The sequence below is a fragment of the Chenopodium quinoa genome, unplaced genomic scaffold (genome assembly GCF_001683475.1).
Source record: "Chenopodium quinoa cultivar QQ74 unplaced genomic scaffold, ASM168347v1, whole genome shotgun sequence".
Taxonomy (NCBI): Eukaryota; Viridiplantae; Streptophyta; class Magnoliopsida; order Caryophyllales; family Amaranthaceae; genus Chenopodium; species Chenopodium quinoa.
In genome coordinates, this window is record NW_018742484.1 from 3,796,608 (window position 1) to 3,868,696 (window position 72,089).

Sequence of the window (72,089 nt, forward strand, 5' to 3'; positions counted from 1 at the left end):
ACTAATTTGATCATCGTCCATTCTAGACTCGATCAAAGTGGGGGCTAATTGTATACACCTACTTTTGGCCTCCTGTCCCAACAGGAAGTGCGATGATGTTACAAAAACTCGTTCTTCATGCTAGATCAAAGTTGAAGTGTTTATGGACTCTGAAATGCTATATGAATTAAGTTAGAACCTGTATTTGAGACCAAATTATCTTATAGCCTAGTCCGATTACTAATTAGGCCTAAAACGTGCTCATACATGTTTTATCATGAATATTAACGGACTTAAATGTGTCATATGCAATGATTGGATCAAATAGATCTTACATTGTTGAAAATCGAGCCAATCAAAATATTTAACCACCAAATATCCGTTCAATACCTATATATACAAATAGCCCTTTCAAATATCTTTCCAACGGTATATTATAAGCCCAATTCCGAGTTAAAACGAAGAAAATATCCTCAAAATACTAAACCGGGCCCTAAAACCGACACCCTTACACTCAAACGGCCATATCTTTTGATCCATAACATATTTTAACCTAATTCTAATGGCATTGAAAATTAGACATTTAGAGATTTCTAATGATATCTTATTTGTCTTAATCCAACTTTGCAATCAAAAGTTATGAAAGTTTTAAAAACGTGTTTTTGTATAAGGCAAACCGCACCGCGTGCAACTCTCAAAGTTGCGTGCACCTGCCGCACGCAAGTCTTGGAGTTGCGCTCGGCACTCCAGCGCGACTCTGAGAGTTGCGCACTCCACCTGACACCGCGTCTCTAAAACCCTAAACCTAGTTTCCTACGCCTATAAATAGGAGTCTTCGTTAGCCCTAATCACAACAGAAAAATCAGAATTAAAACCCTAGCATTGTGAAATCCCTAATCTCTCAAACCCTCTTACTATCATACTATTTTTCTCCTCTCTTCCCAAATATTCTCCAACCCAAATTTATCCCATTGAAGCCTTGGAGGAACGAAGAAGAAGGAAGGTCCATAAACATCCAAAACAAAGATCTAGCAAACAAAGGAGAATAGTTAGGTTCCTGAGCACTTAGATAAATCACTTTTCTTTTCCTGCTTAAATAACTTTAATCAATTAATTAGTGTTGTTTGATCACTTTAAACAAACTTTTAATTAATTAATTATACATAGTATTCTTGCGTTAATTAAAGACTGAAATTGAATAATTAATTGTTGTTTATCACTTAAGTCAAGGCGAATCTTGTTTTACTTCTTGTTCTTTTCACGAATTTGAATAAATAAGAATAATGACATTCGTTGCAATGTAGACTTTGTGATTAATATTTGTAAATAAAATCAACTAACTTAGTTTAGGTACCACGTTGCATATATTGTTTGGTGATGAAATTGTGAAAAAGGAAGAGCTAGTAGAGGTCGCACTTGGGCTAGGATAGCGATTCCTCCCTAAAGAGAACGTTATTTTAGCATCCTCGCTCCCGAACTCATTTCTGGTTTAGTAGACCAATTTGGCTATGGGTAAACTTATGATTCATGCTAAATATCCCTTGAACTCTAATTGGGATAAAGGCATGAACGAGATTTATAAGTTTTTCTAAAACTCATTGACGAATCCTTATTAGTTTCTTACAAAAAAGCGTAATGATAGAATCAATTCTAATTCAAGGTCCCTCAAACAGTCATAAATTCAAATCCTAACACACCTTTAAAAGTGTAAAGTGCTAAAATTTTAAAGGGCTATGAATATAGAGGAAGTGGGATCCCCAACGATGGGCATACCCTCCTCACAGATATAATATAATATTTATGATGATTTATCTATAGTAGATCGTACCACCATATATAGACTCCCCTTGAATAGGTCTATCTGGAAAGCTTAAATAGATGTATTCTAGATGAATACAAAAAGTCAACACAACCTAAAGTCTTAATTATTGAATATATTCTTAAATTATAAGGGAAAAAAAAATACCATACCCAATAATAAGTTATTTTTATGTATTCAACCCCACATATAGAGCTAATTTTATTCTCCCTAACAAGTTAAGCAAAAACATGTTCAATTTATGATCCTATCAATTGTTGCAAACTCTGTATGAAGCTACTAATATAAGAATCCTCAAGACCTTCAGTTAAAATAAACTCTCTCCATTTAGCATGATTAGCCCTTACATCTCTCCCAACTTCACTATCTTCTTCCATCACCAAGGAGACCGCCTTATGGACGGCCTCCTTGGTGAACAAACCATAATTCTTTCTCTTCTCAACTTCGACCCCAACCTTCCACTCTAAGCTCATCATCCGCGCACTGATGAACTGGTCGATTGCTTGAGGCATCAGCACGACTTGACATTCGCTTACCATAGCTTCGGATAGAGATCCTGCACCACAATGTGTAATAAAACATCCTACCGAAGGATGTTGTAAGATGAGCTGCTGTTGCACCCAACCCCCATGAATTAGTCCCCTGCCTTTTATTCTTTCCGCAAGTCCTTCTGGCAATGCTGATTCTATTGTTTGGTAATTCATTGGTGGCTTTAACGCTGCCAAAAATGGCCTACCTGCAAAGATAATGAAACTTATAGCCAATTATAATCTGGCAAAATAATAATTATGTAGTATAAACTAGGAATATAGAATTATTGTTTAGAGCTTGTAACAAAATTTTTTATTAAATTAATTTAGATCTCAAATTATGCCTTCTTGAAAATTTGGGTTTTTTTTTTTTTCTTAACCAAGTTTATTGTCTCCCTCTCTCTCTCTTTTTTTTCTTTCCTTTTTCTTTTTCAGTAGTTGCTGATAAGTAACGATTAGTTTTACATCACATCTTTATGTATAACAAATACTAACCAACTAGAGTAGCCAATACACATATCTCACACTACAAACAAACTATAGTTGAACAAGATAAGTATTAGTAATCCAACAAACAACACATAATCGTTAAAAGGTACTCCCTCCGTATATTTTTGGGATTTGCTAAACATCGCCCACAAATTACTACATAAAGCCCACAAAATTCACTTTGTTTGCCAAAATTGCCCTTGACCTTAAAAGAAAAACACTCACACTCTCATCACTCACACTCTCATTGCTCATCTTCTTTCAACCTCTCTTAAAAACAAAAAATTTCAAATAACGGCAATGTCGAGGCGGCAAGGCAAGGAATTGGCGGCGGCGGCGGAGGGAAGGATGTCCCAAGGAGGAAAGGTACATTTTGTTTAAAAAAAAAAAAAAGGGAAAAACCGCCGTGACCGCGGTGGGGCGCCCTGGCTGGACGCCCAGCCAGCGGTGGTGGCGCCAGCTGCAGACGCCGCCACCAGTTGGCTGGCGCCTGGGCTGGACGCCACAGCCACGGTTGTGGCGTTTATTCAAGGCGCCGCAGCCGTGGCTGTGGCGTCCAGCCCAGGCGCCAGCCAACTGGTGGCGGCGTCTGCAGCTGGCGCCACCACCGCTGGCTGGGCGTCCAGCCAGGGCGCCCCCCCCCCCATTTTTTTTTTTTTTTTTTTAAAAAAAATTGTTTTTAATTTTTTTTTTTTTTTTGTGTAATATAATTTTGAATTGTTTTTATATTTTGTTGTTTATTTTTATAAATTTTTTCAATTTCGTTGTATTTTTTCTACGTTTATATTTTGTTTACAATTATTTGTATGTTTTTAGTTTATTTGATTTGCGATGATGGTTATTTATCGTATAAATTTTTGTATGTTTATATATTTTAAAATTTTGTGTAGAATTCACTGGGTCGTCATGGTGCGGGGAAGAATATAGAGCTTCTTAGTAGAAGTTATTCAGTGGAGAGGTCGGGGCATAGACATGTCAGATCCCGTGGTATTTCGGCCTCAGTTCGTAGAGAACGGATCCACCGTCGGGATGAGGATGACGATGACGATGATGATGCTGAGGAGGGTGACCAAGAGGAGGAGCAGGAGGAGGGCGCAGATGAGGATGAGGATGTGGACGATGGCAGTGGACCGTATGATGATTACGGTCCATTCAGTCAGAGGGTTGATGACATGTACGAGACGCATATGGTGGAGGTGCGTAAGGGTAGGGGTGGTAGGTTTGTTAGTAGATCTGGCACATCATCTGCGTCCACTGTATCTGGGGCAAGCAGGAAACGGTCGAGGGCCGGTAATGATTCTTGGGTTGTTAGGAGTGAGGTGCCCGGTGGGCCTGTTGACGGGAGTGTGATTCCTAGCTTTCTAGGACACATAGTTGCCCGTATTTGGGAGGACCAGGAGAGGCCTTCAGTTACGGGGTTGTTGAAATGCCATACCCGGGAAAAGACTTGTAGCTTTTTGCGTACATGGGCTGAGGCCTGGCCGGCGGAGAGCGAGATGTTCGAGCGACTGGAGGGCACTGGGGTGAATCACGTTCCTGCCACCATGCACGATAAGATTGACAGTACGCTGATCACGGCTTTCATTGAGCGATGGCAGCCGGATACAAACTCTTTCCACCTTCCGTTCGGTGAGATGACGATCATGTTACATGACGTCGAGGCCATTCTGGGGATTCGTGTTGAGGGCAAACGACTTTGTGCTGTGGCTGATGCGGATCAGGCAGATTCGCTGGCGGAGTTGTTGGCGGTGGACAGGGCTGCACTGTACACCGAGGCGCTAGGTGTTTGGGAACACGGAGGTGTGAAGATCGCATCCGTGTTGCAGCGGTGTTTGTACCCCAGTGCACGTAGGACGCCCGACGCACAGCTGAGTGTTTATGTTTTTCTACTCCTCGGATGTACCTTGTTTCCGGATAAGAGCGGCGGAAACAAGCTCAGGCCACGCGACATCGTAGAGGCGTGTGACCCCGACAGTGTAGGCCAGTTTTCCTTGGGATCGGCTACGTTGGCGTATTTGTATCGCCAACTAGGATTTGCGAGTCGGGCTGACGCGGCAGGTATCACTGGGTGTCTGACTCTATTGCAGACCTGGATATACGAGTACTTTCCTGCATTGCGACCACATCGTGACCCAGTTCCTATTGATGAGGGGATGCCGCGTGCTTGTGCGTGGAGTCCGCGCTCGGAGAAGAAGTCTGTTGACCGCCTCCGATCGATACGGTTATTGCTGGACAGGCTGTCCCCCTTAGAGGTAACGTTTATTTATAGAGTCTACATTTTATTATTTGCACATATTATATTCATGTTATTAAATTTTATATGTTGTTATTGTACAGGTGAACTGGATGCCTTTCGGCCCGAACCCTAGTGTTAGGGTACCCAGAACCCTGTACACGGGACTCATTCAGTATTGTGACATCGTCAAGGCGTACATGCCCCAGCGTTGTCTTCGCCAGCTTGGATTTGTCCAAGTTGTCCCTCCTCCCCCGGCGTGCCCGATGAAGGCGGTCCGACCTGCATCGTCGAGGGACTACGTCGTGGAATGGCCGGATATCATGACCGGGACGTGGGACCAGTTTCCGATGGTGGCCCGCTTATGGACTGCGGAGTTGCAGCGGCCGCCCTCTGGGGTTACTCCCATGTGTGACCATTACTACATGGAATGGTTCAACCGGTATTCGCACCCGAGGTTGATCGCTGATCTCGACCACAGCGATGATGATTATGTGCCACCGCCTACTGCCACGGAAGCGGTATGTCTTTTATTATATTTATCGTTGTCTTTTAATTAAGTTTTATTTGTTGTTATTGTATTTCATCTTCTGTTTTTTGTTGTATGCAGTGGATGGGAAAGATAATGCAGGACATACAGAAACTCTCTCTTGAGAAGGACAACATGAGTGCAACAGGGAGAGCTGTTGTTGATAGTCTGGAACAAACCCTTGCGCAGTGGGAGTCGTCGTTGAGGAGGGATTACTGATGGTTATTGTATTTTATTTATAGAGCATTATGTTGGACATTATGTTGTAAAATTGTAACATTTTAGATTGTTCTTTTAGCTTCCAACTTAAACATATTATCAGTGCTGTTTTTAAATTTTGATATAACCGTTCGTGGATCCGCGCAACTTACCCATGCAACATATAGAATGAAGTAATCAATACAATATAAAATATTAATGTTCTCATTAAAAGAGCAACGTACAAATAAGATTACAAATAAAGAATGTAAACATGAAAAACTAAAATGCAACTAGGGTGTTCCATTCGTGGATCCGGTCATTATATAGCGCATCCCAACCCTCTACGCTCGCTGTGCGAATGTTGTACCACCGAGGTATAATCGGTGGCACTGGAAAATCGGTTGACATGTCTAGTCGGATGAAATGTCTGTATGACGACCCAAGAAACGCAATAGCTAGCTCTCTGACCGGTGTGGTGACAGTCTCACGCGACCGCCAAGGGAGAACCGTGGTACAAGGATAATAAGCTTGACTATGCACTCCCAGGCCGAAATGCATGACTGCGCATTTGTAAATGTTTGCAACGGCAAACAGATCTAGGGGCGCGTCAAAATAATGATTTTCGCCGCAAGGTCCACCTCCCCACCGGATACGCCGCAGAGCGCCATCCAAGTCATCCTGGTACACATGACGATAAACATTTCGGTTAGAGGCAATTTCGATGTACATCAACTCACGCACCAAACCGTAGTTGTCTTCGCCCATTTGAAAAACATCAGCCACGACCCGGAATCCGCAGTTACCATCTCCGATTACATCATTCCACCCTTCCAAGTACGACATGATGATCGCAGGTATCCTTTCCTTGTACGGAAACTGATCAACATCGTTTCTTCCTATTCACCATATAATTATAGACAGTTAAGAAGGCAGGAGTAACACTTTAAAACTATGTGCAATAAAAACAACCAAAACGTACCAGTTCTCAGGGGCATATTTACAGACGATGAAGATTGACTACGACTAGATGACGATGTCCGACCACGAGAACGACCACGACCAAGACCACGAATATACTCAAACGCACTCCTGTTCCGCCGTTGTCGACCTCGAGGACGGTCAACTCCTTCGGGTTCCTCATAATCTAAGTTAGACGGGTGGAACATATCATGAAGTACATGAGTAGCGTCACGAATAATAGAAGGATGGCTGGAGGACACTCGGTCGTACATCGAACGGAACTGCTCCAACTCCTCCTGTTTACGGTCGGCCGTTTGATTGTCTGCATGCTCACCAATAACAAGCGTCCTCCAGAATGAATGGACCTGGTCAACATGTAACGACGCCCTTTCTTCTGTAATAACGCGGTGAATGGTGCATGCGCAAGGTAATCCATGAGTTACTGAAATAGTACACCCACACCGAGTATACACTTCGTCAGCCAAGTCCCTCACCCTGTTCAGCTCAGTGAGGATCAACCCCAAGTAGTAGTGCGACACACGACCATGGAGAATCTTAAATATAAAATGGCTATACATCGTACCATGTCGTCGTCTGGAGTCCTCTAGAGAGTTCCTGATGTCGTTCTTCTGAGTTTCAATTGACTTGTTCAGTCTAGTGAACAGTGTATCCAAAGCAGCGGTCGATGAATCAATCCAGTCCTTGGTAGCTCTATGAGCGCTCTCAACTCTACATGTTGTAGTGTTCCCAAAATGAAGTACCTGGTTTGTCCAATATTTGACAAACTTTTCCCTGTGAGGGACCCATTGATGCATCACATAGTCCACCAGTGCCGGACACCACTGGTACGAATCCCTGAATTTAGCCAATGCTCGCTCATACGCTTCCTCTGTGGTAGCCTGTAGGATCTTCCGCCACTTACCATTCACCAATCTCTCTGCCATTTCCAAATTCTTCTTGAAAAGGTTGTAGGCTTTCACTTTCACGCAGTTGTTGATGTGCCATGTGCACAATAAGTGGTTTGATTCGGGAAACAGCTCTGCTATGGGGGCAAAGAGACCTCCCTCACAGTCGCTGACGATGGCTGCTGGATGAACATTAGGCCCGATGTAGTTTCTCAGCTTCTCCAACACCCAATAATAACTTGGAGCCGTCTCATCCCTGATGATTGCATGACCAATCAGAAAGTTCTGGTTCGTTGGAGCCATCCCAACCATCTCAACCAGTGGGAACTTGTACTTGTTTGTCTTGTACGTTGAGTCGATCAAAATCACAAATGGCCAAGGCTTGATCATATCAGCACAATCAGGATGCACAAGGAAAAGATGAGTCACCTCCGCTGTATCTTCATCAGAATCAAACCAGAACAGGTAACCACGTGATTGTGCCTGGTGTAGCAGTTGATGTATAGGGTTCCTTCCCTCTGACCGTTCAAACCTAAGTTGTTGTCTGACGTTGTAGATGTGTCTTCGGTTTGGATGGTCTTCTGGAAATTTCTCTAACACAGATGCTAATATTTTAGCAGGCTTCACTTGAGCATCACTCATTTCTTTCACAACTAGTTTCGCAGCAGGACTTAAGCCGCTCAGTTGTCGATGACCCTCTTCATATACTATCATCTCATGGTTGTGATACCCCCATTTAGAGTAACCAATCACTTCCCAACCGTCACGACTCCGTAGTTGTCGAACCTTTACTCTGAACTCACACCCACAACCTTTCCGCTTTGTATCAAACCGAGTGGCTGTACGAAAATCTCTTTCTTCTCTTTTGCGATAACGGTCACATCTCAAAATGCGATCCATTCTACCATCCCGTTGAGATTTATGAGTTACTACTACCAAGCAAAATCCAGCTGCAATTGCAACCTCTTTTGCCCAATCAATCGCCTGTTGAGCTTCTTCGAATGGACCATCATGTCCAAATATCCCATTGTAATCATTTCCGTCTCCACCATATTCCCGCATCAATTATATATTACAATAAATACATTTAACGGATAATACATTTAATTTCTATATTTACACAGAATTAACACAAAAAAAAAACATAATTATATATAATCAAACTTAATTTTTATAAAAACCCAATTCGAATTTTCAAACTAAATTTAAAAATATACCATTTCGAATTTTCAAATTTAATTTTAAAAAAACCTATTTCGAATTTTCAAATTTAATTTAAAAAAAAACCCATTTCGAATTTTTTAAAAAAATCATTTTCGATTTTTTTTTTTACAAAAAAATTAAATAAAAAACAACAACAAAATCAAAAAAGAAAAAAAAAATTAATTATTAAAGGTGGCGTCTGCCAGGGCTGCCACAGCCACTGGACTGGCGCCTGGCAGGGCCGCCTCACCCAGTGGAGTGGCGTCTGCCCAGGACGCCAGTCTTGTGGTCTGGGCGTCTGGGCTGGACGCCACTCTGGTGGTTCTAGCGTCTGGCTTGGACGTCCAGGCTACGGTTTGGGCGTCCACCCTAGGCGCCGGAGCCACTCCGACGGTAAACCGTGAATTTTAACGGTGACTTACCTCGTTTTCCGTCGACGACGACGTACCTCCGGCGTCCCCCGCATCTCCGGCCTGCCCTCCGGTCTCCCCCAGCGAGCCAGTACGGCTCCACATTTTTTACATTTCAATTTTAGAAAAAGGGCATAATGGTCAAACCATATCATATTTGTGGGCTTTATATGGTAAATTGCGGGCGATGTTTAGCGTTTCACATATTTTTAAGTGCTTAATTGGAACTTGACACAAATGCCATACAGAATTTCGATCAATAATATCTTTAATTTCCAATAAGTATAAATTACAAATTTACAATAATTGAATATTAATAATCAATTCATTGAGATGATCCCAACAAGTATTCATAACACTATAGTTTTTACTAATTATAATTCACAAACATTGTTCAAAGTGGGTCAAATGAATAATGAAAAAAAAATGCTGATAAGACACTTTTTAAAAAAAAGAAAAAGAAAAATGTGTTATGCTCAGTAATCTTTTTAAACGCTTCTTTTTAAATTAAAAGCGTCTAATCAATACAACTATACAAGTACATTTAAGACCAACCTAGTCCCATATAAAAGAAAGCACATCCCATTACCCCATTGACGAATGATTATAGCAGATTAGGCTACATATAAAGTTCAAATAAGAAAACATTAATAGAATAATAAGGAGTAACAATTAATCATTAATTATACGTCCTAAAAAAAATCCTTAAAAAAATTATTCATTTTTTATTTGATGCACAAAAAAAAAAAAAAAAAAAAAAAAAAAAAAAAAAAAAAAACATTAATTACATTGTTATGCGTATTTTTATCGCAAATCCCCAAACTTACCTATCGTTTTAGAAAATGTGTTTGATGTTTATATATAATCTAAGATATAAATATATGCTATATGCCTATATATGTGTATTCGGAAGCCAATCGAGCAACAAATTATGTTGCAGCAATAGGCCATCAAATTGCTAATTATCTAAACATTGATCCTGATGTAGACGCTAAATTTTCTTATTAATTTTTTTTAGATAGGTATAGTCAAGTCTTACCTAACTTTAGTTTCTTAAAAAAAAAAAAAAAAAAAACCTTTGTTTTATCAAGAATAAAAAATGCAATGTCCTCATTTTTCTAGACAAGATATGTTTTTTCAACACTACATAGTTTGTTCACTTGTTCCTAGCAGTAATATTACTAGTATGGCATATCCTTATGAGCAATAAGAACAATAATAAGTAAAATATTCAAAATCACAAATTAAATTTAAATAAAGAACGTACCTGTAAGCTCCAATCCAAGAACAAGCTCTTGAAATTGGTTCAAATTCAGAGCGCATTCACTTCCAAGTGCACAATATATAACACTAGACGTACGAAAACTATTTAGCCAATCATCAAAATAATTATCAAGTTCCGAAGATGGCCGTTTAGGTACCATTGGCCCTGCTAGTAACACTGGCTTACCAAATATTTTCTCAAAAAATTTACAATACTCCCCTTCCATCTCCGCACAAGTCTTAACTCCGAATGCGTCGCATTCTCGAAACGAAACACCTAGCCTCTCAGCTAGTGTTAGTCCTCCTAGACCGAATGGTGTCTTAAGGGCACCCGCAATGATCTCAGCCTCTTGGGGGAGCATCCTGATTGATTGTGACGGAAACTCTGGTGGTGGTGTCAATAGATCATCCGCATTAGGGTGATATCCTGGTATTTTTTTGTATGGTGCAAGATATGCATATCTTGCTATGTATGCTGTGATATAGTGCATGGCTTTAAACCCGTGTTTTCGGCCTAGTTCGGGCATCCAACAAGTGAAGTCGTAAAAAACAATATCGGGTTTGAGACGGACTAGATGAGACTCGATAGTGTCACGTGTCATGTCCATGGCGGTCATGATGAGAGGGCCTAATGAGGCGGGTACATCGTTGGTTGTCTCGGCCCCAGGAGGGAGGCCTTCGACGGGTGGGACGGGGATGGGGATGAAGGTAAGGTGGGTTGGGTAGTGGTTGTGAGAAGCTAATTTTGATTGTGTTTTTGGTGGGAGAAAATAAGAGACATTGTGACCTCTTTCGGCAAGTTTGTTGGCTAAGCGGAGAAAAGAAGTAAGGTGGCCTAGTGCAAACCATGGGTAAAATGTAACGTTTAGAATTTGGTTGTCTTTGTTTTGTGACATTTTGATTGCCAAATCTCTATTTGATGTTTCACCAATTTAGTTTGAGCTTATGCTACTTATATCGACTGTGATTCTGAAGGTCAGCAACATTGTAGTGACTGTTACTTTAGACAATTACGAGTGTTCGAGATTGTAAGAGACTAAAATAAAACGTATTACTTGAGACAAAAAGAGTACAAAATATAAAAAAACAAAATAAGAGTGGGCAGTGGCATTGTATATCAATTATCAAAGGGCCCAGTAATAAATTCATACAGGCCCAGCAAATCGTTTCACATGATTTGTGGCTATTGCCTTGACGCGTGTGCCATTTGCTACCTATTAGCTGGAAAATTTAAGTGACAATCAATCTTTCATATCAAATTAATTGGTATTCATGGCCATTTTCATCAATCATGTTCCTCTCTTTGTTAGGTTATAATCAAACGTTGATTTGATATTAAATTTGGAATCAAAGTCATCTACTCCGTATCTCACAATTTATGCACCATTTGTTTATTTCACCAATTGAATCTTACAGGTATATTGATAAAGATTGTATCTTTCTATCTTGAAATTAGAGGTTCAATCTCCGTTATAGACACTTTGAGGGTAAGGATCATTTACTCTTTCCTCTCACTCTCAAATTGTCTGACTCAAAAAAACCGTGAGGGTTGAGTTACAGTCAGGGTCCTTCTCCCTTATCTTTTAAAAAAAATATTGATAAAAAATAAATTCAACCTTGCATTCTTATACAGTAATATCTTTTGAATGACTAAATCAATAATTTATTTTTACTATTCATTTAGTTTTTTCTAAATTGTATACTTTCTTTTAATTATCGTGCAATACATAATTACAAATAGATTATTAGTTTATTATCTACTTTCGCACTACATAATTATAAATTGCTAACAAACTCCACATACAATTCGTAAGAAATATCTTCACAAAGTCAATTCAACCACCTAAGATTCTACGATAGTTTAAATAATATTGTATTATAAAACGGATGAAAAATTTATTATGAGGATTTGATACCTGAATATTTGTTTGAGGCAGCAGCAGCATTTGTTTTCAATTTTACATGTGCATTTATAATTGAGGACATGGCTGCATTCTTAGTGTTTGAGATGTATAAAGTCTTTAAATAATATATGTTAAGGTCATAGAATTTTATGTCTCTTGTTTTTTATTCTTTGTTTGATGTTAGTGTAATAATCATCGATACTCCGTAATTAATTAGTAAGATCAATAATTATGATTTATCGATTGATCTGTTGTAGTCAATCCTAATTATATTGGCTAATTGTTAGATTATCTGTCTCTAATCCATGTTTTGAATAACCATTCTTGCACGATTTTTTTTAAAGTATATTCATCGATTTTTATAGTAGAAAAGACATCGTTAGTTTTCTAAGCTAATTAAGGATAATCTTAATCATTATTTAAGGTTTTATGCATTGCATAATTTTAACCAATAAATCGGTCTGGCCCCAAACTGTTTTATAGCATTTTGAATCGGACCGAAAAAATAAATCTCTCAACCCGAAGACCAAACTAGTTAGTTTGGACCGGACCGACTTTTGAACACCCCTATATATTGATATTATAAATTAAATTTGCTAATATTTTGTGCTTACCGGTGAGCTCAAGTCCGAGAACAAGTTCATGAAGCTGTTCTTTACCCAGAATACATTCACTACCAAGAGCACAAAACACCACACTGCCATGACTAAAACCATTTAACCAACAATCAAATTGGTGATCTAGTCTCGAAGTTGCAGGTTTCGACAAAACGGGACCTGCTAGAAGAACAGGCTTACCAATAAGCTTCTCTACAAAATCACAATAAGCCCCTTCCATCTCCCTACAAGTCTCTGTAACAATGGCATCAGTTTCTCGCATCGCAAAACTAAGTTTGTCTAGAAACCTCATTCCCCTTAGTATTACACCATTGCACATACTTGCCAGGACTCGTGCCTCATGAGGGTGCAGCCTAATAGCCTGGCACGGGAAACCGGGTGGCGGCCTACAAAGATCAGCCTCGATGAAATAATGATCATTTGGCAAGTTCCTTGCCTGAAGGCTAAAGTAAGCAAAGTTGATAAGACTCGGAAGGGTAAAATATATTGGCTTGGACCCGTGTTTTCGAGCCAACTCGGGTACCCACAAGGGCATGTCAAAGAAAACAAAGTCGGGTTTGAAATTGGCTAGATGGATGTCAATTGTATCGCGAGTCATGTCCATGGCAACGATGAGACGGCGTGTGGCCGTGGTGGGTATATCGTTGGTTGTCTCGGCGCCTAGGGTAAGCCCCTCGACGTGAGGTACAACAATGGGGATGAAATGGATGAGTTGAGGGTAGTGGTTTAAAGAGGATAATTTGAGTATTGCTTTGTTTGGGAGAATGAATGAGATTTTATGACCTCTTTTAGCTAGATTATTTGCTGTTTGGGTCCAATTTAGTCCAATTGGGCCTAGGCATTAAATGATCCAATTAAAAGCCCAAGGTCAAGGTTCAACTCTCCAATTGTGCTAAAGTCAAAGGTCAGCCCTCAAAGCAAGCCAATTGGGCTAAGGCCCAACTTCTCCATGTATGAAGAGGTATAAAAGCCATCAATATTCACATATTCACATATTCTCTCATATATTCTCATATATTCAAGCAAAACCTCAAACAACTAATTCTCTTGCATAGTGTTCTCTTTCTACACATTGTACTGACTTTAGCATCGGAGGGGCCTTCCTCGGCAACACCCCCGAGGCTAGTTTACGTGTGTTTACTGTGCAGGAAACCTTCGGCCCAACATTACTTGGACCGAATCTAGTCTTCTCCGTTTCAGCGGACCTTCGGCAAGGTCCCATTGTTTTCACCCGAAACAATTTGGCGCCGTCTGTGGGGAAGACTTTCAAAAATCTTTAAACCAAATTTCTAACCAAGATCATCTTGCAATTATCTTAGTAGCAATGGCTAAGAACCGCAAGAGCAAGGGCCTCCGTCAAGGAGCGGGCGAAAAGCCTAAAACCCCTACTCCATCACCCTCGCCGGACCGGAACTCTCCCAAGGGTGCCAGCTCGGGGGGAGGATCATATAAGGAGGATTCCCTTTCTCCCGTAATTCATGACTCTCATCATAGGCCGAGTCACTCTCGGTCTAGCAGGGGTGAGTCCGATCATAGGACACATTCAGTGCCCCAAAGCCAACCATCGGCTGTGCGCCCTCATTCCCATACTCGGCCGAGGACCCCTTTGACGGGGCCCAACTCGGAAGAGGTGGCAAGAGCGCTGGCAGTGCTCATGGAGGCGATGAGGGCACAAAATATGCCTCCACCTCGTGATCGAACCCCTCCGCATACCCGGCATCAGCGGAGGAAGTTAGACCATGATGGTGGGAAGCTTCCTTCCTTCCGGGAACTGGAAGAGTGGGAAGAGGATACCTGGAAGAATGAAAAAGAGAGGAAAAAGAACCTTCAATTTTTAAAAGGATCCTCATCCTCAAGACCAGAAACGCATAAGAGCAGCAGCTCAGCTTCTCGGCCAGAATCTACTCACCGAGAACCTGAGACTGTTCGCCGAAGCGTCCTCGACCGACTCGGCGGCAAGGAACCAAGCGTGTGCAGTCGCCTCTCGTTCCCTGCAGCCGAGGCCCAGACTTCCCAGCCAGGGACGAAAACCACTCCTACCTCTCTAAGAGGGCGGAGCGCGGTCCCTTCGGCCAGGAACAAGGGCAAGGCCGTTATGCTACCCACCATTTCACCATTCGAGCAATGGATACTGGAAGAGCGCGTGCCCACGGTTAAAATACCGTCGCACATCACATATGACGGGACCTCGGATCCGAAGGATCACGTGGCCTCGTATGAGACTCATATGCATCTTTGCCCCAGATCTGAAGCGACTTGGTGCAAATATTTCTTAACCACTCTCAAGGGGGTCGCGCAAGCGTGGATCTCCAAGGGAGTAAAGCAAGGCTCCATAACAGGGTGGGATGGTCTGTCCTCCAAATTTAGGAGCAAGTTTTCCATGGCAAACCGCCGAGAGAAGACTACTGCAGAACTCATGAGTCTACAACAGGGGGAAACCGAAAGCCTCCGAGACTATCTGACCCGTTTCAGTAACGAGTCATCCAGCGTCTCTCAGCTGGACCAGGGGCTAGCCGTTTTTGCGATGCAGAATGGCCTTCAGCCTGGAAAGTTCCTAGACTTCATGGTCATGCATACCCCGCAGACCTTGGAGGAAGCTCTGAATGCCTCGGATAAGTTCATCCGAGCCGAAGAATGGAACAAAGCGAAAACCCAACCTCAATTTGGGGGAGGGAAACAAAGACAAATACCCTTGTCTGAAGGCCAAGGCCATAAGGCAAAGGGAAAGTCAAAGGCCTCGGAGCAATCTTCGGCCAGCGACCTAAAGAAGGAAAGATCTGCCTCATACACAGGCAAATACGAGTCCTACACTCCGCTCTCTCTTCCACGCGCCAAAATTTACAGCGTGACGAAGGAGGAGCAGAGTTACCGAAAGCCGAGACCACTCCCAGAGTGGTATCAGCGAAAAAATAAAAATCAGTGGTGCGAGTTCCACGAGTCTTGGGGACACAACACTGAGGAGTGTATCCAACTGAAGGACCAGATAGAGGACATGGTCCGGAAGGGATACTTGAAAAAATACATCGCGGATCATCGCGAGGAAAAAGAATCCGAGAAGTCAGCAAAGGACTCTCGGCAAGACCTCGACTTCCCCCGGAAGAACAGTAAAAAGCCGGAGGGGAAATTCCCTCCGATCAATGTTATCTCGGGAGGAATATACTCTCGGAGGGAGCACAAGCGACACCTTAGAGCTTTGACTCACCAGGTGAACAACGCTGACATTCAGTCTCCCCAGTCGGCGGTGCCGAACATGACGTTCACAGCCGTCGACTGCCGGGGGATAACGTTCCCTCACGAGGATCCGTTGGTGATCATCGCCACGGTGGCCAACCACGACGTCAGTAAGGTCCTTGTTGACGGTGGCAGCGGAGCAAACATTCTGTTCCAAAAGGCCTACAATCAAATTAAGCTGAAGCCCAAGCACCTTACGCCGGTACCCTACCCGGTATCCGGGTTCAACGGGGCTTCAACTTATCCAGATGGGAAGGTGACACTTCCTGTCACCATCGGCTGCGATGAGGCAGCCAGGAACGTCATGATTGAATTTTTGGTCATTGACGCTCCTTCAGTGTACAACGTGATTTTGGGGAGACCCATAATTCATGAGATCCAAGGGGTCGTCTCAACTTATCATCAGCTGATGATTTACGTCTCAGACGCCGGCTTCCTCGAAAGGATACAGGGCAACTAAAAGGACGCCCGAAGGTGCAACTACCTCAAACCATCCAGTAGTCGCCCAGATGACGACAAGGATGAGGAGGAGAAAGAAAAAGAAAGAGAGCCAAGCACAAAAAAGCCGAAAGGCCTAAGTGCTTCGGCCCAAGGATCTGTACCCAGAGGTAAAGGGCTCGAAAGGGAAAAGGCTAGCTCTTCATCTGAGCCGCAAGACTCAGAGAGTCAGCCGAAGAACAAAAAGACTGGGACACCTGCTGACATTGGCAGCAGGCCAGATTATGAAGAGTCCAGTCCATCAGCAATGGACATGGACCAACAGACTGAAACAGTTGAGTTGGCCGAAGGAGACGTTGAGAAATGTGTAACAATCGGGATGGACCTTGATCCGAACACCCGTTGTGAACTTATTCAGCTCCTTCGGGACAACAGAGATGTGTTTGCTTTCTCGGCAGCTGATATGCCCGGGATAAGTTCAGACCTCATCTCCCATAAGCTTAATGTTGACCCAACGTGTCGACCAGTTAAGAAAAAGAAGCGGAATTACTCCGCCAATAAGAACCGAGACATCGCAGCCGAGGTCAAAAAATTGATGGAGGCAGGATTCATCGAAACTTGCCAATATCCAGAATGGCTGGCAAATATGGTGATGGTTCAGAAGCCCAATGGTACCTGGAGGATGTGCGTTGACTTCACGGACCTAAATAAGGCTTGTCCGAAGGATTTCTATCCCTTGCCGAGGATCGATCAGCTAGTCGATTCGACAAGTGGCCATGCCTTGCTTAGTTTCATGGACGCATTCTCGGGGTATCATCAGATCTTCATGCACCCCGACGATCGAGCAAAGACAGCATTCGTCACGAACGCTGGGGTGTACAATTACAAAATGATGCCCTTCGGATTGAAAAATGCGGGGGCAACCTATCAAAGGCTGGTGGATCAAGTTTTTGCCGATCAAAAGGGCCGAAACATGGAAGTCTATGTTGACGATTCGATCGTCAAAAGCAAAAAACCAGAGGACCATGTAAAGGACCTGGCTGAAACTTTCGCCACCTTGAGAAAGCATCAAATGAAGCTGAATCCGAAGAAGTGTGTCTTTGGCGTGAAGTCAGGGAAATTCCTTGGGTTCATGGTCAGCAAAAGGGGGATTGATGCCAATCCCTCCAAAGTCAAGCGGCGCTCGACCTTCCTAAGCCGAAAACGAAGCGGGATGTTCAGCGGCTCACCGGAAGAATGGCAGCCCTCTCGAGGTTCATTCCCAGAGCTTCGGATAAGGGGTTACCTTTCTTCAAAGCCCTGAAGCTCCCGAAAACAAAAGAGCTCGTTTGGGAGGAAGAGCAAAAACACGCCTTCAAACAGCTTCGGGAGCATCTGGCTCAACTCCCAACGCTGGCTAGCCCAGCTGAAGGAGAAACTTTGTACCTATATGTGGCCGTTAGCCCAGCCACCATCAGCGCAGTATTGCTGAAGGAAGAAAGTAAAAGTCAGCAACCGATCTATTTTGTCAGTCATACACTGACGGATGCCGAGACTCGCTATCCTCTACTCGAGAAAGTCGCTTTCGCGGTAGTAGTAGCTGCTCGGAAGCTGAGGCCATATTTTGATTGCCATCAGATAGTGGTCTTAACTGATCAGCCGTTGGAAAAAGTTCTCGGCAAGGTTGAAAAATCTGGTAGGCTAGCCAAGTGGGCTTTTGAGCTCACCGAATTCAACATCAGCTACCGTCCGAGGGCTGCCAATAAGGCTCAAGCTCTAGCGGATTTCTTGGCCGAATGCTCATACCAAGAAGCGCTAGACAGTGAAAAGAAAGTCTGGACCGTGTTTACGGATGGATCTTCCACCGAAAACGGTTCGGGGGCAGGAGTGGTGATAACTTCTCCCGAAGGCAAATCCTTTGAGTATGCACTAAAATTTTCTTTTAAGGCCTCGAACAATGAAGCCGAATATGAGGCAGCAATCGCCGGCCTAGAATTGTGCATCTCCCTGGAAGCCGATCACGTCTGCCTAAAAACAGACTCTCAGCTAGTTGCATATCAGATCAGCGGCAGCTACGAGGCCAAAGAGCCCTCCATGATAGCTTATCTTGCCAAGATCAAGTCAGTCATTGCAGAGCTGAAAACTTTTGAGGTTCAGCTGATCCCAAGGGGTCAGAATACTCAAGCCGATGCACTTTCCAAACTTGCCAGTTCATCTCTTACCGAGCTGAACAGATCTGTATATGTAGAAACGCGTCGAGAGAGAAGTGTCGACGAAGCACCTGAAGTGTGCTGCGCTGACCCAGAGCCTAGTTGGATGGACTCCATCCTAGCTTTCAATCTTCGGGGAGAAACTCCCGAAGATAAAGCTTTGGCCTCCAAGATAAAGAGAACCAGCTCTAGGTTCATTGTCTTCAGGGGGAACTTCTGAAAAAGTCCTTCTCAGCCCCATTGCTGAAATGCGTGGGACCAACAGATGCAGATTATATCCTACGGGAGATTCACCTCGGCATCTGTGGGAACCACATTGGGGGAAGGACCTTAGCCCACAAGGCATTGAGGGCTGGATATTACTGGCCCACCATGATCGCAGATGCTAAGGAGCTGGTTCGGAAATGCGAAAAATGTCAAAAGTACGCTCTAGTTATCCATCAGCCAGCAAGGGATCTTCAGCCGATCCTTAATCCACTCCCGTTTGCCCAATGGGGACTGGATATACTGGGACCATTTCCAGAGGCTGTGTACCAGAAAAAATGGCTGATAGTTGGTGTCGACTACTTCAGTAAATGGATCGAGGCCGAAGCAGCCTCGAACATTACAGAGCAAACTGTCAGAAAATTTATCTGGCAGAATATCATCACTCGATTTGGCATCCCGAGAGTATTTGTCTTCGATCATGGGAGGCAATTTGATAACTTACCGTTGAAGCGGTATACAGATCAGTTCGGCATCAAACTGGCATATTCAGCGGTATGCCACCCGCAAAGTAACGGACAAGCCGAAGCTGCAAATAAACAGATCTTAAATGCCCTCAAGAAGAGGGTGGAAGATCAAAAGTCCAAGTGGCTGGAGGAGCTCCCTGGAACCCTTTGGTCCCTTCGAACAACTGAAAAAGAGGCAACGGGCTATTCACCTTTTAAACTGGTGTATGGTGCCGAAGCCGTCCTTCTAGTGGAAATTGGCTCTGAGAGCCTACGAGTGCACCACTTCTCGGCTGAGAATGAGCGACTGATGAGGGAATCTCTCAATTTCCTCGACGAAGTAAGAGACTCAGCCCGAGACAGAATGGCCGCTTATAAGCAGAGAATCAGCAAATTTTATAACCGAAGGGTCCATGCAAGGCCTCTCAAAATTGGAGACCTTATCCTTCGGAATGCTGCTGCAGTTCAGAAAGGCCGAATCCATGGGAAACTCTCAGCTGCATGGGAAGGACCTTATGAAATCTATGATGAGCTTCAGCCAGGGACATACCGACTTCGGCAGTTGGATGGAACTGAGTTGAAAAATCACTGGAACGCTGATGTACTGAAAAAATATCATGTGTAAACCCTTCGGGGCAGAACAATCTTTGTAAGTACATTTTGAACTAATGAAAGGCCTTGGAGCCGCCATTTATATAAATGTTTACAACTTTTTATCCTTTCAAAGTTTTCTTTGTTCTATCTACTCTTTAAGGGTTTTTTATTCAGCCTCGTCTGAAACCTTCGCCTTCGGGTAACTGGGTTTCAGATTGCTGACAAAACTCGTCTTTTTAAAGAACACTGGTCTTTCAGCTGAAGTCAAACTTCAGTAAGACTTGTTCTCCAAAGACATGAGTCCATGGACAATTCTGGGATACTGCCTTAACTGAGCCTTGTATCCTAGAGATCCATTATCCGAAACATTGCCTTAAGTTGGCCCTGTGTTTCGGGTATCCATTTTTCAAAGATAGACAGAAAATCAAGGATAACAGCAACAGTTGAAAATTGTTTATTCAGCCTCGTCTGAAACCTTCGCCTTCGGGTAACTGGGTTTCAGATTGCTGACAAAACTCGTCTTTTTAAAGAACACTGGTCTTTCAGCTGAAGTCCAAATTCAGTAAGACTTGTTCTCCAAAGACATGAGTCCATGGACAATTATGGGATATTGCCTTAACTGAGCCTTGTATCCCAGAAAGCTATTATCCGAAACATTGCCTTCAGTTGGCCCTGTGTTTCGGATATCCATTTTTTAAAGAACTCTAGTCTTTCAGCTGAAGTCAAGCTTCAGTAAGATTTGTTCTCCAAAGGCGTTATCCGAAGCATTGCCTTCAGTTGGCCCTGTGTTTCGAATACCCATTTTGAAGAAATAAAGAAATTGTTTATTCAGCTGAAGCCATACTTCAATTTCTGGGGGGCAAGAAGCACTGCCAGTGCAAGTTTATGTTCAGCAGAATTGAAGAAACAGTAAAGCATTCAAAAACAAAGCAGCTGAAGAAAAGAACATCAAATTAATAATTCATGCTCAGAAATTGAGCTACAAGTTCAAATAAACTGTATCGGCAGCCGCCCACAAGCGGAAAATAACAGCTGCCGAAATACGTACATAAGCAAAAAAATAAACTGTTGTACGACAAGGCAAGCTGAACCAAAAAACAAGGCAAAAAATTCAGAAAGCGGCAAGTCTAAAGTTAAGCGCATGATGAACCGCAAGATTCTGAAGACGACTGCACGAGTTCCTATGCTTCAGCCCGAGGATCAGACTGATCAGCATTGTTGAGCCCCATGGTGGCCTCAACCCCAGCAGCAGAAGAAGCAGGCTTTGCACTCTGCCGAGCCTCCCTTTCCCTCTGTTCAGCCTCCAACTCCATTCTCTCAGCTTCTTCTTCGGCTTCCTCAGCCTTAAGAATTTCAGCTTCGACTGGAGTTGAATACTTCATATGAGGGTCTTCGGGATTCTGGACCCATTCAGCACATTTGGACCAGTCCAGCTTCGGCTCAGCATGAAGGCAGACTCTTCGGCATACTCTGAACCCGTTTCTGAAACCCATTTCATATTCTTCCTGGGTATAGACACGGACTTTGAGTAGAGCCTCAGCATCAGTCAACTTCTTCTGGGTCTCCTCCAAGTCTTCCTTGGATTTCTTCAGCTCATCGGCGAGCTTGGAGGAGGAACCTTTCAGCTCATTCAGCTCCTGCTGAACTTGGGAAGCCTCTGTCTGAGCCTGGGCCACTTCTTCCTTTTTGGCCGTCAGCAGATTCTCAGCCTCTTGGAGCTTAGCTCTTTGAGCTTCAGCAGCAGCAGCAGCCTCTGAGAGTTGGACATCCCTGGCTTGGAGCAGCTCTTCAGCAGCCATTCTGCTGGCTTCAAGAGCTTCTAGCCGTTGCTGCACTTCAGCTTGTGCAGCAGCCCCTTCCTGGATTCGGCTCTCAATGGCAGCCTTGAATTTGGAGACGTCCACTCCCATGTGCTCTTGGAGGAATTTTTCCCCTTCCATCAGTGGGGGAAAAATTTCCTTCTCCATAGCGTCGCAGAAGGTTTTGAGGGCTTCAACAGCTTTTTTCTCATATTCCTCACCCTTCTGCTGCTTCTCTTCAGCTGCTGCTTGCTTCAGCTTAGCAAGCTTTAATTCCTCTTCAACTACCTTCTTGTCGTGCTCGGCAGCGTCTACCCTATCTTGTAGGGTATCTATCAGCTCTACAGTGAGAGTCTGATTGTGCACGAACTGAAAACAGGAGCACAAGTTAAAAAAAAATAATAAAAATAGAGCTGAATTTTAGAGGAAATAAAGGCAAGGAAAATCACCTGCATCATCAGCATTTGGTTAGACCTGGCTGGGTCAGAAACTGATCTGCTGGATTCGCCCATCCCAGCAGTGGCCTTCAGCGACCAGATTCTTGCCCTATCTACTTCGGACATGCCAGCAAAATCGCCGAAGTAGGCTGCAGCACCTTCTCGGTTCTGACCCCATATGAGGTCCCAGATGTGATTTGGGATTGGAATTCGGGGGGCCGAGAAACCCATTTCTCCAGATTGCAGAGTCTGGAAGGAAGGAAAGGATGACGATGGAGCTTCTTTAGCTTTGGATGGCTCAGCATCATCCTTCTCAGAAGAGTCAATTACTATGACCTCTTCTTCTTCAGGGGTGAGGACGAAAGCCTCAACCTCTCTTGCAATGTCTGCCGTGAAACCCTCAACACTGGGCATCACGACATCCTTATTCTTGTGCTCAGCAGCACTCTCCTGAACTTCTTCTTGGACCCCTCCCTTATATTCGGGAGTTTTCTGATCCACCTCCATCTCAGGAGGTGGCGGAGGGGTCTTTTGAGGTGATTGAGGTTGTGGCCGGGGAACCCTCGGCGATCCATTGCCTTCCTCGGGTTCCCTTATTTCAACGCCGATGGTCATCGGCCTCCGCTGAAAGTCATGCGGCCCGATGATGGCCATTCTTCGGCGCCTTTTCTGAAGGGGCTGCTCGTCCATGTATGAGTCTGAAGACTCTTCTTGTATTTGGACTTCGGGACGAACAGGGGCTTTCCCTTCTCTGTGTCTGTTACTCTCTTCAGACTGTAACAGACAGAGGGGAGGAAGAATGTGAGTACAAAAAAAAAAAAAAAAAAAAAGAAAGACAAAGTTAAGTCTGAAAGCTCACCGAGGTCTTTAGCAAAGCCTCGTCTTCTTCAGCTGCCCTAGCTGCAGCTTCTTCTTCAGCAGCTCTGGAGGACCCTTCTTCTCCTTCGCAAGCTTCGAGAACCCGTGCAACCTCTTCGGCCGTACGGGCAGCTTCAGCTTCTTCGTCCAGCAGCTGAAACCAGGGGTCTCTCTTCTTCCACCAAGGCTTCTGCCTCTGATACAGAGCAACAGCCTCAATTTGGAAGTGGGAAGAGTCTAGATGAACTTCCCTATGCCTCGGTTCAGTGATAGACGGGGCCCGATCAGTTACAACTCGTTCTCGGTTGACACCAAGACGAGCGTAGTTAATGCCGACGTTGGTCTCGTCCCGCTCTGAAAAAGAAAAGGGGAAAGGTCAGTTCAGTTAGGTTGGCACAGCATAAAAAAGCGAAGTGAGGAGAAAAAGAGATAATTAAAAAGCCTCGGCCCCAGCCGAAGAAGCTTACCATCCTTAAACTTTCGGCTGAGGCCAACAGCTGCTAGCATGTTCTCTTGGAAAACATAATGCGTATCGGGGAGCCAAGTCTCCGGGATATGCTGCATTCGGCCGTTGCCCCCCCGGTTCGGCAGCTTGCCGAAGATGTTCTGTTGATCAAGGTTCGGATCTGGCCCGTTATCTGCGGGGGGACCTAGACTTCCCATGTCGGGATCAGGCTCAGCAAGGTACCGGGGAGCGCTGAAGACGCAAGGGTGGCCCGGATCCGTGGGTGCCCTAACCCAAATCCATTGACCTCTCCAGTCCTTGTCTGAAGAGTTGTTCGGCCACATGGTTAGGTACTGGGGCCGAGACTCAATCCGGTACCACCCAGAACCATGACTTCCGTGCCCACTTTGAATATTTGGCACTAGCCGATGAAGCTTTTTGAAGCAGTGCAGGTTCGGCACATACTTGAAGAACTTGCAGACCCATAAGTATGTCATCACCCTTCGGATGCTGGTGGGAGTTAGCTGACATAAGGAGATATTGTAATGGATTAGCAAGTCTCGGACGAATACGTCCAAAGGGAACCTCAGCCCATACTGAAGCTGTCTTGTGTACACCCCCACGTACCCCGGGGGTGGACGATGGATTCTATCGGATGCCACGGGCATTCGGCACCAATACCCATCAGCTTCAAAAATGTCGTAATGCAACTCAATTTGCTCGGCAAACCGATATTGTTCGGCATTCTCCACCCACCATGAGTAGGGGCGGTTCTTTATCATGGCCGAAGCTACTTCGGCATTCTCCCACTCTGAAAACCCGGGGAGGATATCCCAAAGGACAGCGGGAACTTCATCGTCCCGTCCAGAAGCGCTCGGCCCCTCCGTTCTCTGAGGAGGAGCCGAGGAAATTGGAGTCGCCCTAATCCCCTCAGCAGGGTCAGACTCTGCTCTTTGTCCATTCCAGGTCCTAATCCTGTTCCTAGGATCGGGAATTGGCCTTGCTCTTCTTGGAGCACGGGCTCTACCTCTAACTCCTCTTACCATTGATTATTTCGAAGAAAAAAGTCGAAAAAAAAAAGGGAAGGAGTTCGAATTCGAAGAAAAATAAACTGAAATCAAAGGAATTTACCTTAATCTGAAGCGAAAGTTGTCGATTTACGTGTTCGTAGTGGCAAGTCTCAGTTTCTAAGCTTAATGCTCGGGGAATTTGCGAAGTTTTGATGCGGGTTCTTGGGTTCTCTCGAGAATTCTGGGTTTGTGTTGGTGAATAAGTGAGGAGAGATGACGCGCTTCTGATTATATCTCCAGAAATGGGAATACGGGGAGTCCGCGTTTCAATTTCTCTTAAATACCCCACTAAGTAACCGTTAAACACACGACCTTGCGATTAAACTGCCCATTATCCGTCCAACTTCCACAATCATCCGCCTTAACCGTTGTTATCTCATTAATTACGGTTTAAATTCAAATTTTTGGATTAATTAAATCATTCACTTGCCTCCTTTTCTGAATTAAATCAAACCCGACCCGTCATCCTTCCAAATCGGGTCTGGGGGGCAAGTTGTTTGGGTCCAATTTAGTCCAATTGGGCCTAGGCATTAAATGATCCAATTAAAAGCCCAAGGTCAAGGTTCAACTCTCCAATTGTGCTAAAGTCAAAGGTCAGCCCTCAAAGCAAGCCAATTGAGCTAAGGCCCAACTTCTCCATGTATGAAGAGGTATAAAAGCCATCAATATTCACATATTCACATATTCTCATATACTCTCATATATTCTCATATATTCAAGAAAAGCCTCAAGCAACTAATTCTCTTGCATAGTGTTCTCTTTCTACACATTGTACTGACTTTAGCATCGGAGGGGCCTTCCTCGGCAACACCCCCGAGGCTAGTTTACGTGTGTTTACTGTGCAGGAAACCTTCGGCCCAACATTACTTGGACCGAATCTAGTCTTCTCCGTTTCAGCGGACCTTCGGCAAGGTCCCATTGTTTTCACCCGAAACATTTGCTAAATGAAGAAATGGAGTAATGTGGCCTGTAGCAAACAAAGGATACATGACAATATGGAGCGACATTTTTTATTTTATTTTATTTTTGCTCAAAGTTTTATTTCGATGACAATTATGTAATGACATCTCTTGGTTTTATAGAGTGCTTGTAAACACGTGTTTTCCTATAAAAAAAATTTTATTTCCCAAAAAATATAATAATATAATGATGAAGCTCAAAACCCCAGATTTAGAATTAGAACTCTCTCATAATCCCAAATTGCCAATTTCGGCATTATTATAAATTAACCCCAGAATTGTTCCAACAACCAATTTCAGCGGCGGAGGTAGGGCAGCCATGGTGACGATGAGGATAGCGAAGATGTGGGAAGATGACTTCCATGAGAGAAGATTCCACTGTTGAAGAGTTGAAGGTTTGTGAAGAAAGAGTGATGGAAGTATTTGCAACAATAGAGGATATAACGAGCAGCGATTTTTGTCAATTTATGTTGAATTTGTGTTACTTTTTTTTATATATATATATATTCTTGTATAATATAATTAATAAAAACGTATCAGCCAACATTAGTAACATATCAGCATTAACAAAAATGTATCAACTAACAAAAGGATGAAATAATCAGCCAATAAATGAAACATATCTACCAACAAATGGATGAAATCGGCAAATAAGAGCAACATGAAAGCCAACAAAAAAAAACATATCAGCCAACAAAATAAACATATCAGCCAACAAAATAAAGATATCAGCCAACTAAAGAAACATATCAGTCAACTGATGTCTGATAGTAGCCAACAAAAAGAACATATCATACATTAAAAAAAACATATCAGCCAACAAAAGGAATATATTAGCCAACACAAAAAAAACATATTAGTCACCAAATGAAACATATCAGCTAAGCCTGTCGCACGTAATTTTACATACGGCAGTCCGCACACAATACCTTCTCTTTAACTTTTCTACTTCTAAATATTCTAATTTGACCATTAATTTTTGTATACATTATTTAATAATAAAAAGTTTAAAAAGTATATTTTGAAAATATACATTTAGGCCAATCCAACAATATATTACATATATATATATATATCTAATTTTTATATACATGTTAAAAGTGTAGTCAAATTTACAAAAAGGAGTTAGCAATAGATAAGGAAATTAAAAGACGTGTCTTATTGGATTGAAACATCTCACATGTCAGTCCACCTTGAGTGAGCGGATTAGGCCCTTTAAAAGGCGGAGGGGGAGAGTAAAACAAACCTCCACCCCAAAATGCCTTTAACGTAGTTTGTTAATAAATATCAACTGATCAGATATCGTGATAACAATTTACTTGCGAGGATATATATGTAGTTAATTTATACATTTATCGATTTCAACGTACTTAATTCTTTCTTTTTCTAGTTGAAATATTTTAACTTTTGGCACCCTATTCTCATTAGTTACTTTAATTTCCTTGATCATCTTCTTGTCTTGGCATAATATCTTCTCATCGGTGTCTTTTGGTTGAATAGTGATTTTCAATAATATCTTCTCCTTCTTTAGACAACGGCCCATATCTCTAATCATCATCGTTGCCTTGCCTAATGCATTAAATACTTCTTTTCTTTTCTTCACCACAGCTTAGATTGCGGTTGTTACTTCCTCACGAAACCCAACTCTTTATTTTTTTCCAATAAACTAAGGAGAAATCGTTTTATCCGATGGAGTCTACAATCTCGGTTTCTTTTACTAAGTAAACTCTTTTTATTTCAAACTTGTCATTGTTGTCAATATATTATTTCAACCATTAATCTTTAATTACTACATATATAAATCTTGATGTTAGAAAAAGTGTAAATTTTAGCAAATTTAACAAGATATCAATTATTTTTCATAACTATAAATCATCAATTTCAATCAAAGCGTTGTATATAACTAGTTTATAAGTGAAAGCGTTAAAAAAAAAAAAAAATTCTTTTCTTTTTATTTTTAACAATAAAAAAATTTATTTTGCATTCTTTATTGTGATAATAGTAAGTAATAGTTTGGACATGTCAAGTGCAAAGATTCTTACATGCACCTAGCCACCTAGGTGCAATTAAGGATAGCTACATTTAAGGGTAAATTATGCTCAGTTGATATTTATTTGTCAATTTGAAAATTTAGAAATGAGCAAAAACAAATATTAAATGAGTTGAATCGATTTTTGCAATGATGTGTCAGGATCCAAATTTGAAATGGTGAAACAAGGACTTCTCTGCTATAACAGAACGCTACAGTTGGATCACTACAAGAAAATATAGCAAATTGTGACACAATTGATTGGTATGACGCTTTTAAAAAGGGTCACAATATATTTTTGAGCGAAAATAGGTTCATCACATGTATTGACGCTTTTACCTCCTGTTCGCATTACTCACAACATTTGCCAAAAATGGCTGGTTCACATTACTCGCAACAAATTTTTTTTCTTTCCTTTTGTAATAAGTTTTTTGGTGCAAAATGACCATTATACCCTTACTTTTTTAAAAAAAAACCACCCTTCTTACACTACAAATCAGCTTACATTATCTTTAACACAAGATTAATTAAATTAACCCTTACCACCAAATTTACCCCCATTCTTTTAAAATCACCGTCTCCCCAACCACCTTCATTAAATGCTTCTGCATTCAATTCATCTGATCAAGATGGTTGGGTTCTTTGAATTATGGAGAATTCTCCACAAAAACCCCCTTAACCCTAGTTTTTCATTTTCCACTCTCTCTCTCTCCTACGCCGATCTCACTCTCTCTATCTCTTCATATTATGGGTTTTCTCCATTCTCTCTCGTCAATTTCTTTGTTGGATTTCTCTTGTTCCTCACCATGAGTGCTCAAATGATGAAAACCCAGAACTTTTTTGCTACGAGTCCCTTGGATCTAATAGAGTGAAGGCAAAGGCTTGTTCTCATCCCACAAGATACAAACCCCAGCGAGGAAGTGGAATTACGAAACCAGTTCGTCGCTCTTCTTTGATTGCTAGAAGGCACATACGCGGGGCCAAACTAACTAAGTACATCTCTAGCGACGAGGAGGAGAAGCCATCGGAGGTTGTTTCTGGGCCTAAGGAATTTGTTCAACCAACTCATGCCTTAGATATGGTTGAAAAACCTGTCCAGGGGAAGAGTGCTGCTGCTGTTGTGGCAGTTGAAGGTGCTGGAGTGGTGGCTGATGCTGGATCTGAAACTAGGGAGTGTGGGCCAATAAACCTAGTGGCTAGTGAGGTTGTGTAGCCCTTAAGTCCCCCGAACTGCAGCCTGGGAGTAGTGTTGGACCTTCTATTGGTGTGAAACGAATCAGATATGGACTCCCTGATGGTATGGAGCCTAATGATGTGTACATGGTGTATCTGTAGATCTACTACCCATAATACTACATTCCTCCTAACTGATTGCGCAACGTAATTTCTTAAACCCTAATTTTTGTTATTTTTAGTTTTAATTTGGATTTGTTGGTTGTTATTTTTGGATTTGAGGAGTCCCTATGCAAACCCTAATTATTGTCTATGCTCTGGTCAATTATTGAATTGGATCTACTTTGTTGCTTGTGTGTCTATTGTGTTCCCTGAGTCCCCTGATGTTAATTGTTCTAGTCCCAGGTTAGTGTTTGTGTATGTATTTTGTTCTTTGCTTGGAAGGGAATGACTTATTGGTGATTGATGATTTTACTTATTATGGTACATTGATTGAGTCCCAAACCTATTTGAGATAATACCCATGAAGGAATATGTTGACTTTGACCCCCTTGTTGGTTATTCTTTTGATGCATTGAGTCCTTAATTTCTATTTGCATCAATATGTTTGACATCCAAATGATGAAGGGACTCAACTGATAACTTATTGTGAAGTGAAGATGCTCTAGTAACTTCTTTCTGAAGTTGTTGTTGAGGTACCCACTAACAAGATAGCTTTGATTGAAAACACCCTATCTGATGGATTGTGTACAAAATGTTATAATCTTCATTACTACCAAAAGTGTGTGTTCTTACATATAAAACTGTCACTTGCATACATGACTCCTTATAATGTGTCCTAAATATTTACCAAAATACACATAACCAATACATAAACAAACAAAAAACAAGTTTAGGTGTTACTGGTTATGTGTGGCAGTCATTGAGTCCCAAAAAACTACCATTCTTCCTTAATGTAATCAGTCTGCACCCACCTCCATGTGTGCTTTATCTTGAGTTGTTGTTGGAACTGATATGATGTTCAAGTAGTTAACCACAATTGTGATCAGTTCCTTGTCAACTTCTAACAATTCTAGTAGTATCCCTTGCATGTCCAAGGTTCTCTTCTTCATGTGTGGTGGTGTGAAGTTGTTTCTACCTTGCTTTGCTAGTATTTGAAGCATGCATGGTTCTAGAGTAATCCATGTATACTTGTTCAAAATAGGTTTAAATTCATCAATTGCTCTTTTCAATTCCTTAATAAGGTTATCTAGATTTTTGGGAAATGATTAGTATTACAGGGATTAAATTACCCTAAACAGACCTAGATCTAAAACATTCAAATCTGGTGACTTAGCTGGTTGAAGCGCAAATTGAATGTTGAATCCATGTGCTTGTGTTGCTACTTGAAATTCTTCATCCTTTGGTACTTGATGTGGCCTAGCATTATCCCACTGAATGATTTTATCCTTGGGCAGTTATGCTGGCCATTGTGCATGTATTGTTGGAATTACGTGGTTTAGTAACATGTCCCTTATTTCTTACTTGTTCACACTCTACACAACCTATGTTTCTAATGTGCCCTTGTCTCTGTTCTTGCTTTTCTTATTGGATATTTCATACTTGACAAAAGGAAACAGACCATACTTCCCATCATGCACTAGATTCTTGTGTTCATCATATAGTGGCTTCCCTATCATCCCCATGAGCATAGCCTTTACTTTGAACCTCTTTTACTGTTGTGCTTTGTATGGGTCTTCCTCTTTTGGGAGAAGATAGAATGTTAGATAAAACCACTTCTCATCTATGTGAATAACTTGTTGCATGTCCTTAAAGGTAGGGTCTCATACTACTGGAATGGAATTCTCCCATGACTTAGAACCCACTTGAGGCTTGCTATTTTGTGATTATTAGTGAGTTTAGGGTGATAGGTACTTGTGTGTGTCCTAAGTTTGCCCTTCTTCCTTAACCTATGTAGTGTGGACTTTGAAATATATATGAAGGGCTGCAACATAGCCCCTTTCAGTGGTCCTCTTATACAAGGGAACGGATGTAAGCCAATCATCTGTGTATTCTCTAGGTTTTGGACCAATTTTGCTTAATTTTTTGGTCCTGACATATCAATAACATTCCCCTGTTCTATGTGGTTTTTGATTACGTGGAACCATCTTGTTGTTGTTGACCTATGAACATAATATTTTCTGGCCAAGGTGGATAAAAATCTTGTTGAATTGACCACCTTATATTTTGATGATTGACCTACATAAAACAAACTTTGACTAACGACATTTATGAGTCTTGGTTAAAACAGAAGATTCAGGTTTGAAGTTAAATGTTCCGGAGTAGGAACAACAGAGTTTGGAAGACTTGATGATGAATGCAAGCTTTCAAGATGTCCTCACAACTCTATATTTTTAGTTACTCAGTGTACGAACTTAAGAAACAAAAGTGTTGGAAGGAATTAAGAAGAAACTCGAAGTTCCTGAAGGAACCTGAAGTTCCTGAAGGAACTTGACGAATGACTCAGAAAGTTTTAAACGAAAGTTTTAAAATGGTTTTCGAAAACCCTTAATTTAAGGAAGTGATAAAAATCAGTTTTGAAAAAGATTTAAAAATATTTTATAAATAAATAAATAATTCATTAATTTAAAAAGATAAGTTTTAAAGTAATTAATTATTTATGTTTTAATTAATAAATAAATAATTATCTTTTTTTAGTAAATAATAATTATCTTTTGAATAAGTCTTTAACTGATTTTTAACTTGGTAAATATTGGCTGCTTAAATTAAGGAGCACGTTGAATTTAGGAGTCAAGCTAGGGAAATCATGTTTCTAAATTTCCTCTGCCTACATCCCAACTTCTCAGTCAAAGAGAACGTGGGATTAAGGGGGGAAGTGGGAACTTGATGGAAGCTTGGTTTAACTCCTTATAAAAACAGATCAACGTTAAGTTTTGACAGCGTGGAAAAATAATCTTAAGTATTCTGAGCATAGAGTTTCAAAGTGTTTAAAAGAGAAGTTCCTTCCATCCTTAGTCTCTTAAGTTCTTTAGGAAATACTTGTAATCATTGTGTAATTGGGTTTGGGTTGTGAGAGTTGTAAAGTGTGAGACTTGAGAGAGTTGTTTACACTGTACAAGTGATTCGGAGTAGAATCACAAAGTGTGAGAAACTGTGATTGAGGGATCACAGTTGGGTAACTTGAGTTCCTCACGGAACTTGAGTCTAGGCAACGTATTAGTGATTGTAAATCATTTTTACGTAGTGAATTTATTCATTGCCTATCTCAGTGTCTTTTCTCTTAGTAGTAGATTTAATTCCGCAAAATTTACCATAGTCTACATACACTACAATTCACCCCCCCTCTTGTAGTATACATTGTTCTATTAATTGGTATCAGAGCAAGGAACTCGGAAAAGCAGGAAGCCCTGTCGAGTCAAGTTCCTGGAGGAACAATGTCGAAGGACGAGAGACTAGCTGAAGGTTATTCTACACAAAGACCTCCACTCTTCAATGGGAAGTACTACGCCTATTGGAAGACGAGGATGGAGATGTTCATATAGTCCGAGAATTATCAAGTCTGGCGAGCTATCGAGGTAGGAGATAACGAGGTAACAAAGACCAATGCAGAAAACGAGGTAATTCCTAAACCTATTTCTGAATACGATAAAAGCGACTTTGAGAAGAAAGAGATTAATGCTACTGCTAAAAAAACTCCTAGTTTGGGGTTTAGGGCCAGATGAACACACTCGTGTTATGGGATGTAAAACAGCAAAAGAAATATGGGATTTACTAGAAATAACCCACGAAGGAACTCATGAAGTTAAACGTTCTAAAATTGATATACTGCTTTCTAAATATGAACGTTTTGAAATGGGTTCAAAAGAAACTATTCAAGAAATGTTTACTCGTTTTAAAAATATTACTAATGAATTAGTTTCTCTTGGTAGAGTTATTCCTATGGATGAACAGGTACGCAAAATTCTAAGGAGTCTTCCTGAAGATGAACGGTGGAGATCCAAAGTGGCAGCTTTGCAGGAATCAAAGGACTTTACAACTTTCAACCTTGAACAACTTGCAGGTTCCTTAATAACTCATGAGCTTCACCTATCAAACAAAAGCCAAGAAAGTTCAAAGAGCTGAGGAATTGCTATAAAGGTTGTCCAACCAAGTGAAGAGGATTCCGAATCTGGAGAGGAAGAAGCTGCCATGCTAGTCAGGAAGCTAAAAAAGTTGTACCGCAACAAAAGGTTTGGTGACCAAAAGAAAAGGAACTTCAAGAAAAACCAATATTCCAAGGAAACTGGAGGATGCCACAAATGTGGGAACACAGATCACTTCATCAAGGAATGCCCTCTCTGGGAATCAGAAAAAGGAAAAGGCAAAATGAAGGAACACGGAAAATCTAATACTCCAAACTTTTCAAAATCTGATTACAGGAAAGCCATGATAGCTGCGTGGGGAGACACAAGTTCCGAGGATGAAGAAGAATCCACGGAAGAAGAGACGGCAAACCTGTGTTTGATGGCTAAACAAAGTGAGTCTGCTAAAAAGTCAGAGGAGGTAAATCTCGAACCTAAATTTCTGAAATCCCTGTCAAAAGACAAATTAATTTCTTTGCTCATAGAAACTTTGGATGAATATAAAGAAATATGTCTTAAACTTGGACAAAATGAAAAAGCTCTAGAAATCTATAAGGATCATATGAAATATTTGAATAGTTCAAGAACAGATGTTCAGGGAAGATTCTTTGATTTGCTAGATAGAAACTCTATGCTAAAGGAAACATTGGAAAGAGTCAAAAATGAAAATATCATGTTAAATGTTGAAATGACTCAGTATAAATTGTTATGCACTAACATTGATTCTAATAATGCTCTTCAATTGCCTTTAGTAACCTTTAATGATGATCTTGAAAATTTGAAAAAAGAATTGCAAGTTACTAAAGACAAAAATGAATCCCTTGAAAAGGATTTAGAAAGAGCTAGAAACAACAAAAGTGCAATCCACATGGGAGTTCCAAAGTGGATATCTGAAGCTCAAACCAGAAGGACATAGGGTTTGGGTTTCAACCACAAAAAGAAGAACAGTAGTAAAAAGAAAAAGTACGTGGAACTCCCTAGTGAGACTGTGTATTCCTTCTGTGGCAAGTCAGGACACTAAGACACTGAATGTAAAAGGAAGGAACTCAAGTCTGCTAAAAACATGAACTATGTATGGCAAAAGAAAGTTGAGTCTACTGTGTCAACGCAGGAACCCATGAAAGATGGGGTTCCTGAATCTAACCCTTAGTTTCTTTTGCAGGTCGTAGTGAGGGGGAACAACCAATGGTACCTTGATAGTGGTTGTTCCAAGCACATGACAGGAGATAAATCAAGATTTCTCTCACTGACGGCCTATACAGGAGGAACAGTGACCTTTGGTGATAACAAGAAAGGCAGCATTGTTGCCGTAGGAAAAGTTGGAAGGTCAAGTTTCCAAGCTATTGATAATGTTTTTTTAGTCGAGGGCCTCAAACACAGCTTATTAAGCATATCACAATTTTGTGATAAAGGAAACTCTGTAAGTTTTGATTCTGAAAAATGTAGCATCATTCAGAATGACACTGGGAAAGTTTTGCTGGAAGGAACTTGGAAAGGAAACACTTATACAGTGGATCTCAATACAGTTCCGAGGAACAACTTAACTTGCCTCAGTGTCATTGAGGATGATCCCTTTACTGTGGCATAAACGTTTTAGTCATGCAAGTTTCTCTTTGATTGATAAGTTAAGAACAAGGAACTTGGTAGAGGGACTTCCTTCAATCAAGTTCCTATGTGACAAAATTTGTGACGCTTGTGTGAAAGGAAAGCAGGTCAGGACATCCTTTAAATCCAAGAAGATGGTGAGTTCCACGAAACCCTTAGAGTTAATTCATATGGATTTATGTGGTCCTATGAGAATTCAAAGTAGAAGTGGAAAGAAGTACGTCTTAGTAATTGTTGATGATTATTCTAGATTTACATGGGTTATTTTTATGTCTAGTAAGGATGAGACTTTTGACGAGTTTGTTACATTTTCCAGGAGAATTCAAAAGTCCACAGGTTATCAACTGATACACCTTAGATCCGATCATGGCACTGAATTTGAGAATTTTAAATTTGATGATTTATGCAGGGAACAAGGCTTAAGTCATAATTTCTCAGCTCTAAGAACTCCACAGCAAAATGGAGTTGTGGAAAGGAAGAACAGAACCTTAGAAGACATGGCTCGAACCATGTTAATAGCCAGCGATCTTCCAAGGAACTTCTGGGCAGAAGCCGTGAATACAGCCTGTTATATTATAAATCGTGTCATGCTAAGGCCTATATTAAATAAGACACCCTATGAACTGATGAAAGGCAGAAAACCGAACATATCTCATCTTAGAGCATTCGGTTGTAAATGTTTTGTGCATAATAATGGTAAAAGAAACATAGGGAAATTTGATGAAAGAAGTGATGAAGCCGTATTTATTGGATATGCTACTAACAGTAAAGCGTATAGAGTTTACAATAAACGTACTATGTGTGTTGAGGAAAGTGCGCATGTTATATTTGATGAAACTAATCCACTTCCATGTACACAGGAACATGAGGACTATGACTTTGAAATTGGTCTAGTACGTTCTCAAGAACAAGAAGAAGATGAAATAATTCCAAATAAGCAGCCAACTCGAGTAAATGAAAATCATGAAAATCCGGAGAAGGAACTCGACATACTGACTGAAGTTCCTTCGACAGAACAACCTCAGATTGAAGAACCTGCCGAGGAACCAATTACACAAGAGGAAATCACTAAAGAAGAAGCAACTGGCTCAGAAAATAAGAATAGTCGAGTTACTATCCAAACCTTCCAGCCCAAACCGTGGAAGCACCAAAAGTCACACCCACTGGACAAAATTATTAGTGACTTATGCTAAGGAACTCAAACTAGATCGCAAATGAGGAACTTCTGTGCCTTCAATGCTTTTCTATCTACTTTGGAACCTCGCAACCATAAAGAAGCCTTAGAAGACCCTGACTGGATTATAGCCATGCAAGAGGAACTTAATGAATTCAAAAGAAATCAGGTATGGCATCTTGAACCTAAGCCACTAGATAAAAGGGTCATAGGTTTAAAATGGGTCTTTCGAAACAAACTTGATGAATATGGTACAATTGTAAGAAATAAGGCTAGGTTGGTTGTAAAGGGATATAACCAACAGGAAGGTATTGATTTTGAGGAAACATTTGCTCCTATTGCTAGACATGAGGCTATTAGAATTTTAATATCTTTTGCTGCTTTTATGGGTTTTAAACTGTATCAGATGGACGTAAAGTGTGCGTTTTTGAATGGTTTATTAAAAGAAACAGTTTACGTCGATCAACCCCCTGGATTCGAGAATCCAAACTTTCCAAACCATGTTTTTAAACTTGAGAAGGCTCTCTACGGGCTAAAACAGGCTCCAAGAGCATGGTACGAAAGACTGTCCAAGTTCCTTTTGGAAAATGATTTTAAACGAGGAAAAATTGATAAAACTTTGTTTTTAAAATCTAAAGGAACTCATCTCTTAGTTGTGCAGATCTATGTTGATGATATTATATTTGGTGCAACTAACGAATCTTTGTGCAAGTACTTTGCTGACTTGATGTGCAGTGAGTTCCAAATGAGCATGATGGGGGAACTCAATTTCTTTTTAGGATTGCAGATCAAACAAACAGAATCAGGAATATTTATACATCAGCAAAAATATGTCAAGGAACTCCTGAAAAAGTATAACCTTGACAGCGCAAAGACTAACCACACTCCTATGGGAACTAACTCTAGGTTAGACGAAGATCCCTCAGGAACTTGTGTGGACCAGACAAAGTACAGAGGTATGATTGGTTCCTTACTATACTTAACTGCAAGTAGACCTGACATTTCTTTTAGTGTTGGTCTGTGTGCTAGGTTCCAATCAAACCCCAAAGAATCGCATCTAACAGCCGTCAAGAGAATACTGAGATATCTCAAAGGAACTGACGACTTGAGTTTATTCTACCCAAGAAGTGACACATATGATCTTACTGGATTTTCCGATGCCAACTATGCTGGGGATTTGGTGAATAGAAAAATTACATCAGGTATGGTCCAATTCCTAGGATCTTGTTTAGTTTCTTGGAGTTCCAAGAAACAGAATACAGTTGCTCTATCCACAGCAGAAGCAGAATACATAGCAGCTGCTGCATGTTGCTCACAACTGTTGTGGATAAAACAACAATTACGTGATTTTGGCATAGTTCTTGAATGTGTTCCAATATACTGTGATAATACAAGTGCTATTTGCATATCAAAAGATCCAGTACATCATTCACGTGTAAAGCATATTCATGTTAGGCATCATTTTCTATAAGATAATGTGGAAAAAGGCTCTATTAAACTAGAATTTGTACAAACTGAATATCAAATTGCTGACATTCTAACAAAGCCTTTGAGTAGAGAAAAATTCAAAAAGATGCGATTGGAACTCGGAATGATAAAGCTGAATTGAGCAGTTCTTCTTGGAACCCTAAGGTATGTCTTAGTGAAACGACTGAGCATTGCTATATATAACCTTGGTGTGAAAAACATAATCTCGAATCTTGCAATGAAAGAGTGTGTAATTCTAATGAGTGTGTGATCATGTGATTATGTTGATGAAGAAGACAAATTAAGCCATATTATTTTCCAAGTTCCTTTGTGAAAAGCTCTGTACAGGTCAACCAGTATTTTACTTTGAAGTAACTTACTGGAATATTTTTTCTTTCGTAATTTTTAATTTTCTTTATCTTTCAATTTTTATCTTTTTATTAATTTTATCTTATAAATTTCAAACAACAAAAAGATTTTTTTATTTTCTCAATTAGATTTTATCTTACTTTTTATCTTACTTTTTATCTTTATCTTTAATTCTTATTTTATCTTAATCATTGTAAGTAAATCACAAAATCCTTTACCTTACCCCACTAAACTCTCAACCATCATTCATCGAGAATTACATTCTCAAGCCTGAACACATCCTTCAAGAAAAATCATTGTTAAAGCTGAATTTAAAAGTGGTGAATGGGAATGTTTGTTTTGCATCTGATGTGCAAAGTGAGTCTGAGGGGGAACACAGTGAGGGGGAAGGAGAAAAGAAAGAGGAAGATAGTGAGAAAAATACAGAAGAAATTGGTGAGAAAGAAACAGAAAAAGATAGTGACAAAGAGGTCGAAGAAGACAAGAGTGATGGGGAAGTAGAAAAGAAGAGTAGCAAAGGAGAGAAAACAGAAGGTGAATCAGAGGAAGCAGGAGAAAAAGAAAAAGAGAAAGATACAATAGAAAAAGAGAGTGAGAGTGATATAATAGAAAAAGAGAGTGAGAGTGAGAAGGAGGAAGAGGATGATCAAGAGAAATTAATGAAAGAGTTGCTTCAGGAAATTGGGGGCTCTATCAAACACACCCCTGTAACAGGAAGGAGAAGGAGAAGTATCAGACTTGCTACATCTAAACCCAGAACCCTGCAATCTGAGCCTGTTATTGTTGAGTTGGATGATGATTCAACCAAAGTTTCTGAAGGAACTTCCATCCAAGTTCCTCAGGGTCCCTCCTCATCTGTTCCAGAAGAAACTCCATCACCACCTCCAATTCCATCCCCTGCTCACCAAACCACACCTTCTCCACCTGCTTCACAGCCTCGTACTTCTGGTCTCGGCTTCAGTGCTTTTAGCTCTGGTCCAAGTTTCTTGCAAATACAGGAGGAACTTAAGCTTTTGTCCACTACACTTACACAGAGTATAACTAACCTTTCATCTAAAGTGGATAACCTGGCTACTAAAGTTGAGGGGCTGCAAACTCAGATGCTTTCTCTTGAAGATAAAGTAAATGCTCATATGGACTCCTCGGCTCAGGAACTCAAAGCTAAAGTGAAGCAAAGTTGTTACAAGACCATTCTCGATGCGATCAAGGATGTTACCTTACCATGAAGCTGCTACCATTTCCTAGCCCTTTGCAAAACAAACCTACCCCACTCTTTCTTGTGATTTATTAAACAGTGATATTGTCCTTCAATTTTATTTTGTTTGGCTTGTTTTGAACACTTTATTTTGTTTTATTTCGGTTTGTATTAAACTGGCTAAGTTTGTCTTTGAATTTGATGTTTTCATTTTGGTTGCATATGAACTGTGTGCGCATGCTTAATCGTTCATGAATTCAGATTTACTACTCCCTCCGTAGTTTAGTACTATATATAGCATGCTCTTTCTATCATTTTGATAATGTCAAAAGGGGGAAGAGAAGAACAAACTCAGAAAGTCGGACTCAAACCGATTCCCTTCAAGTCTTCATCATTAAGTGAAGGCATACTTTCATAATTTATTAATTTCATGAATGATGCAGACTTCTTTATCCTTAGTTTATTTTATTGCTTTAAATAATTTAATTGTTTTATTTAAGTATTGGTTACTCTAATTGCTTGGATGTTTGTTTTGTTTAACCGAGTTTGTTTTTGTTTGTCATCATCAAAAAGGGGGAATATTGTTGAATTGACCACCTTATATTTTGATGATTGACCTACATAAAACAAACTTTGACTAACGACGTTTATGAGTCTTGGTTAAAACAGAAGATTCAGGTTTGAAGTTAAATGTTCCGGAGTAGGAACAATAGAGTTTGGAAGACTTGATGATGAATGCAAGCTTTCAAGATGTCCTCACAACTCTATATTCTTAGTTACTCAGTGTACGAACTTAAGAAACAAAAGTGTTGGAAGGAATTAAGAAGAAACTCGAAGTTCCTGAAGGAACCTGAAGTTCCTGAAGGAACTTGACGAATGACTCAGAAAGTTTTAAACGAAAGTTTTAAAACGGTTTTCAAAAACCCTTAATTTAAGGAAGTGATATAAATCAGTTTTGAAAAAGATTTAAAAAGATTTTATAAATAAATAAATAATTCATTAATTTAAAAAGATAAGTTTTAAATTAATTATTTATGTTTTAATTAATAAATAAATAATTATCTTTTTTTAATAAATAATAATTATCTTTTGAATAAGTCTTTAACTGATTTTTAACTTGGTAAATATTGGCTGCTTAAATTAAGGACACGTTGAATTTAGGAGTCAAGCTAGGGAAATCATGTTCCTAAATTTCCTCTGCCTACATCCCAACTTCTCAGTCAAAGAGAACGTGGGATTAAGGGGGAAGTGGGAACTTGATGGAATCTTGGTTTAACTCCTTATAAAAACAGATCAACGTTAAGTTTTGACAGCGTGGAAAAACAATCTTAAGTATCTGAACATAGAGTTTCAAAGTGTTTAAAAGAGAAGTTCCTTCCATCCTTAGTCTCTTAAGTTCTTTAGGAAATACTTGTAATCATTGTGTAATTGGGTTTGGGTTGTGAGAGTTGTAAAGTGTGAGACTTGAGAGAGTTGTTTACACTGTACAAGTGATTCAGAGTAGAATCACAAAGTGTGAGAAACTGTGATTGAGGGATCACAGTTGGGTAACTTGAGTTCCTCACGGAACTTGAGTCTAGGCAACGTATTAGTGATTGTAAATCATTTTTACATAGTGAATTTATTCATTGCCTATCTCAGTGTCTTTTCTCTTAGTAGTATATTTAATTCCGCAAAATTTACCATAGTCTATATACACTACAATTCACCCCCCCTCTTGTAGTATACATTGTTCTATCAAATCTTCTTGGTTATGAGTCCCCTTCCATGTTTAGCAGGATTTCATCAAGTAGCCTTTTTTCTTCAAATGTCATTTCTCTCCTCTCTTTTCCACCATTATCTGAATCATCATTATATGCATCATCATCATCTGCTTCATACCCTTGTTTTACACGTGCATTGTTGCCTTGATGATGTCCCATGTCTGTTACATTAGTATCTGATTCTTGATGTCTCATGTCTGCTTCATCCATGGTTTGCGGAAATGCTCCCATGGTTTGTTCTTCATCATACAATTGATATAATGAAAAAAAATTGTTCTTCAAAGAAATCTGCCATCAGTCCCTACGAAATTTTGCAGATTTGATGAAGGTGATGAAGTGGCGGCTGAAGTTTTTTTTTGCGGTCTTCAATGGAGCCTAATTTATGTAAATATGGATGATGTTTGCACTAACAGGGCAATTAGAAATTAGGGTAATTAGTGACTAATTGTAGGTGGATATAATTTGTAGGTGGCTGCCTGTTTTTGTAAATTTAATAATGTTGGTTTTTGTTGTTGGGTTTTGCGATGTCCGGCACCGCGCGAAAACAAAACCCGATAACTGGATCGCATGCATAATAATTAAAATATAAATAAAAGCATGCAAAATAAACATAAACATAAGAGAAGGGAGAGAATGCTCACCCTTGTAGCATGCTTCACTCAACCTTTGAGCTCGGATTTGAAAGCTTCAAGTTCTGCAAGTGCGAGAACCTTTAACGGCTCACACCCTCGCTACCGAACCGCATCGGTCCCTACCCCGAAGCTTAGTCGGGGCTAGACCAAAAATAACTTAGAGTTATTAGAACAAAGGTTTTCTCTTCTTGGAAATCCCTTAAATTTCACCAACTCAAGTGTTCTTTCCCAATGCCAAATAATTGGTATTTATAGGGAATAAAGCCCTTGAAATCCCATCATCTTTCAATATTGGATAGTTGGTAAAAAGACAAAATAGAATTTAATTTAATTCTAAATTAAATTAAATAGCCAAATGAATCACCAAATGACAAGTGGCATGAGGAGAGTAAGGAGTTAGGTGAGGACCACCTTCCCCTTGCTCCCCAAGAAAACCCACAAAACCACTCCCATACACACCCCCAATCACAGCACGCCAGCTGGTGCTCGGCTATGCGCACCAAGGCATACCCATCTGGTGGCCTGGTGCTTGGCTGGCCTGCCAGCATGGCTGCGTGTGCGTGTAGCCTAGCAAGCATGCCATGCATGCATGCGGGCTGTTGCTGGGCATGTTGGGCGCTCCTACTGCAAGCCTAGCTTGCGTGCTGCTGCTGTACTACTTCCTCGCGCGGGGCCTAGCGAGCTATTGTTGCTGGCCTTGCTTGCGATGGTGCGGGGCTGGTGCTAGCATGCGCGCTAGCGATGCTAGCCTTGATGTGCCAGCTAGACAGCGATTCTAGCATGCTAGCTAGCTCGGCATGCCACAACTCCCAAGCCAGCATGCGCATGCTGTCACTGGGCTTGCGACCATGCCTTGCATGCATGACAGCCTTGCTAGCCATATTGCCCTAACTCTCGGATGGCTCGACCATTCCGAGGCTAGGGTTATATGTTGTGACTTGTCGTTTGGCTGATTTTTCATCTCGTCGTTTCCTAAATTCGACTCGACTTACGACGCTCGATTTCGACGCAATAAGCTCGGAATCCGACGTCTTTGTTCGTAAAAACTCTATCAAATCGGATTAATTTGTCGCTTTGGTTCGGTTACATGATTGGGTGTGACCCGAACGGTTCACTTAAGAATAAGCTGTAATATTAATTATTCATTAATATTATTAATTGGAAGCGGCCTCCGGCTAGGCATTCCAATCAATTGACCTTACTGAATAATTAGCTTTCTAATGAATTCCGAACACTCTATCGGAATAATACTCTTGTTAGAAGGACACCATTCCTTTCAATCTCCCACTTGTCCTTCCGGACAAGTGTGCTAATTGTGTATAGCCTATTTCTATGTCACTTAATGTCTCTTCATGAACTATATGGTAAGATTCTTCATCATCTTATTACATCCATAAGTGTTTCTCGATTTCCGAGTTCGACTGGTAATAAACAGATGATTTCTAAAATCCATCTAAGCACGGCAATACATTTTAACAGTCTCGCTCTTCGAGAGGCCTTCTTAACAACAAAAACATGTTCCCTACTGTTAATAGGGAGACATTCCCAGTCTTGCATTGTTAGCTTCCCTTACTAAGAGGCCCTAGACGCCCAACTGTTGCCTTTGTAATCCCCTTGTACGGCAGACGTTTGACAACACCAAAGCGGACTAAGCTAGTACTCAAACAAGAGAACTAACAATACTCATGGTTGAGGAAAGAGGTTTCGAAAGCCATAATGAGTAATATACTTATGATGATTGTTAAATCTCTTAAAGTATCCTCATAGGTCGATCTGGTATAGTTCCAAACTGATACCTGTGCAAATGATTTATGACAATTTTGTCCTTGTAGCACAAGAAACGGTGCTATAAATCATACTACACACTAATCTCATGCGGTCATTAGTCGTCCAACTTTCAAATGACCTCGATTAGGGATAATTTCGACATGATATTCAACGTTCACTTAATAGGTGTTATTTTATCCAAGACATGGTCTTGATACCCTATTTTGATGTTCTAATCGAATGGACTCATTATTTAATTCTAAACCATAATTAAACAGAAATGGAATAATAATTTATAAAAAAAATTAAATTACTCCATAAGTGAATGGTTTAACAAGGTGTTTTACATTAAGATCTCCACAACTTAATGAAAACACACAAATAGGGAAATCAAAGCCAATCTCCAATATGTCTGATTCCTTCTTAGGATCCAACTCCTGTTGAACCGGTAACATACTACTACTGATACCACTTACAAGAAAGACAGCTATAGCAACACCCCTCTATGACAGAACAGGGAATCCTTTAAGAAAGTACCCTTTCTAAAAAAGGTCATGTCCATACTCTCTTCCAAAAGCATAGCTTAAGCATGTAAACAACCAAAAGCATAGCCTCCTCCTTTTTCAATATGAAATTCGAGATTCACTAGGTTGGTCAGTCACACAAAAAGGAGTAGCGAAGGGTTCAGTTGCATTAACTTCTGCGGATACGAGGGAGAACTCGCAAACCAAACCCACTCCCTATTTGAGTAAGGCTGGAAGCCCGCCAAGTTCAGATAAAAGAATGCTTTCTCTAACCATTAAGGGAAAGGCTCGACGAGACTAAAAAAAGTCCTTTCTCTTTAGGGATAGACCTAGAGCAAGAATGGTAAAAATACCCCATAAACATTTTAGTCAAATGGAATCTCTCCCCTAACTATAGATCAGATCCACCGGACGAGAAATTCAATTCCGCACTGCTGCTGAGTCGTCGGACTTATCCAAAAAGGGATTTTTTCGATGCGAAGAATAGTCCCGCTCCTATAAAAATTATCCACTCATTCCACGCTTTGAATAGCCTTAGTTTCTAGTAAAAAAGATCCCATTGCCTCAACGTGCTTGTTGTGTTTCACTTGAGGCAAAGGTTTAGTGAGTGGATCGGCTACATTGTCGTCCATTCCAATCTTGCAAATTCTGATTTCACCCTCAGACTTCCATTCCCTTATCATGTGAAATCGCCTCATGACATGTTTAACTTTCTGATGCTCCCTTGGCTCTCTGGCCTGATCAATAGCCCCACTATTATCACAGTAGAGGTCTATTGGTCCCTTTATTGAGGGGACAACACCAAGTTCACCAACGAACTTACGAATCCAAACTACCTCCTTAGCTGCTTCCGAAGCTGCCAAGTATTTGGCTTCAATGGTAGAATCTCCAGTCATGCTTTGCTTAGCACTCTTCCAACTGAACGCTCCTCCATTAAGACAGGGTGCCCAGAAAATTTGAAAGTAGGTTGTGCTACCTTTTACCTCAGGGGTGAAGCCGATCTTTGGTGGCAACAAAATGAGGCTGCCATTAAGGCACTACATGGGTTCAACTGGACCATGTTTCAAGAAAAGGTTAGGGACAAGTTTTACCCCAATTTCCTACAGGAAAAAAGCTAAGGAATTCTCTAACTTAGCAATGGGTGACATGTCAGTCACTGAGTATTACGCCAAGTTTATTGAGCTGTCACGATTTGCCAAAGAGTCTGTTACTACAGAAAAATCAAAGGCTAGGAAGTTTGAGAGTGGATTGACCACTGATTTTCAGCTAAAGCTATGTGGACAAGTGTTCAAAAACCTTGGATGAAGTGTATGGGAGAGATGCACACCTTTATGCGTTGGAGTTGAAGAAAAAGAAAGAGTTAGTTGAGGTGGAAGGGAAGGAAAAGAGAAGAGAGAGGGGGCAAAACTCTAGAAACCCGCATGGTAACCAGAACAACTTCAAGAAGAAGAAGTACCACCTTAACAATAACAAAAACTTCAACAACAACAATAATTTCCAAGGAAATAATCGTCAAGGTGGACGAAACTTTAATAGAGGTGCTAAGAACTCTAACCAGGGAAATAATAAGGAAGGAAGACGTTATTTCTATAGGAGGTGCAAGAATAATCACCCTGGAAGGGACTGTGACGGTAACCTAGTCACTTGTCGTGCTTGCAATAAGTTGGGACATAGGGAGTATGAGTGATTTTCCAAAGATGCTAATAGAAACAAGCTGGGCAATAATCAAGGAGGGGCTCAAAGGAATTTTCATAAAAACAACAACTATTCAGGGAACAAGGGGGCACAACAGATTGGAGCGAAAGGCAATAATAATAATAATGGGAATAATCAGGAGAAGAGTGAAGCTCCAGGAAAACTAATCTAGGTCTAGAGCAAAAACTAGGGTTCTAATGAATGTTTAAAAGTTGGAAAATAATAACTAAGTGACTTAATCGAGGTTTACAAAGGGGTACTTATATCCCTTGAAATAATAAATCCCCGGAAAAGTAGGAAAAATAGGTCTTCAACACATTGCCCAGGCAGCCAGGGCGGCAACGCTGCCTGGTCGGGCGCGCATAGCATTCTCACATTTCGCGCCTCTTCTAAAGTCTTCCTTTATCGTACTTTGTCTGCCCGGTCTGGCAAGGCATCTGCGCCCTACCGGGCGCGCATAGCAAGCTCCAAAATGTCTCCCTTGAAACGAATGACATCATGAATCTTCTTCGACCTGGCTGCCCTGCCTCGGCGATGGGAGCAAGATACCTCATAATACTACTACGCTCTTCTCTTCTCCTTCCTTCGTGCCCTGCCAGGGTGGACACGGGAAATCACTCCTCCATCTTAACAAGCTCTCGTGGCCATCCAAAACAGGTCCAAATCATCCGAAAATCTTCGTATGCCTACAAAATCAACTAAATAGACCAAACCACACTAGAGAAGAGAATGTTAGCGAGAAATGGCTCCGTAGATCTCAAAATCATACGAAAATAGCTATAGAACGGGGGTAAAATATGCTATAAAACATGTACATCAAGTTTTCAGAACAATTTGTGTTTATGAGTTCGTTGATTTGAAAAAAAAAAACCCTCAATCTTCTACTAATAGTTCTTAGACTTCTTACAGTGATTGAGTGCCATTCAATTTTCTTCAATGGCGTTGAAATTTAAGGGAAAATAGCTTTCTTATGAGATCATTTCTTCCAATTTCGGATTTGGGAAAGAGGAGGGGTGGGGCTTCTAAGGAGGGGAAGGGGAGGTGTGGGGTATCCTAGAGAGGGGGGCGGTTTCATGGTGGTGGATGAGGAGCGGCGGTGGGGAGGGGTGGTTGTTTCGAGGGGTTGGGGTGCCGGAGGTGGTAGGGCTGACTGGGCATTCAATTTTTTTTTTTATACCAATCACATAGTGACACGTATTCAGTAACCTGTTGTAACAGCTTAGATGACCAGTTGATACCAATAAAAGCAAATACGCCTCAAAGTTCGGATTATTATAAAATAGTCCAAATTTGAGATTATTTAAAACAAATGCATGAAATTTAGGATTATTTTTACCAAATTTTTCAATTGCTTTATTAGTTCTCCAAGGGAACCAAGAAATCGTAGAATGGGAAGAGCATTGGAAATGGTTTTTACCTAACTAACACTGAATTGTCATTGAATCAAAGACTAATTATCCTAAAATTTTATTGAATCAAGACTATCATATTATTTAGAAGACGAGAAAGGAAACCATAGCACTCGGCACTTCTATTTTCGTGGTGATGATGCATTGAGCTAGAAAAATATAATGTATAGCAAAGAAGTGATTCATAGACCCTTTTTCAGCGGTAGATTAAAAGGAGAATAAAAACTCTAGTACAGTTTACATAAACAAATTATGGAAGCTTGACAGAGAGTACATTGCCAAACAACCACCTTTATGATAACGGAAAACATAATACAGGTGATAGCAAAACAAACGAAACACGAAACTGCCTCCTTTTAAGTCTACACTTTTTATGCAATGCCCAGCAGTTTCTTCACGTCCTTCTGCAAAAAGATAAAGATTAAACGGTTATCACTAGCACTCTAATACACATCCCGTTGTTTTCTTGATACGTTAATGAGTAAAGCTAAGTTTTTTTACCTCGATGCTCTTCGGGGAAGTAGTTGGTGCATAACGGTCAACAACGTTACCATCTTTATCAACAAGAAACTTGGAGAAATTCCACTTAATGTCACTTCCCAAAAACCCACCTTTGCTTGATTTCAAGAACTTGTAGATTGGGGCAGTATTACCACCATTCACTTCAACCTGTGAAAATTGTGTAAGAAAAGTCACAAAAGCTACAAAAGCCAATTCAATTGATGATCGATATTGTCGAACCTTTAGAAGGTTTTACATTCTATCCAGACTTCACAACTTAAATTGATGATGTTGCTAAACACAACTTATCTAACATAAGAATAGATAGAGAATTTAACAAAATACCTTGTCAAAAATGGGGTATTCAGCTTTGAAACGAGTGCAGGCAAACTGCACAATCTCCTCATTACTTCCTGGCTCTTGGTTACCAAACTGGTTACACGGAAATGCCAAGATCTCGAAACCTGCAGCAATTTAGCACACATGTAATTTCAAACTTCTATACAACAGTGCCAACAAAGAGGAACGGAAGAGCGACAAGCTACCTTGGTCCTTGTACTTCTCATACAATTCAGTCAATTCTGTGTAGTTTGAATTGGTAAGACCACTGCACCCAATAGAGAAAAAGGAGTTAGCTGAGTTAAGCACAAATGGTAACGACAATATCCTTTTATTAAGGATCTTGCTAACGAGCGCCCCGGGGCGTTAGATAAGGAATAATCATATTGGTTAAAATAGTATTAAGTTAGGAATGCATGACAAAATCACGCGTCATCCAGTGTAATTAATGTTAGGTTTACTCTAATATTTCCACTTTCAATTCTCTTATCTAACGCCCCGGGGGCGCTCATTAGTTTTTGCCTTTTATTAATAGTTACAAAAAAGAAGGCAAACAGAGCAACAGGACATAACATACATTTCAACTAGACCTGATCAACATGAGCCCCGCCAGCCCGGCCAATTTTTTTGGGGAGGGGGGAATGGACATAAAAATTGGGCCCGAAGTACGGGTTAGGCCCAACCCAGCCCCCAAATTATTATCTTTTGGGTGGGCCTTGGACAAGTATATTACACATTTTATTTGTTTTTTGGGCCTGGCCTTTAAAGCCTGTTAGGCCCAGCCAAAATTTATGGGTTTGGGTAGGATTTTCGGCCCAAACCTTGGACCAGCCCGAATCAACACGCTGATTTTTTAGTCTTAAGCCCAACCCAGCCCGCCAAATGATCACTACTAGTTTCAACGGCAATATCCTTTAATTAAAAGCTGAAAGAAAGAAGGCAAACAGAGCAATAGGAGTCCCATAATATACTTCTAAGTTCCAACTAAGTTAATGCCATGCCCCTACACTTCAAAAACAATGGCTTCACTAATTCCAACCCTTATGATTTATCCCCTCCATACATAAGTCCCAAAATCCTACATACGTAATTTTGGTATGTCCATAAAATGTTGTCACACTAGCTTAGGTCATATAAAAGCATCAGTTATAGAAGCCAGGATAATAAAATATAAATTAAAAAACAAAAGAAAAAAAAAATACAAATGAAACATCCTAAAATGAGTTCAAGCCATATCATACCATTGTGAGGCAACGTTGACAATCAGCAGCACCTTCCCTTTGTAAATGCTAAGATCAACATCGTTTCCACGAGCATCCTGCATATTAACAGTTAATATGTCAAACTAGAAAGTCAAAAACTTCATAGGGACTATAGCAAATTATCTTCATTTCCCTTTAAACAAAGGATAGGAAATCAATGACACATTAAAATTTAAAGGAGCAAATCAAATAGAAAAAGAAACCACACTCCGCATCTCTTAATATACAATGTCATCCTACAGTCTTCACTAAGTACAAGGACAGAGATGAAACTTTAGCAAACAAAGACTTTAAATTTCCCTCACGGCCCAATGGATGCAAACTCACTATGACGTTAGCTAATAATAATCAAAGCAACAAAAAATCTATGTCACTCGAATTCTTCATTTCCAACAAAAATACTGTAATAAGATCATGAACCGCTTGAAGTTCTTGTATGTTACCCGAATTCTTCATTTCCGACTAAATTACTGTAATAAGACCATGAACCGATTGAAGTCCTAGTATGTTACTTGAATTCTTCATTTCCAAATTAATTACTGTAATAACTTGAATTCTTCATTTTTGACTAAATTACTGTAATAACACCATGAACCAAAATCCATGTATGTTACTCGAATTCTTCATTCCCGACTAAATTACTCTCATAACTCGAAATTTTCATTTCCTACTAAATTATTGTAAAAAAACCATGAACCGTTAAACTCCTTCTATGTTTCCTCAGTACCACACACGCAAACACCCACACCGTGACACTGCCCACCGAAAGAAAGAAAAAACCGGAAACGGCCATAATTCCTGCACACTGCCAACCGAAAGAAAAAACTGAAAACAGCCCTAACTCTTATCAGGCAACCAGACTAGTAAAACCCAATGGAAAATTTAATGGATTTATTCATTCTTGATCTCTATTTATACTGAGTACAAAATTTCGCTAATTATACTAACAACAAACCCTTCATCTCAAATTAACACTAAAACCATCAAAACTCAACCTTGTAATATTGATCGGCCCAGAAATGATAATTAATGATTGAAAATTTGAAATTAAATCAGCAAAAAATACAGAACACCAAAGCCCCAATTTCAATTTTACATTACCCTTTTCCCAATTTTGCCTCGGATTACTATAAAAATCCACCAAAATTAATCCAATTTTTCTTCCTTCAAACAGGCTGATCAAAATTTAAATCATATGACATAGTGCCAAAATCAATCCAATAAACACGAAATTGAAAACAGAACACCAAACAGCATATATAATCAGAGAATTAATAAAATTAATTACAGCAAAATTGAGAATTTTGATAATCTAACAAACAAAATTACAATTACAGTATTAAACTGCAAAAATAAAAAAAAGAACAATTAAAAGAGGATTAATACTAACCTTGACAACAAAGTCGTGGACTGATTTGGGTTGAGCAGAAGAGTCACTTGCCATGGACTTTTGTGAATAACTTTGAGAAAAGGGAGAATGATAAAAATACTCAGAAGACAAATTATCCAAATTAATGGAAGATCTGAAATGGGTTGGCTTTGAAATCGAAGATAATTGATTAAATGAAACAATTGAAACCAGAGAAATTGGTATTGATCTTTGTCTGAAGAGAGAGAAAATAGAAGAACGAAGCATCGAAATATATAGAATGAGTATGGATGATATTTATAGTGTGAACTGTAATAAATTGGAAGATATCATACAAATACGAAATACTGTATAAAGTATGGAAAGAAATCAATCACTCTTAAAAGTACAATAATTTGGCTAGATTGACTTTTAAGAGTTTTGGCCATATTCACTTTACCTAAAAAAAATTAAAAAAAAATAATATTATATATATATTTTTGAAAACCGTCAAATAATATTATTAATCAGTAGCTAAAGTATTCGAAAGTACATAGGGGGAAATTATCGAAGGATAATAATTTATCCAAATTTGCTCGTCCCCAAAGGACACTAGCTTGGCTAGATGATGGGCTACAAAAGTAGCCCTCTCTTTTAACGTGTGACCAAGCAAAGTAATTCAATGCACAACTAACAGAAAGGATATCCTCAAGGCTCAAGCACTATATCGAACTCTGAGAAGTAAACTGCAGCATTTGATAGCCTGTTTATCAGCACCTGGCAATCGGACTCTAGCACCATATCCTCGTACCCATACCTTCTAGCAAGCTTGAAAGCGAACAGCAGCGCTCTACCTTCCGCCACTTCCACAGGCCATTGGGCTCTCACTCGTCTAACCGCAGAGAAGAGAACCTCTCCTTTGTGATTCCTTGCCACCACTCCTAGCCCCACCCAACCCTCACTGGCCAAACACGCATCGGCATTCACTTTGATTAAGCCAGTGGGGGGAGCTACCCATTTCGAGGCACTCTTTTTTCTTCAGGGCTGCATCGGCTTGTAAATCATGCTGTTGTATTTTCCATATTCCTCACTCAACCTATCCAGCCGAGAGAGAAGCAAGCCATTTGGAGTAGCTTTGCCATCAAAAACCCAAAGGTTACGCTGAGCCCAAAGGAGCCAAATTAAGTTGGCAGCCCGCTGTTGTTTCTTCACATTCGTAGCCTTCCAACGCACAACCATGTCGCACATTGTCCCACTTATGTCTTCAATCAAACTCGCACATCCACTATCCTCCCACAGCTCCCTAGACCTTTCACAGTCAAATAGAATGTGAGAGCTAGTCTCTTCCTCCTTACCACACCACGAACATACGGCATTATCAATCACGTGACGAGCTTTCAAGAGTGCTCTTGTTGGCAGAGTACTTGTACATAAACGCCAAAGGAAATGTCTTACCTTTGGGGATACTTCCAAGCCCCATATTTCCACCCAAGCCAAGTGAAATGCATCAAAGTTACACCCCTTCCCCAACATATACGCGTTTTTGCCGTATATAATCCATCCTTAGAGAATGCCCATGTAAGAACATCACAGGGGCCTCTACAGCTTAGAGGAATGGACAAAATGCAACGCTGATCCCGCTCATTAAAAATTGAAGTAATGAGGTCAACATTCCACTCCATACGATTAAAGTCTATTAGCTGACATACCTGACTCATGCCTTCGACAGTCGGGCTGGTAACAAAACGACCCTCAGCATCAGCAAGCCAAGGTCATGCCATATGCTCACATTCAAGCCGTTACCAATGCGCCATATAATACCTTCTTTGAGTAGTGCTTTCGAACTCAAAATACTCCTCCAAGAGTAACTACTACCATATCCCAAATATGAATCCAAGAAAGAACCGTTTGGGTAATATTTTGCTTTCATAACCCGACTCAACAGAGAACCATCTTTGTGAACTAAACGCCACAATTTTAATTCAGCAAAAATAATCTTAGTTCAGTAAAGTTAATTTCATTTCAGTAAAAATAATTTTAAGTTCAGTAAAAATAATTTCAGTTTAGTAAAAATGATTTTAGTTCTGCAAAAATAAGGTGAAGTGAACGGGCCTTTTAAAATATGTGATGAGAAAATAATACTCCCCAATTCAAATCAAATTTAACAAGTTCTTACGTGATATAGTTTAATTCAAATAAAAGAGAATATTGAGAGTAGCACTATCAAAATGATTTGACAGTTCGGTTTCGGTTTTAGTTTCGATTTAAAACTAGTTCGGTTTGAAATCAGTTCAAGTGACCTACGAATCGGTTTCAATTTGGTTCAAATTATTATCGGTTCTAATGATGATTCCTCAAAAAAAAAAAAGTACAGCAGATGTTCTAATGAAGTAATGATAACTACATAGTTTAAAATTAGTTATGCATAAAATAAATTAACAATAATGAACTAACTTAACTGATACTCTAGTAATAATGTAATCTGTAGTAAATATGTTTGCATAATTAGATTTCATTTAAAATTTCTTGTAACGTGATTTTAATCTTCCCCTTATAGTTTATACGTTCATATTAAGCTGACAAGATTAATTCTACTGAAACTACCAATTTATAATAGTAAGTGGTTTGTAAACGGTTTGGTTTATAAGCGGTTCGCTTTGTAAACGGTTCAGTGTAAACAATTTTTAACACGGTTCAAACTCTTTCGGGTTAGAAACGGTTCGGGTTAACAACGATTCGGTTCTTTTTTCGATTCGTTTCTATTTCAGTTCAGTTTAAAACTGGTTAGATTCGTTAACGAGTTCTGTTCTTATACGATTTAACATTATTTGGATCGGTTCGATTTTCGAGTTAACTAAAATATGATTTGGGTCGGTTTTTGGTTTCAAATAATCGGTTTTTAATTGGATCGGTTCTCATTTGGGTCGGTTGGTTTCGGACAGTTAATTAAACGGTTTTGGTTTGAAATTTGACAGTGCTAATTGAGAGTAATAAAAATAAGAGAGGAACATGGTTGGAGACCTTGGAGTCGCGAGGACTAGGGGGAAAGAAAAACGGAGTACTCCGTAAGAAATTAGGAAAGTTTAAACAATTTTCATCTTTAAAAAAAATTTAGCTAACAATTTACTCTTTATGATTTTTTAAGTATTACACTTCCATCGGCACATAGTTGAGCTAATATTTTACTTCGTATTAAAAAGTAAGTGATGTGGGAGGGAATTAATAATCTATTTATTAAGACGATTTCAACCATATAAATCACAAACATAAGTCAAAGTAAGTCAAATAAATACAGTAAAAACTGTTTGTTTGTTTTTTTTTTTCTTTTTTTTTTGTGAACGAGAGGGCAAAGGCCAAAAAACAAAAGAACAAAGACCACTAAACTACAAACACAACGAATAAAAAAAAAAAAAAGCAACACCAACAAACAAACAGAAAATAAAGACAAAGTAAACAAAAATAAACTAGACTACTCTCCCAGCATCATCCTTAGCCACGAGCCCACGCTATATAGCTTAGTCCTCCAATAAAACAGGGGATCCTTCGAAATTGCCTAAAGGAGCTCAAACTTATAATCCAACCTAAACTCATATATGCAAAAAGTGTTAATAAAGAACTAGTTAAAAAATAGAGGGTATATTGCACTAAAGATAATGGAAGGAGTAATTAATTTCCGCAAATGTGAACAGGATGTAGATTAAATTAATTGAAATATAAAAGTCAATTATGTAGTACTGTATGAATTTGAATGAGAGAAGAACAATGAAAAATGTGGCAGATATGGTAGGAGTATACGTGGGGAAATTCTATCCTTCATTGCTTCTGTCTTATTCTGAATTCTTCGTATTCAAGTACGCAATGCTGATGTATAACAGTACACAATAATTCACCTAATTATTTACTCTAATGTCATGTTCATTTCACTTTAAAAAATAAAATTTCAATTTAGGTAAAATAAGTTTAGTTCGTTCGGTAAAAATAATTTAACTTTATTAAGTATGATTTCAGTTCAATAAAAATAAGGTGAAGTGAACTGATCCTAATTGAAAATTTTATCTTCTTTATTTTCATTTATTTGAATTTAGGCTAAATAAGATTGTTTTGATAAGGCTTTAGAGTTATCTTAATTCATGTGCTACGGAGTATATATAAATTTTTTTTATTTATTTATTTTGGGGAGTATATATAAGTTTAATAAGTAAAAATTAGATAACTAAAACTAAAGATGCAAAGATAATTATTATTTTTTTTTTAAAGGATGGTGAAGATGACACAATTTGTTATGGAGTACACAATTGCAAAGTCTGCGAATATTCGTACTCTGTATCCTATTCTTTTCTCACGTGCATATAAAACTAGTTAGAATAAGGAAGAGAGTAGAGCCTAAGGCCTTGTTTAGTTTAACTTATCTTTACTTATTTCTAGATGTGATCAAGTACAGCTCAGTCAAAAAATAGGGCCGGTTTGGACAAGCCTAAAAGTGCACATTTTCAGTTAAAAACCCAAAACCGTCCCGAAAAAAGCCCGGAAAACCCATTTTGGCCCAACAAGCCTGTTGCTTTTTGCGGGTTTGGGCATGAGATATGATGTTAAGGCCTGACCCGACCCGACCCGTTTTTTTTATCACCTCTACTTAGTTCAGAAAAATAGGTTTAGATCGGATCATCGTTTTACTTGCGGTTTTTATCGCTAAATATCTTTAATTACGTAATGAAAAAAATTATAAAAATTACATGTTAATAAAATACACATTAATACGAATCTAACAAGATCCACTTGATAAATTTCTTCTTTATAGATTATCGTACACATAAGGTCAAAGTTTGGTCAAATCAGACAATCAAATCAGATCATACTAAACCAGATCAAATAAGACCAGATCAGATTAGATAAGCAAAAAAAAGGTGAACTAAACGAGTCTTAATAAGTTCATTATGCGTTGTTAACTTGTAGTGTTAAAAGCACAACTAAATAAATGAATTTAATTTTGAATTTCAATCAAATTTGACAAAGGGGATCAATACCTATATACTAAAGTAATCCCCAACATTATCCCCTAATACACGTGTCATCCTCTTAGTAAAAAAAATTTCCCGCCCAAAATTTTTGTTATTTTTTTTTTACAATTTTCTTTATTTTATTTTTTTGTTATCTTGTAAAAAAGTTTGTTACAATATAAGAGATAAATTGGTTATCTTAATCTTCTTTCAGTTGTCAAAAAAGAAAATTTACCCACAAATAGCGCTCTTATATCATTAAAAAAAATACTTTTGATAATTATATATATAAAAACAAAGGTCGTTTTGAGATAACATGACGTAACATATGGCTTAGATAAAAAATAAATAAATAAAAAAGTTTGTTACACTTTGAAATATTACGTAATATATGGCTTTATATTAATTGTACAATAAAATTAGACACACTATTAGAAAACAGTCAATCACGACGGAAAAAATCCGTCGAAAAAACCCTGAAATTCCGTCGGAAAGCACCGTCGCATTACACTTTGTAGGAATTTCGCGATATTCCGAGGGAAATTCCGTCGGAATTTTCGACGGATTTTATTCTGTCAGAGTCAAGTTTGACTTAATTGGGATGTCCGTCGCAAGTTTCCGACAGAAAATTCCGTCGCAACAGGCCAAGCTTCCGACGGAATTTTCTGTCGGAATATACTAGCTTCCGACAGAAATTTCTGTCGGAAAATTTAATAGAAAAAAAAAAAAACCCACCAACCACCCCCACCACCAGCCCACCCATACCCCCATACCCCAGACCCTTAACACCACCGACACCACCACATTCCCACCCCAATACCAAACCAAATCGACACCACCACAACCCCATCCCAACACCACCACAATAGCCCACCCACACCAAACCAAATTGACACCACCACAACCCCACCCCATAACCACTGACACCACCACAACAGCCCACCCACACCAAACCAAACCAACACCACCACAACCCCACCCCATAACCACCGACACCACCACAATAGACCACCCCACCACCACCAACACCATCACACCACCACCATTAACCCCAAAAAATCGGAAATAACCCTAAAAAAAATCCCAAAAAATTCAAAAAACCAACCTTAAACAAGGAAAATTAATAGAAATGTATAAATATATAATTGTCTAATAAATTTTATAAATTAACATTACAATTACATATACAATTAACTAGATCTATGTTTCAAAAAAAAAAAAAAAAAAAAAAAAAAAAAAAAAAAAAAAAACCTAAACACAAACCTAAATTACAAGATCGACAATTGATGTTTAGGTTGTTGTTGATGAAACCGAGTCCAGCTCAACGATTCTAAGCCTCGTTTCGACACTGAACCTCAGTCGTCCCCTGAAAATTCGTCGGGAAATCAGGAGCCGTTTATGGGTGTTAAAGCTTCGGTGAGTGACGGGTTGCGTATGGGTTGCGGTGAAAGAGGAGGTGAGGAGAGAGAAAGAGAAGAGGAGAGGAGGAGAGGAGAGAGAAAGAGGAGGAGGAAAGGAGGAGAGGAGAGAGAAAGAGAAATGAATAGAAGGAGGAGATGGAAAAAGGGCGGGGAGAGAGAAAGAGAAATGAAAAGGGAAGGGGGTAGGGGGTCGGATTTCATTTAGGGTTTTATTTTTGATTTTTTTTTTAAATAAATTTCCATCGGAAAAGGACTAAATTCCGTCGGAAATTTCTGACGGATTTTAATTCCGTCGGAATTTTTCCGACGGATTTAAAACCGTAGGAAATTAATATGTTCCGGCCAATTTTTTTTCCTCTAAATTTAAAGCTTCCGACGGAGTTTTCCGAGGGAATATTCCGTCGAAAGCAGTAAATTCCGAGAGATAAAAAATCCGTCGGAATATTTCCGAGGGATTTTCCGTCGCAACTTATATTTTCCAACGGTTTTTTTTTTTTACAGACCAAAATTCCGTCGGAATATTCGAATTTTCCAACAGGATTTAAGTTCGTCGGAACAAATCCGTCGGAAAACGGCCTATTTCTAGTAGTGGACATTGAGATTAATCTTACAGTATATGCATATCACAATGTTTATTGTATTTTTTATGTTTTATTTTATTTACAATGATTTCGTTTTGTACAGTTTCTAATAAATGAATAATAAAATAATACTATTGTAAAACCGTGTAGGGACTTTGAACTAGTTGTATTGAAATTTGAAAGCATTTACACCCACTAACCATACCCCATACCCCACATGATTTTGTATTCAATGATAAAATGTTGAGTAGTTAGTTATGCAAAGTAATATTTGTTGATTTGTTATACACACATTTTTATACGTGGCTGTAGCCAGCCATCATAGGGGTTACTTCGTTAGTGTAATAGAGATTACTTGATCAGTGTTAAAGGGGTTACTTCGTTAGTGTTATAGGGTTACACAGTCAGTGTTATAGGGGTTACTCGATCAGTATTACAGGGGTTACTAGGTCAATATTATAGGATTATTTGTTCTTTTATAAATGGTCACACGGTATGACCAGCCACACACAAGACGAGCCATTTGTTATAAAGAAAAAGCTAACGAACGCCCCCGGGAGCGTTGGATATATATAAGGTAACTATAAGTAGAAACATTAATTACACCGATTAACGTGTGATTTTGACATACATTCTAAAATAATACCACTTTAGAAAATATGTTAAATGATTATATCTAACGCCTCGTTAACAAGATCCATGTTATAAATATCATTGGAATGTACGTCAAACACTTTTTGCATATTTATTCCAAAAAAATCAAGGGATGCCATTAACTTAGCGCCCATTATATACGATTTCAACGAAAAATAAACAGAGGAATCATGCTTATGCATTAGGCCACATTACACCATTTCTTCATTTAGCAAATAATCTAGCTAAAAGAGGTCATAAAATCTCATTCATTCTCCCAAACAAAGCAATACATACTCAAATTATCCTCTTTAAACCATTACCCTCAACTCAGGGATTCCCTATTCAAATCAATTGAGGAATCATACTTATGCATTGGAGACATTCTTCATAGGTTTGGAAAAGCTTTTGGCCGACAACTAAATCTTCAAAAGTCGTTCGTGAAATTATCTCCAAATGTTGACCACGGTAGAAGGTTATCTCTGAAGAGTATACTGGCTATGTCTGAAACTGATAACATGGGGACTCACTTAGGAGCTCCGATAGATATACAGGGAAAGAAAAGCTCATCTTTCCAATTCTTAGTGAATAAAGTGCCCGAGAAAATTGTCTCTTGAGCACCTTTGCGCCTCTCCCAAGCAGCAAAATTAATACTCATCAACATGGTTTTAGTAAGTATCTCGGCCCATGTTATGAAATGTTTGAAGCTTCCCCAAAGTATTGCAAATAAAATTGACTCACTTATCACAAGATTTTGGTGGTCCAAAAATGGGAATAAGGGAATGCACTGGGTGAGCTATCACCCTGCTCCCTAAAAGCATGGGAGGTCTAGGCATTTGAGGTGCTTGGAATCTAAATGATGCCCTTCTCTTCAAACAAGCAACACTACAAGAAAACAGCTTGATTCCGACGGAAAAAATCCGTCGGAAACATCGGAAATTCCGTTGGAAAATGGTCTTCCGATGAAATTCTGTCGGAATCAGTATGTCGCAAAACACTTTATAGGAAATTCGACCTTTTCCGTCGGAAGGGTAGTTTCCGACGGAATTTCCGACGGATTTGTTTCTGTCGGCGCAGTTTTTAACTTTAATCGAGAGTCCGTCGGAATATACCTCTTCCGATGGAATTTTCCGTCGAAATATTCCTCTACCGACAGAATATTCCGTCGGAATGTACTTCCTTTCGACTGAATTTTCCGTCGGAAATGATAATAAGAAAAATAAAAAATAAAAACAGCCCCCCCACCCAACCCATTCCACCCACCGTAACCACCATTCCACCCACCCACCCACCCCACTCAGCCCAGACCACCCACCGTAACCACCATTCCACCCACTCCACCAGCCCAGATCATCCACTGTAACCACCATTCCTCCAACCCAATTTTCCGAATACAAATCGAAATAAAGAAACAAAAACAATGAAAAATATTGAAAAAAAAAACAGATCTATACAAATTGAAACAAATACAGATCAGAATACAAATCGGAACAAAAAAATCGTGTTCTATACAAATTGGAGCAGACGAACGAATATAAATTGGAACAAAAAAAATTATTCAAAAATACCATATCTATGCAAATTAATAAAAAAAACAAACAGAATACAAATTGGAAAACAACAACAACAAAGCTTGACGAACGAATGGGCTGAATCTGGGCTTAACAACGCTTGGATTTGCTCGATTTGGCCTTTATTTGCTCGATTTTACTAGAGGGTTTGGGTCCGAATTTCCTAAGGTTTTGGTTCGTTTTTTTGCTTGAAAATGCTTGGACACTACTAGAAACAGGCCGATTTCCGACGGACCATTTCCGACGGATTTTTATTCCGTCGGAAATTTACGACGGTTTTTTATTCCGTCAGAAATTTACGACGGATTTCCTAGGGAATAAAAATTCGTTGAAATTTATGGGCCTTCCGACAGATTATTTCGTCGGAACCGTAATGTTTCGTCGGAAATAAAATCCGTCGGAGATTTCCGACGGCATATTCCGTCGAAACAGTTATTTTCCGGCGGAAAATAAATCCGTCGGAAATTTCAGACAGAATATTCCGTCGGAATATTGATTTTCCGTCGGAATATAATAAAATAATAAAAAAAAACTAACCCTAAAAACCCTTTAAAAACCCGGTTCTCCTCCCCCCCCCCCTTTTTATTTCCCATTTCTCTCTCCTCTCCTCATCTGCCCGCCTCCATCTCTTCTGCTCTCTCTCCTCATTTCTCTTCTCCTTCCTCCTGCTCCTTTTCTCTTCTCTCTTTTCATTCTTTTTCTTTTCCTCCTCCTCCTTTTCTCTTCTCTCTCCGCATCCCTCACTGGCCATAGCACCGGCCTATCACCGAGCATAGCAACACGTATTTTCTCTCTCCTCTCCTCTCTCAAGCCTATCACCGGCCATAGCAACACCGAGTAACCACCGTCGCGAGGCACTGCACCAGTCTCAAAGTTTATTTTTTTTTTTAGATCTTGTAATTTAGGTATGGAATTGTAATATTAGTTTATAAAATTTATGATAAAATTGTATATTAATTTATTTCTTTAAATTTTCGTTTGTTAATTATCGTTTTTTTTAATTTTTTTATTGAAATTCTGATTAATATGTAGATCTGGTTTTTTTTTTTTGTGGTAAAATTTTATTATGTTGTATTAATTTTGGTATTTTTGGGGTTAATTTTCGATTTTTTGGGGTTAATTTCGGTTTTTACTGAATTTTTGGAATGGTGGTGGTGTGTGGTGGTGTCGTGGTGGTGGGGTAGGGTGGGCTGTTGTGGTGGGGTAGTGTTGGTGGGCTATTGTGGTGGTGTCTGGTTTCGTATTGGGGTGGGTCTGGGTGGGTAGGGGGGTAGGGGGTGGGCTGGTGGGTAATGGGGCAGGGGATGGGCTGGTGGTGTCGGTTTAAGGGTGGTGGCAGGGGGTGGGCTGGTGGTGTAGGTTTAAGGGTGGTGGGTTAGGGGGGTGGGTTCAGGTAAGGGTGGGTGGGTGGGTTTAGGCTAGGGCTGGTGGTGGGGGTGGTGGGTGGGGCTGGTAGGGGTATGGGTGGGTAGGGGGGGCAGGGGGTAGGCTGGTGGTAGGGGTGGTGGCTGGATAGGGTGGTTGGGGTGGTGCTAGGTTTTTTTTTTGTTTTTTTTTAAAGTTATTTCCGACGGAATTCCCGTTGGAAGTTTTCGGCGGATTTGTATTCCGCCGGAAATTCCCGACGGACTTTCCATTGACCGAAATTTTTCTTCTGACGACGAAATTCCGTCGGAACAGTGTTTTCCGATGAAAAAGGCCGTTTTTCCAATAAAAGTTTTCCGACAACCCGTACCGACGGAAATTCCGTCGGAAACGGCCTTTTTCGACGGATTTCATGGTGTTTCCGACGAAATTTTGCCGTCGGAAATGGCCTATTTTCTAGTAGTGGGATTTGGCTCAAATTTGCTGGAGAATTTAGGTGTTGCTCGGTGTTGCTGTGGCCGATGATAGACTTGAGAGAGGAGAGGAGAGAGAAAATAATGGTGTAGAGGGAAACGCGAGGCGGCATCGAGCAAGTGGTGGGGGCAGCGACGTCCGGCGGAGTGACGGATGATGAGAGAGAAGAGAAAAGGAGGAGGAGGAGGAGGAGAAGAATAAGATCGAAAAGAGAGAAGAGATCAAAGAAGGAAGGACATAGATTACAGGATAGGAGCAGAAGGAAGGAGAAGAGAAATAAGGAGAGAGAGAGAGAGAGGAGGGAGAGGAGAAAGTGCAATGAAGGGGAAAAGGGGCGGCTTGCTCATGTAGGGTTTTTGTGTTTTTCATTTTTTTTTTATAATTTATATTCCGCGGACTATTTTTCCGTTGGAAATTACCTTTTCCGACGGAAAAATCCGTCAAAAAATACAAATATTCCGACGGAATATAAATTCGTCGTAATATATGGGCTTTCAGACGGATTTTATTTTCGTTGGAAATTTTTATTCCGACGGAATAATCCGTCGAAAATCCCATATATTCCGACGGATTTACATTCCGTCGGAATTTTCCGACGGATTTCCTACGGAATAAAAATCCGTCGGAATATGGGATTTTCGACAGAAATTCGTGTCCGTCGGAAACAGTCCGTCGGAAAAAGGCCTATTTCTAGTAGTGCAACAAGGATGCATCTCAATCTGTAGCTGTTGCTCACTAGATTGCATAAAGGGTTTTAACCTTGTGGGATCTGTAATATGGCTAAGCCTTATGTGAGAATAGGAAATCCCTCGATGGGAAGGGCAAGCCTTCAAAAAGTTACCAACTCCTTCAAGAACGGTTTTGCGTGGAAAGTTGGTAATGGTAAAGATATTAAGGCTATCAGTATGCCCTGGGTTAATTGGAAAATCTTAATTGTTAACTCAAATCATACATTCGACGGACACGAAATTCCGTCGGAAAAGCGAAATTTCCGACGGATTTATGTTCCGTCGGATAATTCAAACGAGTTCAACAATTTAGTCGAAAATTTTCGACAGAAATAAAATCCGTCAGAATATATGTGCTTTCTGACGGATTTTTCCGTCGTAATTTACATTTTCCGATGGGTTTATAGTCCGTCAGAATACAACTTAAAAAAAATTAAAACCCTTTTTACCAAACCCTAAAACGCAGCCCTTTCCCCCTTCTATTTCCGCCTCTCTTTCTTCTCTCCTCTTCTCCTTCTCTTTTTCTCTCCTCTTCTCCTTCATTCTCTACTGCTCTTATCCTTCTTCTTTTCTCTTCTCCTTCTCTTTCTCTCCCCTTTCTCCTTTTCTCCTTCGTTCTCTGCTACTCTTCTCCTTCTTCTTTTCTCTTCTCCTTCTCTCTCTTCACTTTCCTCTTCTCCTTCCCTTTCTCTCTTCTCTTTCCTCGTCTCTTTTCTTTGTCGCTGGTGTGGGGTTGGGGGGTTCACGACGCCGATTTGGTCTTCTTTCTCGCCAGCGTGGAGGTGTAGTGTTCTCTAGAAATTAATGGTTTTTCAAGTCAAATTCGACCACGACAACTCTAGATATAGAGTTCTCATGGTGGAATTTGGCCATATTAAACCAAATTTGAGGTGACATTCAAAGCCAAATTTGATTTTAAAGGTATGTTTTCTTGTTTTAAATTTTTTTATTTTAATTGTTTTATTAATTTTTTGGGTTGTGGTTGTGGTTTTGGGCGGTTGTGGTGGGTGGTTTTTGGTGCGTAGTTAGTCGAAATAGGTAGGGTTAGGGTGGTAGTTTTGGGTTTTGTATGGGTGGGTTAGGTGATAGATCTGGGTTAGTTGGGTGGGTTCGGATTAGGTGGGTTAAGGTAATAGATCTAGGTTAGTTGGGTGGTTTTAGGTAGGTTAGGGTTAGGTTGGTTAAGGTTGTGGGTCTGGTGGGTGGGTTCGGGTTAGGTGGGTTAATTGGTTACGCGTAGTGGCAGTGGGGGCTTGAAGCGGTGGTGCGGTGGGTTTTTTGTTATTTTATTCGATGGAGTTTCCGACGGAATTTCCGTCGAAAATTTCCGGCGGAATACAGTCTGTCGGAAATTTTTGACGGGCTTTTTCGGGCCGGAAAACCTCTTTCGACGGATTGAATTCCGTTAGAAAAGTGGTTCCGACAGATTTTCCGTCGAAAAATGTCGTTTTCCCTACAAAATATTTTTCGACAACCGGTTCTGACGAAATTTTCGTCCGAAATGTGTTTCCCGACGGAAAACAGGGTGTTTTCGACGGAAATTTTCCGTCGAAATTCAGGTGTTTTCTTGTAGTGATTGGGGGTTTCGTTGGGCTAGAATGTAAGTGATTTTATTGACAGGGACTCTACTACGTGGAAAGCAGGAAAGGTAAGGGAATGTTTCGACTAGAATATTGCGAGGTCAATTCTAGCTATGGAAATTTCCCCTACAATGGATAATGACTTCCTTTACTGGAAGTACCACTCGTCGGGTAGATATACCGTCAAAAATGGGTAGTATTACCTCTCCAATGACCAGGGCTTAGAATGATTGAATCTCTCTTTTAGTGAACAGGATTTTGTGAAGCTCATTTGGAGGATGAATATTCAACCGAAATGGAAACTTTTCTTGTGGAAGCTTTTTCATGATGGGTTTGCAGTAAAATTCAACTAAGCTAATAGAGACATACAAGTTGATGCAACGTGTACTTATTATGGGGAAGAATTGGAAGATAGCCAACACCTCTTTAGGTTTTGTATTCTAGCAAAGGAGGTCTGGGAGAATGGCTCCCTGACAATTTGCTATAACTCTATTGGTTTCAACTCTTTGACAAGTTGGATCCAGAACTATATCCTGCTTTTTTATAGCGAGGATGGTATGCAAGGGACCCGTAGCGTTTTGTTTATTGCTACATTATGGGTGTTGTGGAAGACCAGAAACACAAGAAGCTTTAATGGCACCATTGGGGCAACAATCTTGGTGACGGAATACATCAACACGGCAATGCAAGATCATGGGACTTTAATCTAAAATGGCAGGCATTATAATGATAATGTTGATGATATCAGGGAAGACCCAATCCTGCCACCAGGCTTCAATCATGTGCAGCTGGGAAAAGAAATGAATGGCTACGACAATTTTATCATAGAAGTGGATGGGTTGTGGGATAAGAAGACCAAAAGGGCAGGGATTGGTTAGGCAGTCATGGGAAGGGACCAAGGCAATGTAATGGATGGGGGTGGTAAACATGTTGCGGCATTGTCAATACTACTGTAGACACCTAATTGTGTCTCCCCAAAGACCAAACCTAGTGATGAGTACCTTTCACGTTTTGATTGACGAGTCTGATGAAGAGTTGAAGAGTCTCGCAAAGTGTCCTTAAGCCTTGACCATATTTCTAACCTTACTTGTAATGTTTTAATCCAAATCATTCATTTCATGTCCTTAAACCCAAAATCATCCAATTTTTGTCCTTAAATTCATTCATTTCGTGCCCAAACCATAAAAAAACGTCCAAACCTAATTATTTTGGTCCATTTTCCTAGTCCAGATATTGTTTAGATGGATAGGCTTTGAAAAGAGTTTTCCAACAATATATTACAAGCCCAAATCAGACATAAAACGAATAAGTTATGGCCAAAATACTAAACCGAGTCCAAACCAAGCCTAGGTCCACCATACCTACGACCCAATGATTATATGGAGTCCAAATATTTTATTTAGACCCTATATGATCATATACCCAATCTTAAATCAGTTATGAACTTCTAGAATCCCCTAAAAGGTTCTAATCTATCCTTTCCGAAAAGATAAAGATCAAAGAAGTTCGAGATTGAATAAAACTTCTCATATAATAATCCTGATCCAGTTCAAATTCAAAGACGTTCAAATATCTTTCACACACATAATTCCATTAGAAATCAAACTCCGTAAAACTTTGTTATCTTCAAAAACTATTGCACAACGACAGGAATGTCGCTCCACGTCAGCCCTGTCGTGCCGCGACAGAGGCCAACGCACCGCGATAATTTTATCGTCCCGCGACAGTGAAGTTCTATTTCGGCCAGAACTTCTGATCTTTTTCTAATCTTCAGACTCTCTTTTTTCCTTATAAATAGAGGTCGATTTCCCCGTTTTTAATTCAGCTAGAATCATCAACAATCATTATTAATCATCATCTACACTGGAATTCTCATGCTCTTAGCCTAAATTATGTGATTCAAATACTCCAAACCATACTCGACGTTGCCTTCGGCCTCGACGTTAAAGGTTGATAGTTCTGAGGGCTTGGTCCCAAATCTATATGTCAATTCTTGATTAATAGTTTAGGTAAAATTGGTCGTAACACCTTGAATTATGGCTTAGGTGCACTGAGCAACCTAGACTTTGCGTAGTAGCCAAAACACCACCAACTATGGTGTTAAGTGCGACGCGTGCCTTAAATGAAAAATTCCGGCCACATATTTCACCGTAGGAGGTGAATCCGCACATGCCAAGTGAATGGGAAATGTTCAACATTTCTTTAAATTGTTCTGGAGAGTGAATATTGACCTCCTCCTGTGAAATAAGTGGTGGGAAATTTTCATTTAAGGCATGCGTCGCACCTAACACTATAGTTGGTGGTGTTTTGACTACTACTTAAAGTTCAAGATGCTCAATGCACCTAAGCCATATTTTAGGGTGTTGCGGCCAATTTTGCCTTTAGTTTATTATTTACTTTATTGCTTTCACTTTCTTGAATTTACTAACGTGTGTATTGTTTTAATAGCAAGAAGGTTGAGGCATCAAAGTGAGTAATTGAATTACCCTTTTATTTATTCTTTTGATTTTGGAGTAGAAATCATGTTTAGGATGTTATTATGACTTCTAGTATCATGTTTAGGATAATTTGTTGATTTTGTTATTAGTGACATTATGCTAGGAGTTGTTATTAATTTGTTTAGTATCATGCCTAGAATCTTACTACTAACGATGTTTTGATGATGTTCTTACAATGATGATTGTGATATTAATTAAATGTTGCTTGATTATTCATGATTTATTGTTATTGCTTGACCACACCCCTTTTTGCAGGTTTAAAGGGAATTTATACTTGAAATCACGCCTAATAAGATAATTAATAATTTGATTTAGGTTTAATATGATTAACTCAAGTAATCACCAATATTAGATTTAATTGTGCATTAATAATCAACCAACATAGATTAAACAGGTTTAAGATTAATTTGATGTATGTATACTGATCGAAAAGCGCGCATGAATATCAATAAGAATCAAGTAGAGGCCTATTTAGGGCGGGTTTGGCTTCTCTTAGGTCAAATTCGTACCATCATTCCCCGAACATCGTCATGGTCACTACAAGAAAATTGTCTTTTCGTAGCGATTATTTCGTAGTGTTTGTACATTCGCTACAATATGCATATATGTTTGTGAAATAATAGAGGAATCCGTATCATTTTACAATCGACATAGTAAACCTATATGAAATAGATACAAAAAAAACATAATAATAATTATTCACCTTTTTTCTACACATTTATAAAATTATAGAAAAGCATATCGTTTACAATCGCCACTAAAACCCAAAAATCGATACGAAAAGCCTTTTTTACACTAGATTTTAAAATTTTGTTTGACAAAGAGAGCATAAACTATGTCATAGCTTATTGGAAAAACATTTAATATTAGAGCTTGAGGTTGTATGTTTGAATCTTGTGTAGATCATATGTAGGGATTAAAATTTTATTTTTTTTTTATTTTGTAGAAAATGAGTTCAACATTTGTAGCGATTATAATCGATACAATAATCACCATGATTAAATGTAGATTTTTGTATCGATTAATGAAGACAACTCCTGCAAAAGTGAAAAACACTACTAAAGGCTATGGTAACGGCAGATATTGTATCGAATAACCATTCGTTGAAATTTATTTTTGTAGCAATTACAATCGATACGAAATGTTAAAATAATCGCTATGAAAAGGTATTTTTCTTGTAGTGTGTTTCGGACCACTATAGAGTTAGCAATTTATGTGATTGTGAATGGGGTGTAACCTTCACAATTGTGAATGGTTTACAAGTTCCTAAAACTTGTTGGCGACTCTTTTTTTCTAACTTCTTTTCCTTGGAGCTCCGCCATGCTTAAAAACATGTTACCCACAGTATGGCAAGTGAAAAAATCCCTACAACTACAATGTGAGGCCTGGGCTTGCTTGGAAGCAATGAAATGGGCATGTGCAAAAGGTAATAACTAGGGGATTCTTATCCTTTCCGATTTTATTTCTCTCCTAAGCAACCTACAAGGCAGTCTAGCTAAGGATGTTTCAATCACGTGGATGTTAAAGGAAATAAAGGGAAGTGGGTACAGCGTTCAAGAGATGCACAATTTTAAAAGTTCAAAGAGACCAAATGCAAAGGGCAAACGACATAGCAAGGAGATGTCGGTTTACCCTTTCTAATTATGGGTAGTTTTAGTAGCTTGATATTGTGCTATTGTGTAAAAAAAAAAAAAAAAAAAAAAAAAAAAAAAAAAAAAAAAAAAACAAAAAAACCGTGAAGTCAATTCAAGCAAAGCTACATTGTTTTTATTTGCCTTAAATACATAGTCTACACCATATATTTAATTTTTTATTCAAGCATTTCTTGAAGACCCTGAATGAAGCTACTCAGGTAAGATTCCTCAAGACCTTCCATCAAAAGAAACTCTCTCCACTTAGCATGGTTAGCCCTTATGTTGAATTGACCACCTTAATATTTTAATGATTGACTTACGTAAAACAAACTCTGACTAATGATGTTTATAAGTCTTGGTTGAACAGAAAGATTCAGGTATACGAATATATGTTCCGGAGTAGGAACAACAGAGTTTGGAAGACTTGATGATGAATGCAAGCTTTCAAGATGTCCTCACAACTCTAGTATACTTAGTTATTCAGTGTATGAACTTAAGAAACAAAAGTGTTGGAAGGAACTCATGAGAAACTCAAAGTTCCTGATGGAATCTGGAATTCCTGAAGGAACTTGACTGATGCTCAGAAAAGTGTTTAAACGATGGTTTTCAAAAACAGTTTTCATATCCCTTAATTTATGGAAAAGATAAAATCAGTTTTGAAAAAGATTTATTTTATAAATAAATAAAATCAAAATAATTCATTAATTTAAAAGATAAGTTTTTAAATTAATTAATTATTTAGTTATCTTTTAATTAATAAACAATTATCTTTTTTAATTAATAAATAATTATCTTTTTAAATCCTTAACTGATTTTTGACTTAGTAAAAATAACTGTTTACTTAAATTAAGGAAGCACGTTGATTTAGGAGTCAAGCTAGGGAAATCATGGTTCTCAACTTCCTCCACTTACATCCCAACTTCCCAGTATAGGTGAACTTGGGATTGAGGGGGAAGTAGGAACATGATGGAAGCTTGGATAATCTCCCTATAAAAACAGATCAACGTTAAGTTTTGAAAGTGTGGAAAAACAATTTTAAGTACTCTGAGCATAGAGTTTCAAAGTGTTTAAAAGAGAAGTTCCTTCCACCCTTAGTCTCTTAAGTTCTTTAAGAAATACTTGTAATCATTGTGTAATTGGGTTTCGGTTGTGAGAGTTGTAAAGTGTGAGTCTTGAGAGAGTACCTCATACTATACAAGTGATTCAGAGTCGAATCACAAAGAGAGAAGCTACGATTGAGGGATCGTAGTTTGGGTAACTTGAGTTCCTCACGGAACTTAGGTCTAGGCAGAATATTAGTGCGTGTAATTCTTTTTACATAGTGAAAGTATTCATTGCCTATCTCCTGTGTCTTTTCTCTTAGTAGTAGATTTAATTCCGCAAAATTTACCATAGTCTACATACACTACAATTCACCCCCCCTCTTGTAGTATACATTGTTCTATCAATTGGTATCAGAGCAAGGAACTCGGAAAAGCAGGAAGCCCTGTCGAGTCAAGTTCCTGGAGGAACAATGTCAAAGGACGAGAGACTAGCTGAAGGTTACTCTACACAAAGACCACCACTCTTCAATGGGAAGTACTATGCCTATTGGAAGACAAGGATGGAGATGCTCATACAGTCCGAGAATTATCAAGTCTGGCGAGCTATCGAAGTAGGAGATTACGAGGTAACCAAGACCAATGCAGAAAATGAGGTAATTCCTAAACCTATCTCTGAATATGATAGAAATGACTTTGAGAAGAAAGAGATTAATGCTACTGCTAAAAAACTCCTAGTTTGGGGTTTAGGGCCAGATGAACACACTCGTGTTATGGGATGTAAAACAGCAAAAGAAATATGGGATTTACTAGAAATAACCCACGAAGGAACTCATGAAGTCAAACGTTCTAAAATTGATATACTGCTTTCTAAATATGAACGTTTTGAAATGGGTTCAAAAGAAACTATTCAAGAAATGTTTACTCGTTTTAAAAATATTACTAATGAATTAGTTTCTCTTGGTAGAGTTGTTCCTATGGATGAACAGGTACGCAAAATTCTAAGAAGCCTTCCTGAAGATGAACGGTGGAGAGCCAAAGTGGCTGCTTTGCAGGAATCAAAGGACTTTACAACCTTTAACCTTGAACAACTTGCAGGTTCCTTGATAACTCATGAGCTTCACCTATCAAACAAAAGTCAAGAAAGCTCAAAAAGCCGAGGAATCGCTTTAAAAGTTGCCCAACCAAGTGATGAGGATTCCGAATCTGGAGAGGAAGAAGCTGCCATGCTAGTCAGGAAGTTAAAAAAGCTGTACCGCAACAAAAGGTTTGGTGACCAAAAGAAAAGGAACTTCAAGAAGAACCAATACTCCAAGGAAACAGGAGGTTGCCACAAATGTGGGAACACAGATCACTTCATCAAGGAATGCCATCTCTGGGAATCAGAAAAAGGAAAAGGCAAAATGAAGGAACACGGAAAATCTAATACTCCTAACTTTTCAAAATCTGATTACAGGAAAGCCATGATAGCTGCGTGGGGAGACACAAGTTCTGAGGATGAAGAAGAATCCACGGAAGAAGAAACTGCAAACCTGTGTTTGATGGCTAAACACAGTGAAAGGTCAAAGGAGGTAAATCTCGAACCTAAATTTCTGAAATCCCTGTCAAAAGACAAATTAATTTCTTTGCTCATAGAAACATTGGATGAATATAAAGAAATATGTCTTAAACTTGGACAAAATGAAAAAGCTCTAGAAATCTATAAGGATCATATGAAATATTTGAATAGTTCAAGAACAGATGTTCAGGGAAGATTCTTTGATTTGCTAGATAGAAATACTATGCTTAAAGAAACACTGGAAAGAGTCAAAAATGAAAATATCATGTTAAATGTTGAATTGACTCAGTATAAATTGCTATGCACTAACATTGATTCTAATAATGCTCTTAAATTGCCTTTAGTAACCTTTAATGATGATCTTGAAAATTTGAAAAAAGAATTGCAGGTTACTAAAGACAAAAATGAGTTCCTTGAAAAGGATCTAGAAAGAGCAAGAAACAATGAGAGTGTAATCTACATGGGAGTTCCAAAGTGGATACTTGAAGCTCAAACCAGAAGGACAGAAGGTTTGGGTTTCAACCACAAAAAGAAGAGTAGTAGTAAAAAGAAAAACTATGTGGAACTTCCTAGTGAGACTGTGTGTTCCTTCTGTGGCAAGTCAGGACACAAAGATACTGAATGCAAAAGAAAGGAACTTAAGTCCACTAAAAATATAGTTTATGTATGGCAAAAGAAAAATGAGTCTGCTGTATCAACGAAGGAACCCATGAAAGATGGGGTTCCTGAATCTAACCCTTAGTTTCTTTTGCAGGTCGTAGTGAGGGGGAACAACCAATGGTACCTCGATAGTGGTTGTTCCAAGCACATGACAGGAGATGAATCAAGATTTCTCTCACTGACGGCCTATACAGGAGGAACTGTGACCTTTGGTGATAATAAGAAAGGCAGCATTGTTGCCGTAGGAAAAGTTGGAAGGTCAAGTTCCCAAGCTATTGATAACGTTTTTTTAGTCGAGGGCCTCAAACACAGCTTATTAAGCATATCACAATTTTGTGATAAAGGAAACTCAGTAAGTTTTGATTCTGAAAAATGTAGCATCATTCAGAATGACACTGGGAAAGTTTTGCTGGAAGGAACTCGGAAAGGGAACACTTATACAGTGGATCTCAATACAGTTCCGAGGAACAACTTAACTTGCCTCAGTGTCATTGAGGATGATCCTTTACTGTGGCATAAACGTTTTGGTCATGCAAGTTTCTCTTTGATTGATAAATTAAGAACAAGGAACTTGGTAGAGGGACTTCCTTCAATCAAGTTCCTATGTGACAAAATTTGTGATGCTTGTGTGAAAGGAAAACAGGTCAGATCATCCTTTAAATCCAAGAAAATGGTGAGTTCCACAAAACCTTTAGAGTTAATTCATATGGATTTGTGTGGTCCTATGAGGATTCAAAGTAGAAGTGGAAAGAAGTATGTCTTAGTAATTGTTGATGATTATTCTAGATTCACATGGGTAATTTTTATGTCTAGCAAAGATGAGACTTTTGATGAGTTTGTCACATTTTCAGGAGAATTCAAAAGTCCACCGGACATCAACTGATACACCTTAGATCTGATCATGGCACTGAATTTGAGAATTTTAAATTTGATGATTTATGCAGGGAACAAGGCTTAAGTCATAATTTCTCAGCTCCAAGAACTCCACAGCAAAATGGAGTTGTGGAAAGGAAGAACAGAACCTTAGAAGACATGGCTCGAACCATGTTAATAGCCAGCGATCTTCCAAGGAACTTCTGGGCAGAAGCCGTGAATACAACCTGTTATATTATACATCGTGTCATGCTAAGGCCTATATTAAATAAGACACCCTATGAACTTATGAAAGGCAGAAAACCGAATATATCTCATCTGAGAGCATTTG

General features: G+C 39.5%; 5 protein-coding genes and 1 pseudogene across 5 annotated transcripts; 1 reads left to right on the plus strand and 5 right to left on the minus strand.

Annotated features, from left to right (window-relative positions):
• Positions 1-1,766: 1,766 nt before the first annotated feature.
• On the minus strand, positions 1,767-11,669 carry LOC110719441 (UDP-glycosyltransferase 79B30-like). Its single transcript, XM_021898386.1, has 2 exons — positions 10,526-11,669; positions 1,767-2,534 (listed from the first exon to the last, which is right to left on the minus strand). Exons 1-2 carry the CDS (start codon positions 11,415-11,417, stop codon positions 2,038-2,040), a joined length of 1,389 nt encoding a protein of 462 aa, XP_021754078.1. The 5' UTR covers positions 11,418-11,669; the 3' UTR covers positions 1,767-2,037.
• Positions 11,670-12,992: 1,323 nt separating this feature from the next.
• LOC110719166 (UDP-glycosyltransferase 79B30-like) lies at positions 12,993-13,646 on the minus strand. Its single transcript, XM_021898070.1, has one exon. It carries the CDS (start codon positions 13,644-13,646, stop codon positions 12,993-12,995), a length of 654 nt encoding a protein of 217 aa, XP_021753762.1.
• A 19,003-nt stretch (positions 13,647-32,649) lies between these two features.
• Positions 32,650-34,011, plus strand: LOC110719167 (coiled-coil domain-containing protein 186-like). The gene is made up of 2 exons (XM_021898071.1): positions 32,650-33,034; positions 33,131-34,011. Exons 1-2 carry the CDS (start codon positions 32,650-32,652, stop codon positions 34,009-34,011), a joined length of 1,266 nt encoding a protein of 421 aa, XP_021753763.1.
• A 12,834-nt stretch (positions 34,012-46,845) lies between these two features.
• LOC110719442 (probable phospholipid hydroperoxide glutathione peroxidase) lies at positions 46,846-50,455 on the minus strand. The gene is made up of 6 exons (XM_021898387.1): positions 50,188-50,455; positions 48,777-48,853; positions 47,742-47,803; positions 47,542-47,660; positions 47,197-47,364; positions 46,846-47,099 (listed from the first exon to the last, which is right to left on the minus strand). Exons 1-6 carry the CDS (start codon positions 50,431-50,433, stop codon positions 47,067-47,069), a joined length of 705 nt encoding a protein of 234 aa, XP_021754079.1. The 5' UTR covers positions 50,434-50,455; the 3' UTR covers positions 46,846-47,066.
• Positions 50,456-51,183: 728 nt separating this feature from the next.
• LOC110719168 lies at positions 51,184-51,678 on the minus strand. The gene has a single exon (XM_021898072.1). It carries the CDS (start codon positions 51,676-51,678, stop codon positions 51,184-51,186), a length of 495 nt encoding a protein of 164 aa, XP_021753764.1.
• Positions 51,679-67,690: 16,012 nt separating this feature from the next.
• LOC110719443 overlaps positions 67,691-72,089 on the minus strand; it is a 12,610-nt pseudogene continuing 8,211 nt past the window's right edge.

Excerpts from the sequence above, each read along its gene's own strand:
- LOC110719441 (XM_021898386.1), bottom strand. The coding sequence starts at position 11,417 with ATGTCACAAAACAAAGACAACCAAATTCTAAACGTTACATTTTACCCA. Across the intron at positions 2,535-10,525 it reads TCTTGGATTGGAGCTTACAG|GTAGGCCATTTTTGGCAGCG; the intron begins GTACGTTCTTTA and ends TTATCTTTGCAG.
- LOC110719166 (XM_021898070.1), bottom strand. The coding sequence starts at position 13,646 with ATGGACATGACTCGCGATACAATTGACATCCATCTAGCCAATTTCAAA.
- LOC110719167 (XM_021898071.1), top strand. The coding sequence starts at position 32,650 with ATGCTACTGCTAAAAAAACTCCTAGTTTGGGGTTTAGGGCCAGATGAA. Across the intron at positions 33,035-33,130 it reads CAACCTTGAACAACTTGCAG|AGGATTCCGAATCTGGAGAG; the intron begins GTTCCTTAATAA and ends AACCAAGTGAAG.
- LOC110719442 (XM_021898387.1), bottom strand. The coding sequence starts at position 50,433 with ATGCTTCGTTCTTCTATTTTCTCTCTCTTCAGACAAAGATCAATACCA. Across the intron at positions 48,854-50,187 it reads TCCACGACTTTGTTGTCAAG|GATGCTCGTGGAAACGATGT; the intron begins GTTAGTATTAAT and ends GTTAATATGCAG. Across the intron at positions 47,100-47,196 it reads CTTCCCCGAAGAGCATCGAG|AAGGACGTGAAGAAACTGCT; the intron begins GTAAAAAAACTT and ends ATCTTTTTGCAG.
- LOC110719168 (XM_021898072.1), bottom strand. The coding sequence starts at position 51,678 with ATGTTGGGGAAGGGGTGTAACTTTGATGCATTTCACTTGGCTTGGGTG.